General features: G+C 37.1%; 1 protein-coding gene across 1 annotated transcript; it reads right to left on the bottom strand.

The window, feature by feature from the left end:
- Window positions 1-35,178: 35,178 nt before the first annotated feature.
- LOC131066653 (uncharacterized) lies at window positions 35,179-44,921 on the bottom strand. The gene is made up of 3 exons (XM_058001466.2): window positions 44,788-44,921; window positions 43,645-44,619; window positions 35,179-35,560 (listed from the first exon to the last, which is right to left on the bottom strand). Exons 1-3 carry the CDS (start codon window positions 44,919-44,921, stop codon window positions 35,179-35,181), a joined length of 1,491 nt encoding a protein of 496 aa, XP_057857449.2.
- Between the last annotated feature and the right edge of the window lie 27,168 nt (window positions 44,922-72,089).

The following is a 72,089-nucleotide window of genomic DNA, read 5'->3' as shown; positions in this document are numbered from 1 at the left end:
AATCTCCTGCACCCATGAATTCATACAAGCACGCATATACATATACATATTCTATGAAGGCGTTAGCTCAAGATTTATCTCAAGGGTTAGGAACAATTACATTTACACGAAAATCGATGCAAAAGCACAATAATAAGTATGCACAATTTATTTATATTGTCTAAACTACACATTGCATATCGGTTAATCTACCATTCAAGAATGCCACATAGGAAGTCAATCAAGGTTAAACGGGTTTTAAAAGTCCGACTAGGGTATGGGCATTACACAAGAGGAGTGAACATCAGAGCAAGTTTGATGCAAAATGTGATGAGGGAATATTCTTAGGGTATTCCACAAAGAGCAAAGCTCTCAAATGTTTCAACAATAGGATTCAGAGAATTGTTGAAAGTATCAATGTTAGAGTTGATGGAACCTCTGCGAAACCTGAGGAAATCGACAGTGAGCAAGTAGGAGATGAACCGGTAGTAGCCTTCTGGGAATCGGTTGCAAAACTACCCAACACCAGTAACAGTACTTCTACACCGGTAGATGTCGATGCTAATGAAGATGAGGATGAAGAAGAAAAGAAAGAAGAAATAGCTAAGATCATTCCTAGGTATGTAAAGTTGAATCATGATCCAAAGCAGATCATTGGAGACAAGGATGCAAGAATTCTTACAAGAAGAAAGGTCAGAGAAAATTCTTGCATGATCTCTGAATTTGAGCCTAAAAAATTTAAAGAGGCACATAAAGATGAAGAATGGATCAAGGCAATGGAAAAGGAACTTAACCAGATAGAAAAGAATGGTACATGGTCTTTGGTACTCAGACCTGAGCATAAAAATGTCATAGGTACCAAATGGGTTTTCAGAAACAAGCTAAATGAAGATGGCATAGTGGTAAGAAACAAAGCCACACTGGTGTGTAAAGGATATTCTCAAGAAGAAGGAGAAGGCTATGGAGAAAGCTTTGCTCTAGTAGCTATATTGGAATGAGTTTGTATGCTTCTTGCATATGCAGCCTTCAAGGGATTCAAAGTATATCAAATGGATGTAAAATCTGCATTTCTGAATGGAATACTTGAAGAGGTGTATATAGAGCAACCAAATGGGTTTGCCCTATCAGAAAATAGTGACATGGTGTGTAGGCTACATAAAGCCCTCTATGGATTGAAGCAGGCACCTAGAGCATGGTATGAAAGCTTACACTCCCATCTTGTGAAGATTGGATTTGAGAGAATAAATGAAGATAGCAATATCTATCTGAAGTCGGAAGGAGATCAGATTCTAATCTATGAGGTATTTATTGATGACATAATTTTTGGTGGAGATGACAAGATGAGTCATGATTTTGGAGATGAGATGAAGAAGGAATTTGAGATGTCACTTATAGGGGAGATTAAGTTCTTCATTGGACTCTAGGTTCAACAAATGAAAGATGGTATCTTTATCACTCAGTCCAAGTATGTCGAAGAGGTGTTGAAGACCTTTGGCATGGAAGACAACAAACAAGTTGGTACACCGATGGTGACCAGTTGTAAACTATCAAAGGAGGATGACTCAGCATTGGTGAATGAGAAGGAATATCGATCAATGATTGGTAAGATGCACTATGTAGTACATAGCAGACCAAACATTGCACATGTAGTAGGCATCATTACATGGTTCCAGAAAAGTCCAAGAGAATCCCACTTGGTAGCAGTCAAGCGGATTCTTAGATATCTGAAGGGAACTATTAACTATGGATTATGGTATCCATACAGTAATGATTTCAACCTGAAAGTGTTTACAGATGCTGATTGGGCTAGTAATGTGGATGACCGGAAAAGCACAACCGGTGGTGCATTCTTTCTTGGTGGTAGACTGCTCTCATGGATTAGTAAGAAGCAGAGTTGTATCTCTCAGTCTATAGCTGAAGCGAAATATGTTGTAGCATTTATGAACTGCACCTAGACAATATGGATGAAGCATGTATTAAGTGGCTTCAAAGTTATTTTGTGACAACACCAGTGCAATTAACATTTCCAAGAATCCGGTTTTACATGCTAGAACCAAGCACTTCAAGCTCAAGTATCATTTCTTGAGGGAGAAGGTTCAAAACAAAAAGATTGTACTGGAACATGTTTCTAGTAAGGAGTAGTTAGCAGACATATTCACCAAGCCTCTACCGAAGGCTACCTTTACCCATTTGAGAGGTGAATTAGGGGTGTTGCCCCTTCAAGAGGTGAACTAAAGGTGTGTGCTCCACATTAGTCAGGTATTGCATTGATAAATATTTTTCAAGATTGGTGTGTTGAAGGATTCTACTCCTTAGGGGGAGTAGCATAGTGGGACATAGCTGTGTGTGCCTCCACTTTGGCATTATTGTCAAAGGGGGAGAAGATGTGAAGTGGAGAAGATATCTACAATTTTGGGGAAAATATGTGAAGCGGAGAAGAAGATGCAAAGTAGATAGATATCTTTGTATATTGCCATCAATGCCAAAGGGGGATATTGTTGGCATATGTGCAGAGCATGATGACATGATGATATTGTATGTTGTCATTGATGTCAATATGCTGAAGTATGAATCGGTATATTGTAGTAAGCAAACTGGCAAGAGAACTGGTATGATATTGTGAACCGGTATGATGATGTAAACCGGTATATGTGAAAAAGTGAAGCGGTATGTTTGTTCAAGGTGAACCGGTATGTTAAAATGAGAACTGGTATATGGAAGTTTTGTATCGGGGTTTCATTTGGCATGACTACCAATTGGTAGTCTCAGCTTCAGGGTTTTCGGTTGATGCATTCCAAGCTTGTGTGATTCAATCGATGACATCTTGTGATGAGTTAGCATTGTAATGAAGACCAAATAGTGTTGCCATGGCATCATTGTGCACGTGAAGGATTTCCTTGAGGATCTTGCAAGGAGATTGATCCTATCTACCTCGGGAATGTGCGAAGTCTCTGTATACAGTGGAGAGTGAGTGATGAGTTATCAGCTTCCTGAAGTGGCAAAGAATGAACGTTGGAGAACATCTTGAGATTTGTTCAAGACTATTGTATTCGATGCAGTGTGATTAACAGTCAGGATTGAACTAACTGAATTGTTAAACCTAAATGTTTAGGGTTTATGCTACTGACCTATCTGGTTCCTATAAGGTCGTTGATGTTTTTCATTTTGAAGTTGTTGGCAAATTTTATGTGTGTATCCAAGTGAAGAGATACTTGATTCTTTCCAGACCGGAGAAGTGTGTTGATACCTACAGAGTGTGATTGCAGAAGAGAAGGAGCTAAAGTGGATCTGCCTTGGCATTGAGTGTTGTTATCATATCAGTGTATCACTTGTTGACTTCTAACCATTTCAGTAGTTGGAAAATCCCTTAACCGGGTAGCTTTAATAGGCTTTTGTGTAAATCCTTTAATAGGGTGACTCAATTCAATGAGTTCTTCAAATCCTCTTGCGAGGTAATCTTTAACAGGGATCTAACTTTAAACCGGGTATTTATCCATCCCTTAACTGGGTGATCCCCAGCAGGATCGGTTCCTAGTAGAACCTATTGTAAAAGTCTTTTACTAGACTAGGCTCCTAACAGAGTGAACTTCAAAAGAGTTCAAAGAACAGCTTGTGGGTAATCATTCCCACCATGGTTTTTCCCAGTTGGGTTTCCACATGAAAAATCAGTGTGTCATGTGTGATGCTTTTCATGTGATGCTTTAATATTTTTTATTAAGTGGTAAAGCATGTTGAACCGACAGTCATTATATTTCTAATGATATATTACCTGTTTATGCATAATGTTGAAGTGGAAATGAGATAGTAGATTGTGTAGAGATCTAAGTGTTTACCAATTTATGCCATTCATACTCTCACTGTGTGTAACCGGTAGTGCCCTGATTTAGACTAGTGTTACAGTTTACCAGTTAAGTGCAGTCTTTGCAGTCAAACTGGTTGAGGGAAAAAAATTGTCTGTATTGATTCACCCCCCCTCTCAGTACCGGTTTGGTACTTACCGTTCATCATTATTCATCATTTGTTGGATCTAGACTCATGACTATAACTAGCTTCTCTGCTTTTCCTTACCGGTGGGTTCAAAACTAAAGCTCTAAATGTAGACTCTGATCTTTGAACACTTCCATCAAAACCATTTAAATCAAATGCAGTTAATTTAGCAATGATGGAGTCAAGATTTACCTTTGATTTATCAATAGACTCGAGTTCCTGAATGGCTGAAACTCAAATAGCATAGACTAATAGAAGGGTTCTCAATACCTGGCTAACCACTGTGGTATCCTCCACTGTACCACCAACACTTTTTATCTCACCGACTATCTCCTTGATCCTCTGATGATATTGTTGAATGTTTTCACCTTCAACCATCCACATATCATCAAATTTACCCTTCAGACTCTCTTCTTTGGCAATCTTCACATGCTCATCACTCCTATAGGTTTCCTCGAGTTTCTTCCATACTTCAAATGTAGTCTCCAATCCATGGACATAAACATACTCTAATTCGAACAAGGAACTAATAGCAACACCTAATGCTTGATTGTTCTCCTGTTGCTCCTTCTTTTGATCATCTGACAAAATCCCACTAGGCAAGTTATATTTAGCAACAACATGTTCCCAATATTGACTTCCTAAGATCTTGATATAGATCTTCATCCTATCACTCCAGATTCTGTAATTTTCCCTATTGAACTTATGACCTTCTTTCTTCATCATGTTCTCCTAGATCTTTACATCAAGTTGTTAGGCTTAAACACAAGAGGACCTAAAATGCTCTGATACCAATTAATGATATGATGAATCAATAAGGATCCGGTCAACTACTAAGAGGGGGGGTGAATCAGTAGATATAAAATAAACTAAACTTTCACCAAACTTAATCCCAACTCATAAACAACTTCCAAAACTAACTGGTTTAGACTCTGTATCAATAACTACAACTGCACTGTCAAGTTTACCGGTTGACTAAAATATCAATATAACAGATCTGAAACTCACATACCATTTAACCAAAACATTAAAACAATTTACTAACATTAGTAATAGCTCATTTCATATCACTTTCGGTCATCTAAACATATCTAAGTGGCTTTACCAGTTAATCATATCAACCATATCAAACATAACCACAAAATCATTCACCACTTGACACAATGATTTTTGACATGGAAACCCAAATGGGAAAAACCACGGTGGGGATGAATACCCACAAGTATTTTGAACTCTTCTGGCATTTTCCCTGTTAGGAGCCAAGCCTTGTTAGAAGCTTATACAATAATGTCCTATTAAGAACAGATCTGGTTAAGGACCACCTGATTAAGGGATTGACTACAATACCTTGTTAAGAGTAACCTTGGTAGAGGATTTCAAATCCAAACTAATGGATCACCTGGTTAGAGGATTTAGACAACACCAAGCCTATTAAAGCTTACCCGATTAAGGGATTTAACTATTATAATGGTTAGAGAACAACAGGGTCTTGATGATCTAGAAATAACACTATCTTGCTTAGTCGGATCCTTTTATGATCCTGTCTTCCTTCAAAAAAATTTGTAGATACTCCTTCTAGCTCGGAAATCAATCACATTACCACACTAAACCAAATTGCCAACACAAATACAAACAACTCATCGACCTTAAAAAGAAATACAATAGGTCGGTAACACAACACAAAACCTAAGATCTCATTGAGATTACAAATATATCGATTCAAACACAACCATTAGATTACATATCAATCAGCTGCACATTGTTCAAGACAACCTCGACCACTCCTAGATCACCGTACATTGGATCCTGTAACTCATCACACTTTATTCACTTCATGCTATGCATTTGTTCATTCCAAAGATAAAATAGTTATCTCTACATGCCAAAACCTCTTAGAAACTCATCACGTGCATCATGCATACGTGGCATCTCCATCTTCGATCACCATTTGATCATAGATCAACATAACCAATTCATGAAGCTCCATCGGTTAGGGTTAGGCATATCTATAGGTTAAGGTTATTGGTTGATCACTCTGCTTGAATAACAATATCGGTTTCCTTCACTGCTCTACTACCAGTTGTATTACTACATCACTACCGATTGCAATACAACTCCATTACCAGTTATTATTTACATCAATGACAACACTATACTTCATTAATGCAATCTTCATGCAATTCCAACACTTAAAAGGTATGAAATGAGCCATCTTCGAGAATCTATCCACTACCACAAATATAGAATCATTCCCTCTCTATGTTTCTGGCAATCCTAGTATGAAATCCATTCTTATATCCTCCCAAGGTCTTACTGATACTGTCAAAGGTTTATACAATCCCACATTCTGGCTACTACCCTTTGCATCTTGAAAAACTCTACAACTTTGCACATCCTAACATCCTTTCCTAACATCCTTATGAATCTGGGGCCAAAAGTAATGCTCACTCACCAATGCTATTGTTTTGTCAACACCAAAGTGTCTGGCAAATCCTCCACTATGTTTCTCCTTTATCAAATTCTCCCTCATAGAACTCTTAGGTATGCACAACTGAACTCCTCTATATAACATCCCATCCTGAATGAAGTAATCCAACCACTTGCTTCTATCTACTGTAACAAGTTCTCTACATGCTTTCCAAGGTTCTACAAATCTGGGTCATCATCATACAAGGTCTTCAATTCCTCAAATCCTAATACTATCACTCTCATATTTTTCAGCAAATTTCTTCTCCTACTCAATGCATCAACAACTTTGTTAGATTTCCCACTTCTATGCTTCAACACAAAGGTGTAACTCTACAAAAATTCTACCCATCTCATATGTCTCTGATTCAACTTACTCTAATTCTTCAAATACTGCAAAGCTTGATGATCCGTATACAAAACAAATTCCTTAGGCAATAGGTAATGTCTCCACTTCTTCAAGGCTTGAACTATGGCATAAAATTCTTGATCATACATTGAATATCTCCTCCGGGCATCTTTCAATTTTTCATTGAAATAAGCTATTGCTCTCCCTTCCCGACTCAAGACTACTTCTATCGCTATTCCACTTGCATCACAATCCACTTGGAATACTTTATTGAAATCTGATAAAGCTAACATAGTCTGCTCAGTCACTTTCTGCTTCAATAGTTCAAAACTTTTATTTTCTCCGATTGTCCACTTGAATTCCTTCTAATCTCCCCTCATTGTCTTAGTCATAGGGTTACAAATTGAACTAAAATTTCTAATGAACTTCTAGCAAAAACTATCCAATCCATGAAATGATCTTACCTCTCCAATGCTTTCTAGTGTAGGCCACTCAACAATTGATTTTACTTTCTCAGGGTCTATGTTCAAACCATCCTCAGATATCACAAATCTCAAATAGACTAATTCTTCCTTCAGGAAAGTACACTTCTTAAGAATTATCAGCAACTTTTCTTCTCTCAACCTCTGCAAAACTTGTCTCAAATACAACAAATGCTCCTGTTTTGTCTTATTGAAAATCAAAATGTCATCCAAATATACAATAACATACTTACCCAAGAATTTCTTCTATACTTCATTCATCAGCCTCATGAAAGTACTTGGTGCATTAGTTAACCCAAAAGACATCACCAACCATTCATACAGTCCTTCATTTGTCTTGAATGATGTCTTTCACTCATCTCCTTCTATGATCCTAATCCGATGATATCCACTCTTCAAGTCTATCTTTGTAAAGTCTTTGGCTTCTCCGAAATAGTCCATTATGTCATCAATCCTAGGCAAAGGAAACCGGTATATCACTGTGATCTTGTTTATTGCTCTGGAATCGGTACACATCCTCCATTCTCCATTCTTCTTAGGTGATAATATTGTTGGTACTGCATAAGGGCTCAAACTTTCACTGATCAAACCTTTCTTCAACAACTCTTGCACTTGTCTATTCAACTCTTCATTCTCTGTCGGTGTCATCCGATGTGCATCTTTGTTAGGCAAACTAGCTCCAAGAACCATGTCCATGCAATGACTGATACTTCTCAGAGGTGGTAATCCATTAGGCATATTATTTGAAATGATGTCTTCATATTCTGTCAACAAATCTTTTATCTCTTCTAGTTGTTCTTCTTCATGCTCTAGATTCTCAGTCTTCTTAGGAACTAAGGCAAAACACACATTCTCATGTCTCAATCCATCCAGGAATTTCCTTACATCCACAAAACAGATTCTAGCATTCGTACATACTTCACTCTTCAATGGTTCCTCCAAGGAAAACAAGGTTTGCTTCATCCCATTGGCCAAAATAGTGTATGTATTCTTCCTCCTGTCATGTATTGTGTATCTATCAAACTACCAAGGTCTACCCAACAAAAGGTGACAAATATCCTTAGGCATAATATCACACAAGAATTCATCATGATAATTCCTAATTTTCAATTTCACCAAACATTGCTCACTTACTAACTATATATGGTGAAAATGGATAACAATAATAACAATATTGAAAGGCTAAATGAATTCAACCACAAAACCCTAGCCTAACAACAACAAAGATCCACCATAACATATGAAGATTACTTAAGACAATGCAAATCAAACGAAATCACAAAGATTATACCATCACATGTCCAATAGGGTTTGGATCTCCATTCTTCCTATCTCCATTGATCTTGCTTGATATATTTGCTCTCAGATTTTATGTGCACAAGAGCTCAACAAAGAACGGAATGTGGTTGCTAGTAGGATCATAGTGTAGTCAAGTGCATAAAAGATTATTAGAATGCATAGAATGATTAGGGTTTGATAATGAAGGAAGCATCTCTTTATATAGAAGACACTATATGAAATGGAGGGATAAGATTGAGAGGTGTAAAAGGAGGTCGGCTATGATTAGAGGGTAGGTAAAAGAAATAATAAAATAATGAAAGGGGTAGGTAGTGTATGAATTAAGAGATGAATGACATGTGTCATGGGTAGAAAAGGTTAATGAATTAATTAAATAAATAAAGATTTATTTAATTAATAGAAGAAGTGGGATAATTAAATAAATAAGATATTTATTTAATTTAGGAAAAGGATAATTTAAATAAATAAATGTATTTATTTAAATGAGAAATAAGGCTAGAAGAGGATAAATGAATTAATTAAATAAATAAAGATTTATTTAATTAATAGAAGAATTAGGCTTAGATAATTAAATAAATATAAATATTTATTTAATTAGACTGGACAATTTTGGGTGTCTACATTTTGCCCCTCTTTGAGACAATGCGGCTTGTCACGTTGTTTCAAAGAAGATAATATGAACTGATACAGAGTTGCCCCAAGATGGGAATGATATGCCCCCTCGAGAGATTGGATGAAAATGTCTGAACAGATTGCAGACAAATCTCTCGATAAGAAAGACAGGATAGAATGGAGTGAACGGATAAAGTGACAAAGTCATGGGATAGCGAAGACTAACTTGGGAGGCGAGGGCTAGAGGTAGTCTATAAGATAGACCATGGGGGAAAATACATCCTCATTGTCATCTACACATCCATGAGAGCAGATTGTAGAGCGAAAAAAGAACAGCAGCAGTCAGCAGCGATGGCCTTCATTCATAGATTCGACCACGTTCACCGATTTCAGAGGCCAGCAGAGGCAGGAGAGCCGGTAAGTACCACCAAACCTCCTCATACTTTGATGCATTTAATTTTGTCATTAATGCATGGTAGGTAGAGAAATAAATGCGCTTAGAGTAGGGTCCAAAAAATGTCCAAAAATATCCAGGCACGTCTGCATTGGTGCCAGGCGCGTCTGTGATCGAGAGGCATGTCTGTGTTTGTGCCAGGCGCGTCTGCGTTTGAAACTGCGTCTGTGTCCAATGCAGCCACGTTTGTGATGGTCAGCCACGTCTGTGCCAAGAAGGCACGTCTGTGTTGCTGAGGCGCATCTGTGCAGAGCATAGGCACGTCTGTGTTTGTCAAGTGCGTCTGTGTTTTTCAAGCACGTCTGTGCAGTCCTTAAGCGCGTTTGTGTCCAAAAATGTGAATTTGTGTCTTCTAGGTCAAATCGACAGTTCTGTGATGAACATACGCTGTCAATTGGATAAGCTGCTAAGAGGATAAACTCAAGCAGAGGCCCTAGGATAGGTTAGATCAAGGCACTTTGTGATGAACAGTGAGTACCAAGACATAGTACTTTGTGATGAATAGGGAGTACTAAAATATGAGCAGCACTTTGTGATGAACAATGAGTGCAAATGTGAGCAATACTTTGTGATGAACAAGGAGTGCCAAACACGTAGTACTTTGTGATGAACAGGAAGTACCACTAGGATAGAAGCAACACTTTGTGATAAACAGTGAGTGTCACTAGGACTGACATGATTGATTTGCTTGACTGCAGGAGTATCTGCCTATGCTGGAGTCACGGGAGAGATTCCCATCGACGTACAGGTTGCGACCTGAGCTGACCTTCGAGGACCAAGCGGCTATTGAGGAGATGGGATTGAGACATGTTCTATATGTGCCTAAGTTTCGGGTGAACATGGGCCTGTTGACTGTGCTGGCGGAGAGATGGCACTCCGAGACATGTACTTTTCATTTGCCGATGGGGGAGATGACAGTCACCCTTGAGGATGTATATAGGATACTGAGGATACCGATTGATGGGGAGCTGATCCCATACGATCGAGATGGAGATAGGGAGGCCTTGAGATGAGTATTCCAGGACCCAAGATTGGAGATGAGGGTATGACATGTGGCGTGGGACACTATGATAGCCACAGGGCTAGCGCTGCCAACAGTGGTAGGAGGAGCGATCAGTGGGTTCCTGTGTCCGGATAGGGCGACACGGGGGTTGGCCATGGGTTGGGGAGGAGCACTGGAGACATTGGTGACGTAGCACACTAGATATGCTTGGGGACCGTGTGTGCTGGCACACCTCTACTATGAGCTGCATCAGTTCGTATATCATGGATCAGTGGGATTGGGCTGCGGGGTGACATTGTTGCAGGTATGGGCTTATGAGAATCTGCCAGTGACGAGGCCGATACACTTCAGAGGCAAGAGACATGGATGCAACTTTGTGCACTTGTATGATATGATCACATCACAGCCACGGATTGGTAGGTTGGAGCGCTGGCGGCAAGTGATAGATGATATTGATGTGGTCATATGGAGGCCATATCTGGGATGCGAGCAATGGGAGGACGATGTAGTTGAGCTTCCTTACACCTTCCAGAGTAGGTATCTGATTGGGCAGACACCCTATGTGCTGGAGAGGTAGCTAGTGGACAGGGTTGGCCGGCAGTTTGGTAGGATCCAGAGGATGCCACGGGGCTCAGGCATGTATGCATGGACTGTCAGAGATTAGGCACAGTTTGGGCCCCTATTGTCATATGATCAGACAATTACGCAGCTGGTAGAGATGATGCCCCTACCCTGGGACATATGGCCAAAGAATGAGGATGCCGGCATGGATGCTGAGTACACAACATACTAGGTAGAGCATCCATTCCCATGCCTGACGGATTCGGGAGAGCCATTGGATGGAGATGGGGGTGGGGATGATGATGATGATGGTGGAGGTAATGGGGGCAGAGGCCGACGGAGGAGGAGGGGAGCAGTTGGAGAGCGGAGGGTTGCACCACAAAGGGAGGGTGGAGAGGAGCGACAGGCTCGAGTGGTGAGGGGTCATGGTGGATTGCCGCTACAGGTGCCAACAGCACAGGGTCCCAGACAGGTATAGGTATAGGGACAGGGACAGATACAGGGATAGGTACCAGTATAGGTACAGGCACAGGGGTAGGCACCCGTACAGGGGGAGCCACAGGCAGAGGTGGAGGGGGCTGACGCAAAGGAGGATGAGCTGATAGAGCTGAGGGAGATCTGCTAGGGACAGGTAGATGAGATCCAGGAGTTGGAGAGGGAGAGGGATTGGCTCAGGAGGAGGCTCAGAGATGCTGAGCGGGAGCGGGATCAGGCTATTTAGCGTTATATAGAGGCTGAGATAGCGCTGAGGGTGGAGAGACAGGCAGCGGAGGACACAGGGGCAGGATATGCTTATGTCCTGCGGGCAGGGGAGGAGATTGCCTACTGGCGGGATCTCTATTATGATGCAGTGCCAGCGGATCAACGGACGAGGAGCTTCCATAGACCATCGCGTACAGGGATAGCTACAGGAGGGAGCCAGAGGAGACAGGCATCAAGTGGTGGGGTTATGGGTCCTCCACCACCACCAGATAGAGGAGACAGGAGGGATGATCCTGGGGAGGGTCCTTCAGGGGCTCAGATTCTGTCGAGGCCAGGCGGCTCTGAGGGAGGGAGTTCATCAAAGCCGTAGAGGGCTCCCTATGTATCAGTATTGTACCATTTTTATATGATGATGTAGACACCTGCGGGTGCTTTTGTAGCCATATGATTTTGACATCATTGTATCATGACACTTTATGATTATATATATATGAGATAATTCATCTTTGCGGCAGCTATATGCATGTGTACCTATGTGATAAGATGTTTCATGATGTATGCTTATGATATGGATGCAAATATGTACATGATGCAATGCAATATTTGTTCTTTTATGTTTTATATGTTATGCCAATGCAAATGTGAATGTATGTAATGCAAATGAATATGATAATGCAAATGTAAATTGTGCTAACAGGTGTTATGTGCAGGATGTGATGCAGTTGTGATATCTATATGTATGCATGAAATGCTTATATGTGGTAATGTAGGTGCAACTACATGAAATGCAAATGTTTTTGGTGTGTCATTATACTCAATCATGTGATAGCAGGCTACGCGAACTCAAGAAGGATGATGGAAGTCAATCAAGAAAGGGGGATGAAAGATAGAAGATATGAAAGTGAAAGAGCTTCTTGTGCATTATCATCATTGAGCTTTATTATGGCAAAATAGGGTATGACAATCGAGGCATATCTTTGACCCAGAAAGTCATTGTACCCGTTTGCATGGAGATATGACAGTCGCAAACAAGGAATGCCCCAGTTCATACTAGACTCTCAGTGTCCTGATATCCTTGGACAAGTCATAGCATTACTAAGAGACAATCCACAGACAGCAAATACAAATAGGTGATGATACCCCATCCTCGCCTTTCTAGTCAAAGACATCCTGGAGATAGAATCTCTAGTCAGAGACATCCCAGAAAAGCTAAAAGACATGTCACCAAAAAAGATGAAATCAAAAGAAAACCAAGACTCGACACCAACATCCACTGTAGTCCTCAAATTTAGTGTCTCTTGTCACTTGTATAAGTCATGTTTGATTGTGGTCACAATGTTTACTCTCATAGAAAGGATAGATAGCACTGAACCATAATGTTGTCTGAGTCTGTTGAAAGATTTGATTTGTTGAAGCCCATTGTTGTTGTTGTGTCTCATCTGAAACTAACTGAATCCATGAAACTGATACTTTATTGTGGAGAAGATGAAACTTTATTGTGGATCTGTGATGCAAATGTTTTCTTTATTGCGGATTGTGTGCGGATAGACTGAAGAAAGCTGGAAGAAACTGTACTCCTTGAAACATGTGATGTTCTTAGTTCCACACCCATCACTAGACGTAGGATTTGCCTCAGCCATAGATAGGATCTGATTTATTATGGATGGAAAGGGAGGTGAAAAGGGAGGTTTATTATGAATGGCTAACCAATCTTGGGTAGATCAATAACAAGCCATGATGGGAATGGGTAAGTTTATTATGGATGAATTGGTCGTGAGTGTGTGCAAAGTGAAAAGATGAAAGTGAATCCTGAAGGAGGGAGGAGCAATATCTCTACGCATGGCGCTAGTGACCCAGTTTTCATCATGGTACTTGCCCAGGGCACCACCGAAGTGGTTTTCACCGTTGGACGAAATTATTTCTCTTTACTTTTTTCAATTTTTCAATGTTTTTTGTGTCACAAAGCGCCTGTTTGCCAGGTTTTCACCAAGTAACGATTTTTTATTTTTATATTTTTTTTGTATTTTTGAAATTTTTGAAATTTTTGATTTTTTTTGTATTTTTTGAATTAGGATACTCTGAAGAGCTATGTGTAAAACCTGCGAAGGTGCATGTTGTTGATAGGATCCTGCAAAGGTCCACCTTCTATAGTTGAGAGCTGATATACACCAGATCCATATGTTGCTGTAATAATGTAGGGACTAAGCCAGTTTGGTTCGAACTTGCCCTTCTTCTCTTTGTCTTGCTGATTTTTGGGATTTTATTTGAGAACCAAGTCACCTACCTCAAATGTGTGAGGCTTTACCTTGTGATTGTAGTTGCATGTTCCTTGATTGAATGATGTGTAGCTTGATTGAATGTCTTCCTCGATGAAGGAACTGAGATAGAATTACTAGTGTGTGGACTACACAGGCCCATATATGCATGTCACCTGAAGAAGTTTGGGCATCCTTGATAACAAAGTCCTTCAAGGAAGCTCCATTAAAGGTCCATAATGTATCACCAGAAGGGAAAGGATGTGTGGAACAAGTAGATGAGTGATGAAAGCTTATGATTGCGAAAAGAAGTGAAAGTAGGATAGCATGATGGAGACTTAGGATCAACAAGTAATCTTTTTGACTTGCAATTGTAGAAATTTTGCCCCCAGTTATTTTGATATTAGGGGAGATCATCTCTTATTCTTTTTCTTTCATAGGATTTTTATCCTTGACTTTAATTTTTGCAAAGTCCAATAGCTTTTGATTTTGATTTGGACTAAAGGACTTTTCTTTAGTTTTGACTTTTAGATTTTTCTTTTCAAATCTTGATTTTTGATCCCCAATGAGTAAGGGCTTTTGTAATTCTTGTTGATCCAAGTTTGGAAGTGGAGTGGAAATGGAATGAGTGGATGAAATGGTATAGCTATGTGAGTGCTCAAGAGGGATGGCAATACACTCAATAGATTCTTTGCTGGAACCACTCTTAGGACTATTGATATCAAGAGATGCTTGCACCACTAGAGGAGATTTGCATTCAAACTTAGTAGCCACAACACTAGGTGATTCACACCCAACTCCTTGATATTGCAATTTTTTTGTAGATTGTTCCTATTTACTAAATACCTTAGGAGATAGTGGGAGTTGATCAACATGAAATATATACTCACCACATCCCATATCTTTAAACTTGAACTTTTCTTTGATCTCTGCTTGTTTTGATGTAAAAGCTTTCAAGGATTCTGGATCCACATATGCTGATGAAGGAATAGCTTCTCGATTGACTGGAATTGTTATTTCTGATCTAGGTCATAGATTGTTGCAATATATAAATGGATTTGGATCAGCTTTGATGGTTACTTCAACTCCATTGTGTGGAAACTTGATACATCGATGATATGTAGATGGGACTGCCTTCATTTCATGAATCCAAGGACGTCCTAGTAATATATTGTATGTGAGATCTAAATTAAGGACATGACAAACCACATCCTTTGTAACTGGCCCAACTCTGAGAGGTAAGGTGACTGTGCCCTTGCATGAACGCTCTTCATCATCATATGCCTTGATGGTAATTTTGTTTGTAGAATTCACAGCTTTGTCTAAATATCCTAATTGTTTAATAGTGCTCAATGTACAAATGTTTAGACCAGCTCCTCCATCTATCAGGACTCATTTGATTTGATGTTTGTGAATGAAGGTTTCAATGTGTAATGGTGCATTATGTGGCTGACTTACGGAGGCATCATCGGCTTCTGTGAATGTAAGCGAGTGTGGAACGGAAAGGTATCCCACCATGGCTTGAAACTGGTCCACGTTCAGATCAGTAGGGACAGGAGTGTCTCTCAATATTTTGTCAAGAATGGCTTTATGTGTGGGGGATATGCGTAGGAGCTCAAGAATGGAGATGAGTGCGGCTGTCTTCCCTAACTGTTCTACAAGGTCATACTCAGGTTTGGTTGATAAGGAAGTGATGTTTTTAGCTGGAGCACCTTGCAAATTGAATTTACCTCGGTGGGTTGTAACATGACATTCAGAGGTAGGTTCGGAAGAAGATCCAATGCCTTTCAGAACAATCTTGGGTCTCTGGGTAGAATTCTCAGAGGTTTTGTCCTTGATGATAATGGTAGAGACATAATTGTCCATCGAGATGTGATTGATGGTTGAATCATAGTTGTAGGATGCTCTAGTATAGTTGGTTTGACCCTCTGTGGCTTTAGCTTTTCCCTTGTCATGTTTTGGGAATGGTTCCTTAAACATCTCATGTTCTTGATTGGATGAGTGTCCTTCAATCTCAATGTCACCTCTATCAATGAGATCTTGTATGATGTTCTTCAGTCGATGACAATTTCCTGTCTTATGACCCTTGCTCTTATGAAATTCACAATATTCTTCATCATTCCACCAATTTGGTTTAACCTTTGGTTCATATGGAGGAAAATCTGGAATTGTGATTACCTTGTTTGCCACTAGCTTCTTGAAAACTGACTCAAGTGGTTCTCCCAATGGAGTGTACTTCCTTCATGATTTAGAAGTTGTTTGAGTATTCACTTGATTGTTTGTAGAACTTGATCCCGAAAAGATGAATTTGGGTCACACTGTATTGGCATCAACAACACCATCATTGACTATGTTCTTGTTTTTATTCCAAAATCTTGGCTTGTCTTTTCCTTTAAAGTCATCTTTGTTTTCCTTGAATATCTTGATGACTCCTTGTTCAATTAGGACCTTTTCTATCACTAAGCCTTTTTCAATAACGTCCTTGAAGGTGGACAAACAATCTTTTCTTAGATCATAGCCAATGTCTTTGTTAACATTCTGGGTGAACATCTCTACCATTTGTTTTTGTGGAATTTCACAAGAGCATCTGCTGGCTAGATTTCTCCATCTTTGTAAGAATGATGCAAAAGATTCTCCCTCTTTTTGCTTGGTGTTGCACAAAGTAGTGACTGATATGTCTGTCTCTATGTTGTAGGAGAAATGTTGGATAAATGCCTCTGCTAAGTCACCCCATGACTTAATACCAGGTGGAAGTTGGGAGAACCATTCCATAGCTTGATCACCTAAGCTCTGTGGGAATAATCTCATCAAATATGTCTCTTTTGCTACTATCTCAATGCAAGCTGTGAAAAACTGTCTTATGTGTGCCTTAGGATCCCCTTTCCCTCTATACTTACCAAATTTAGGTGTCACAAAGTGTGTAGGAAATGGAGGCATTGGAATGCTCTTGTCAAATGGATAAGGACATATGTCTCTCATTGTGTATGTTGGCTTTGGTGTATTTATGTCCTCCATTTTCTTTTGTAAGTCCCTGATTTGTTGTTCCAAATTGCTCTTAGGTGGAGATCGACTTCTTGGACCATACCCTATGTTTGAGGCACCAATAGGAGGAGGAGCATGTTGCATATATGGATGTTATTGATCATACACATGTTCATATGGAGGAGGCCTATAGTAATGTTGTGTATATGGACCACTTGGTATAGATTCATGTTGAGGAACACCATATCTATTTTGTGCATGTATACCATACTCTACAGGCATGTCATGTTCTAATGTGTTGCCCCCAAATTTGACACGGGGTTTCCTTGTGTCCAAATTTTGAGCATGCCTTTGAATATCCAATTGCTTTGGTGGTTGATCCTTAGCATTGGTATGTGATTGAGCATATCTGTCTGCATAAGACTTCCATAATGGTCTACGAAGGTGAGTATCATATGCTTGACCATGTGTATGTGGGACCTCTGGTTTTTGAAGCAAAGATGATGGTGATTCAGGTACCATATGTGGTCCTCTATTGCCTCCACTATTAGGCCTTCTTTGATCCATGTTGGAGTGAGGTTGTTGCAAAGGTCGATTTTCCATTATTTGAGACATGTCAAAATCATGAGGTATCTTGGCTCTACTTTGTGCCATCATTTGTAAGAAGTATTGTGTATCCCTCCTCATTATTTCCTCAACCAATCGATTGAAATGGGGATTCATAATGGATTCTTCCACATCTGCTGAATGTATGGAAAAGTTGTCCATATTGTCATTGTGTGTAGCATTATTGTTTGTAGTGTCCATGTTCTCAACATTTGGAATGTTTCTATAGGCATCCATGTCAGGTAATGTAGTATGATTGGAATTGAAAAAGATATCATTCTCATACTCATAAGAACTCATGTTTGCGAACTCTTGAGCCTCTTTAGTTTCTCTCCTAGATTTTTGAAGGCGGGTTTCAACCATGAACTAGGTATTGACCAAGATGTGTGAGACTAGATGAAAATGGAAAAAGTATGGAAGACCAAGGGTTGGATGGAATGTAAATGAATCTGAGGTGTACTTGCAATGTCCAAAGTGTAAGACCAAGTATGTATGTAGTAGATTAGGTGTGACTTCCAAAGAGAGGATAGTTTCTCTTGATGAGGTAAGTTAACCTTGACTCTAAGTAAGACCAAATGAGACCCAAAGGTAAGAAACCTTGATGAGGGACCACTTAGCAAAGTGTTGTTGTATGTAGTATGTTGACAAAGTATAGTGAGGACAAGCAAGTGACCTTTTGACTCAAGTTTAGACAAATGTGAATGTAATGAGAGATGTAAAGAAATGATGGACTTTGTGAGACCCAAGACAGGTTGAATGCTAAATGAAACCCTGGAGAAATGACCTAGGAAGCTCAAGAATTCTGAAACTGACTGTGTTTGTTTGCTAGACTGTAACAGTTTTTCAATTCTGAACACAGACGCGCCTATATACTTCACAAACGCGGTTTCCTGACGCAGACGCGGCTCTGTTTAACACAGACGCGTTTTTGAGATTTTTTTTTTTTGCAAAGTGTAATGTTGATTCTGTGAACACAGACACGTTTCTGCCCTCCACAGACGCAGTTATACAACATAGATGCTATTATGTCCGACACAAACGTGTTTCTGTAAAATTTGTGCAATTTTTTCCAATCTATGAAGTCATTTTGTTGTGACCAAATCTGACTGTTTGACTGTTTTTCGTGACAAGAGGACACAGTGTTGATGAAGACCCAATGTTTGCAAGTGTTTAGACTCAAATTTACTCCTAGAAAAGTGTGTTGTTTGATGTAAGAATGTTTTTCATACACTTGAAGACACAAAAGACACAATGTTTTGGTGTTTGGTCTTGAATGTTTTGAATGTTTAAAATAAGTCAAGCACAATTCTTATGGCTGGCCAAGACAATAGTTGTTGATCCCACATGGGGTTTTACCCCTGAGGCTACACTATTTAGAGCGGATACTTAGATGCTTGACCTCACTGGCTCCACCCTCGACACTCACTTCTCAGGTCAGCCAAGCATCAGTCCCCACAAAAACTCCCCGTGGCGAACTTTGTATCTCTACTAAGAACCGTATGTGTGTGGGACACTACCAGAGGTCCAACCTCCTGCCCCAACAACTAGAAGGATTTGGGCTTCTAAAAAAAAAAGGTGCTAGTAAGGGCATCTGCTCATGTGGCCATACATGCGGCACTTTCAGCTCTGTAAATACAAAAGGCTCCCAGCCGGTAGGGGTTACGCCCTACAAATGACCAAATAAATTTGATCAAACAGGTTTATGGGGAGACATAGTGTTGGTATGAACTAATCAGCACACGTTATCCATAGTTTTCACCATGAATACATTTATTTATAGTGGTTCAGAAGAGGTGGGCTTTCCTCGCTACCACTTGGGTCGTTCTCTTCTCACTAGTATTCCTAATGACCACATGGGAAGATAGGCCCTCTAAAGATTAAACAAAAAGAGCCTATTGCTCAAGACACAAAAGATAATGATTCAATTTTAGTGCACCAATTGAAGTGTTTGCTAGTCTATGAAAACAAGGCACACAATAAAAATCCAAAAACCCTTGCCAAGGACCTGCAACAAAGAGTTGTTAGTAGTTTGGATTGTTTCAAATGATCACCCCTTCCTGCAAGCACACAAGTTAGGTAAATTTTAAACCCAAAAGACTTTGTGAAAATAGGGGCCTTCAACCAAATGATTTAGCTTTCAAGACAAGCTGCACCAATTTCATTAGCTAGATCTGAAAATGTTAGCTCAAAATAAACCAGATCTGAAACCCTAAATGCAAAATCCGAAAACTGAATCAATAAAAACCTAAAATTTGAAACTGGTGAACACAGATGCAATTACCCTCAACATAGACGCGATTGGGTGACACGGACGTGGTTTTGTGAGACACAGACGCGACTACAGAATGCAGACGTGTCTTATGGACCCAGACGCGGCTAAAAACAGCGCAGCCATGATTTTATAACACAAACGCGCTTTCCTGGAACCTGCAAAATAAAATATTGCCAATAACACAGACGCGACTCCAGATGTCGTAGATGCGCCAGAAAATCAAAAACACGATCCGAAAGTGCACAGACGCGAAAATATCAAAATGCTGCCGAAAACGTCAGATCTGCAACTTCAAAATACAAAATCTGCAACAAGGATGTTAAATGCAAAAGGGACAAGAGTCCCACCGGGCGTGCCAAAATGTATATGGTGAAAATGGATAACAATAATAACAATATTGAAAGGCTAAATGAATTCAACCACAAAACCCTAGCCTAACAACAACATAGATCCACCATAACATATGAAGATTACCTAAGACAATGCAAATCAAACGAAATCACAAAGATTTTACCATCACATGTCCAATAGGGTTTGGATCTCCATTCTTCCTATCTCCATTGATCTTGCTTGATATATTTGCTCTCAGATTTTATGTGCACAAGAGCTCAACAAAGAACAGAATGTGGTTGCTAGTAGGATCGTAGTGTAGTCAAGTGCATAAAAGATTATTAGAATGCATAGAATGATTAGGGTTTGATAATGAAGGGAGCATCTCCTTATATAGAAGACACTATATGAAATGGAGGGATGAGATTGAGAGGTGTAAAAGGAGGTCGGCTATGATTAGAGGGTAGGTAAAAGAAATAATAAAATAATAAAAGGGGTAGGTAGTGTATGAATTAAGAGATGAATGACATGTGTCATGGGTAGAAAAGGTTAATGAATTAATTAAATAAATAAAGATTTATTTAATTAATAGAAGAAGTGGGATAATTAAATAAATAAGATATTTATTTAATTTAGGAAAAGGATAATTTAAATAAATAAATGTATTTATTTAAATGAGAAATAAGGCTAGAAGAGGATAAATGAATTAATTAAATAAATAAAGATTTATTTAATTAATAGAAGAATTAGGCTTAGATAATTAAATAAATAAAAATATTTATTTAATTAGACTGGACAATTTTGGGTGTCTACACTAACAACTTATGATCATCCCAAATCCATGCTATCTGATAAGGCTTAGGGTGTTTCAATCTTTCCAAATTCAACTTATTCACCATCTCTTCTGAAACAAGATTATCTGAACTACCACTATCAATGACAACTTTATAACACTTACCGGATACCTTACATCTGGTCTTGAACATATTCTTCCTCTGCAAGGGCTCTTCATATCTCTTGGTATGACACAAAGCTCTCCTCATCATCAACAGTTCTCCATTTTCCAATTTATTAGCTGATCCGGTGGGATTTTGTTCCACCACTATTGTTCTTCTGGTATTCTCTATCTTCTTACATTCGAAAGCATGATGTCCTTATCGTACACACTTATATCAAGTTCCTCTAAACACTCTCTTATCTTGTATTTTGTCATCTCTTCCAAAATTCTCATTTTGGTAGCCATCTGGTTCTCTCCTTTGGTAGAAATTTCTATTATCTTTCCGATATGAATTAACTTTTTTGTTCACTTCCTTGTCTTTTATATGATCCGTACAGGTTCCTCTACCTCGAGTATATCCTCTTCCTCCTTGAAATCTTCCTCCGGAAAACCTTCTCTGCCTCTACTCGTGTCTTTCATTTAGCTTCTCATCTGCTTTCAGGGCATACTGGTAAGCTTCTTCAACACTGTAATTTGATCAAACCAAGTTCATATTGTATAGACACCCAAAATCAATTCAAATATCTTGCAACTTATTCAAATTCATCATCAACATGTTTGGATCTGATATTCAACTTGTAAAATGCTTCAATGTACTCCTTCACACTAGATTCCTTCTGTCTCAAATTCTGCAACTTCCAAAATAGATTCACTATAATCAGTTGGCATAAATTTTGATTTCAACTTAGCAACCATCTAATCCCATGTCTTGATCTTCTCTTTACCTCTTCTTTGTCTATCAACCTACAAATGCTCCCACCAAAGATATACATGACCTTTCAATCAGGTACAAGCATATTTCACTTTCCTTTCTTCTGTAGTGTTTTCAAAATCAAAATATTTCTCCATCTCCAATATCCAATCCATCTATTCCTCTGAATCCAACTTCCCATCATATTGTGGTAGGGTAAAATGAGGTTTAGTATTCACCCTACTCAAAACCCTCAATAACCTTTCTTCATCCAAATCAATCACTGGTGGGTTTACTTGTTATGTTGGGGCTTCTTCTCGTTCATCTTCACTTACATCTTCAATTTGTTGGCCTCTTCTCTGGTCTATCTCAATGACTTCCAACCGGGTTGCTATTCCTTGCAACATTTCTATCACAATAGGTTCTTCATTCCCACATGCTCCACCATTCCTATTTCCTCTTCGTGCCATCTTCATGTCAGTACTCTACAGCTGCAGGTCGGATCCACAGTCTGCCACCCTACAACAAAATTCTCAGGACAACGCAATCTCCAGAATGAAAGCTCGCTCCAATACCACATGGTGCAGTCAACGGTTAGGAGGTACCTCAAAGAAATCAGTCCAGACTGGTCAGGAAGACTAAACACAATGGAAACACAAGGAAATGATGGAGGCAATGCAGAACAAATTGAATTATATCATGAAAACTGATTACAACCAACTGGTAACAATCGGGTTATAGTAACTGGCTCACAGGCCTTGTAAAACATACTCAAAATACAGAACAGGTCACAACTGAGACCTCCAACTTTAATATTTTACTTCTATGCTTTGTCCAACTTCTTAGATACATTCTAATGCTCTATTACAATAATTTATATGATCCAAGGGGATCCGGTTGGCCCAAAAAGGGATCAAAACCTGAAGAACAAGACCTAACGTGTAAAACCAACAAGGTTGGCCTCTGCCAAAGAAATTCCTCTAGAAAATCCAAAGGATGAAGTTTAGATCAAAGGGAAGGTCGGCCAAACCAAGGAACAACAGAATCAATGTTTAGGGCTCCGCAAGCTACGAAAAGGATCTGGTAGATCACCAATGCAAATAGGTCCAGGAACCGGTAATGGAAAACTGTCTCAAAAACCGATAGCAATAACTTACTAGAAAATTTTCCAAATGCTCCATGGTTTGGGAATAAGGAAGATGATCAAGTCTTCAAGAAAAATCCAACTCCATAGGTTCCGGTGAGCCAAATCCAGGAAAAAAAGAAAGAAATACTGAAACTACAAGCACAAAGGAAATATTTTTTGGTTGATGCAAGATTGCCATGAACCGGGGACACTCTTGCATCAGTTAGACTCATCGCTACCATCCACATTTAGTTTTGAGACATGGACTAACTGCCTCCCATGGATCCATTTATCTCTAACGTTTGTATCAGGCATTAACAGGTCAATCTTTTGGCGCAATGACAAATGTGTTCCAACAATTGGTATCAAAGTTTGGGTTGTGGATTTGAATCCCCTTGGGTGACACTGAGGGGGGGATTGTTGGACTAATTTCCAACATCTCCCTTTGGATTTGGGACATGGACTAACCACCTTCTGTGGATCCATTTATGTCTAACATTTGTATCGAGAGTTAAGAGATCAATCTTTTGGCGCAATGACAAATGTGTTCCAACAATGTGATCCTTGTTTTGGCATGATGCAAGTGCTCTTAGGAGCTTGATATTATCATTGGAGCATATGGTCTTATTTTGTGGAGATGTGAGATAATATTGTCATGAATTATGTTACTGATTCTCAAGATTGGAGCTTTGACATTGATCTTATTTGGTTCTCTTTGTATTTATTACATGATCATTTTCCTGATTGCTTCATGATTATGCTATGTTTCATTTTCTATTTTGGTATAGATTTATCAGATTACAGTGTCTCATGGATATTTGGAGACTTAAGAGAGGCTTGGATTTATCTTATGATTAGAGATATGTGTTGAGATGATTACTCTTTTGACAAGATTTCAATAGAATTTTTTAGGAGAGTACACCTTGGTTGGACATGATTTCAATGTTTACCTATGAGGAGATTGTTCTTAGATGATTCATGATGACTTTAATATCTTAGAGGAGCATTATAATTATCTATTCTTGGTCTTCTTGGTGTTTTATCATCTGAGAGGTATTTCCCACTCTTTCTTTCAAGTGCATTGTGTTTACGCTTTGATTTCTTATGGATATAGATCTTGAGCTTGTTAATTTTGTTTTGGAGGGTTCATTTGAGGATCGTTGGCATGTTTATATCCTTGTGCATTGTGAGTCATCTAAGATGACATTCATTTGTGTTAAGTTTAGGAGATGTATTGGGCTTGGTCCCTTGGCTTGGGAATATTTTTGGATTGATCTTCCTTTGCTTTGAGAGGCTTACATATATGTTGGTTAAATTGTATATGTTTTATTTGATATATGAGATTGAACATATGGGTTTTGTTGATTCTATTATCTTTGGGATATCTTGGTTGAGATTATAATTATCACAACTTAGTATTAATGGTATGTGTAGAAGGACATGATATAGTTTTTTTATTTTTAGGTTATCTCTTTGGTCTTGTTTATCTTCTTGTATATTTGTATTCACATGACATTAGATTTGAGATTTTGTGTGGAGATATGGTGATTGATAGGTTTATAGTCATGTGTTGTCACTTTACTTCATTGTTAATTAGTAATGAATTGCAAGTTCCTTTATCTTTTTCCATTATTGAATGTGAAGAACTTGGGAGAGCTATCCATACTTGTACTAGTGAGAGTTGTATGTGTAGCATACTAGTTTGCAACTATTACATATAATTGTGGATGTTCCTTAGTGCTACATGATGATGATTAAACTTTCTATGTGATTCTATCAATGGATATTTGGATTCCTTTATCATTTTAAAATTTGACATTACTTATGTAGTGGGAGTTTTTAGATGTGTATGTTCTTCATTGATAAGTTCGACATTTGGAGCTTCTGATTGCATGTTATGGGTTGTATATGTTGATGACATGAGGTTCACTTGTTATGATTTTTGTTTATCTTTGAGGTATGAATAGTTGGATGTGTTAGTAGTTTTTATGAGTGTTATTTCAACTATGGAGATTATTTTTTGGCAACTACTAAGGCATATTGTTACATTTTGATTGAGTGTTTTTGTTGCAACATCAATTGAGGTAGATCCTATGCTTCTTTGCCACTTAGTGTGGCATCTCTTAGCATTCATGATGGAGAATTAGAGCATTCATTCTTGAAATGGTGGTCACCTTGTTTCTTTTTGTATCTTGATGGAGCACATGGAGAACTTTGATACCTTGATGATATGTGTGGTTGTAAGTATTGTTCCCTTGGTCATGTTTGAGGTTACTTATTACCCCTTATGAAATGTATGCAACAAGTGGAAGAAAGTTAGGAAAAGGGGTATTGTATATATTGCATAATGTTATACCCCTACCCATTATCAACTAGGTTGTTGGTGAAGCATCAATCCAGTGGATTCATTGAATATCGTTCACTGCGGATTGATGAGAAGTGGGCTACTCCTCAATGGGAGCAGTTCAGATGATGACAAAAGATGTCTTTGCATCTTTAGCATTGTTGTCAAAGGGGGAAGAAATGTAACAGTCATGGGGAGAAGAAATATGATAAGAGGAGAAGAGCAATAAAGAGCAAAGAAGAAGAAGTGATGACCGAACAGTGATATAGCAGGTTTCATGATGAGATTTTCATGTTGCAGTTTTTGGTGTTGCCATCAATGCCAAAGGGGGATATTTTTGGCATGCTGCAATAAATGATGGAGATGATGGTGTACCGGTAAAGGACTATTGGTGATGATATATTGATGGACTGTTGGTGATGATATAATTATGATATGATGCTTGGTGATCATTTATTTGTGTTGTCATTAATGGAAACCATATTTGTCCATGTTTGTTTATGCTTGGTATGTCATCTAAGTCTACTAGTTAAGTCTAACCGGTAATGGATTGAATTGGATTGAGCTAGAAAGCAAAACTGCCTAGTGACAGTGAACCGGTAAGTAGGAACAGAGAAGGAGAGGTTGCAGTAGTGATCCTTGTTGAGTCAGGTGTTGCGGTTTGGAATGTGTGCTTATGACATCATAAAGAGTCTATGACATGAACTGCATCATGTTTGGAGAACCAGAAGTCATGTTTGTAATTGATTGTTGTATAATCAGCTAGGGTTTGAGAACCGGTAACAAGATCCTTGAGTGGTGATGATTTATGGTTTGGCAGTGATTCTTTTCATGTTCATAAGTTGATGATGATGTGTCAAAATCCATGTGAAGAGATAAGATGCTATTTTGGCACCTAAAAGGAGCAAATTTCTTGGGAAGAAGTGAAGTGCTTAGCAAAATGTGTTAAGGGTTTGGCAGCTTATCAAATCGATGTGCGGTGATGAGTTATGATCATTCAATGACTATAATTGTCTTGTAATTTGTTGTAATGATCTGTATGATGATCTGTAATAATTTGTAATGATCTAATATGATCTATGATGTAGATTCATTATAGGTTAGGGTTTTGTAACTGACCTAATTGTAAATGTATTTAGGTCGAGTTTGAGAAGATGAGAGTGTCGGTGATCAGAGAAGTGTGTGTGTGTGTGCCGAACCAAATTGAGTTGTCTGCATGAGAGAAGCAAATTGGAGCTGACAAGGATCTGTAATAGCAAGCTATGAAGTGTTGAGTCCAAATCATTTATCTATTGTTTCCTAATAGTTGCAGCAGCATTAAAATCCCTTAATCGGGTAGGTCCTAACAGGCCTGATTGTATAAATCCCTTAACCGGGTAACTCAACAACTTGAGTGTAAATCCTCTAGCAAGGTTACTCCTAATAGGGTAAAGCTCCTAACAGAGCTAAGTTGTAAAATCCCTTGACCGGGTGACTCCTAACAGGGTCTGCTCTTAACCGAGCATTGTTGTAAAGCTCCCAACCGGACTAGGCTCCTAACAGGGCACATTCCGAAAGAGTGCAATATTTTGTGGGTACCAATTCTCACTGTGCTTTTTCCCATTTGGGTTTCCACATGAAAAATCCTTGTGTTAATGTTGTGGATTGATTGTTAACTTATGCATTTGATGTCTTTGCTTTATGATGAGCACTTAAGTTGCTACCGTTAATGTTTTGGTAAATTTAAGTGATTGTTAGATCAGCTACCAGTACTGGTTATAAACTATTTTGTGAAGTATTGTTCAGATTGGTGAAAGTTTGCAGTTTATTGTTATCACTGATTCACACCCCCCCCCCTCTCAGTGTTAACCAGATCCTCACATTAACAAAACAATGATGAAAAGGTTTCCCAAAAATGTAAATGTGCTCTAAAATAGTTTCAAATCTTGAGTATTTTTCTTGTTTTAGTATCAATTCAACATAATGCAAGTGCATTATGGTGCAAGAGCACCTAAGGTCTAGTCAATGAGTCATTTAGGGATTTGAGTCTTAGGAGTTAGGGGTCATGTCTTTTTTATTGAATAAGGTCTATCAAGACCATTTGAAATGTTGTTTCATGTTTTTAGGTTGTTCTGTCAAATTTGGAGTCATATTTTGTGAAATTGCAAAGTTGTCAAAAAGTTATCGTGCAACATTTTGCAAGTTTTGGAAGTTGAATGGTCAAGCAACCCAAAAACTTGTTGTGGCCCCAGGAAACTTCATAATTTGGTATAAATTATATAATCCAACCATTGGGAAAGGATTCAGCAAAATAATTTTCAAATTTGAAATCTTTGGCAAGTATTTGGAAGCTTGTTTTTCTGCAATTACTCTGTTTTCTGCACCTATACGGTGTTGTACAGATTCAAATTGATTGGACAGTCATATTTATGGATAAAGCATTTAATTTCCTTCCATTTTCCGGTGACTTGAGTTTCTAAATCATTGTGAGGAAGAAGTTATAGTAGTTTTTCACATGGTTACCTGGTTAGCTAGGGTAACTAGGGTTTCAACAACAAAATTACAATTTTCCCCTACCCGGTTATCAAAACAACTTAAAATTTTGAGGGTTTGAGGGTTTGAGGCAGGGGCAGTTGACTAAAAGTGAGTTTGAACCAACCCTAGGCCTAGTTTATAGGATTTTCCTAGCTTTTGTGCAAGTTCAAGCTACTAAGGGGACTAATTCTGCATTGTTTGATGTTATCACCCTAAAACCGCCAGAATCCTTGGTTTTGACATCCCACCTATCCAAGGGGTTGAGTTGGTTTGCAAGGTAATTTTGAGGGGGTTGCTTTGTAAAATAGGTCTAATTGAGCCCAGTTCAGTCAAAGTTCACTGACCTGGTCTGAAACAACCTACCCCAATTCTTTGGCAAGGTGTGTAAGGGATTAATGATTATCCCCATATGCAAGGGTTTGTGATTTGGAGCAGAGGTATGAAAGTTGTAGGTCAAAAACCCCAATGGTAGGGCAAGAAGGAAGTAGCCTACCTAAGGTCCCAAATTGGGAGCATATAGCAACACCAAGCCAAATTGGTGATTGATTGAGTCAAGAAGGTTCACTCTCCCCTGTCTTGCATCTTATTATAAATTGTTCATGTTATGGTCACCAGAGGGCCAAACAGTTGTGTGGCCACTTTTTGGTCCTCCATCTTTTTGCACATACCCTTGTTTCATAATATTATGACATTCTTTATGTTAATTTGAGTGTTAAAGATATGATATATCATATGGTGTTGACCTCAAGATCTTATTCTATTATTGTTGGGTTATATATAGAAAGAGATATTTTTCCTTTATATATATATGTGTGTGTGTGTGTGTGTGTGTACACACACACACACACACACACACACACACACACACACACACACACACACACACACACACAGATGTAATTTAAACAATTTTTCTTTCATTTTGCCTTTTTCTTTATTCCATTTTTATATCATTGAATGAAAAAATTCAACTAAATTTTATAAGGACAAGAAAATATCTAGGTTTTATTGGAAATAGAAGCAACATAGAGTTGTTTAAAATAGTCAATCAAGATTAATGTAAGTAGTTTATGTGAGTTCTCAAATTATGTTTCCAAGATCAATTTACCTATATAGAAATTAAAAATAAATAAATTGCAATTTATTTAACAATATCTTTATTTTCTAATTGTATTTTTTATATTTTTTAATATTTTGTTTTGACTTTGTGACCTTGAACAAGTCTAACATTTCCTCTATTCTTCTTACCACCAAAGTTATACTAAAGATTATTTCTATGCATGTCGAATAGACTATAATTATTGTGTTTATTAGTCAACTAAAATATATTATAGATATTTCACTAAAGAAATCATAAATGAAAAAAAAAAATTTACATAAAAATCTTTTATAAAAGACTCTATTTCATTTGACTTAAATATGATTAAATGTTTTATTATGTCCAAAAATGACTAATATATGATACATGCCTTAATTATTGCCCATCTCTATATGTTTATAGCATATTTTATAGTACCCTATCAAAGAACCAATCAAACTCTGCATTAATTATTATGATAATTTGACATCTCCTAACAATCATCCTAATGTGGACTTCACTAAAAAAAAAGTCTATATTCATTAGGATATTTGCTTACATAAGTAATGGTTTAGTGACAATAATTATTAAAAAATTCACAACTATTTTCATGACCCATACATTAACTTCATTCAACGTCTTAGAAAAGTTAAGTTACTTTATTTTTATTATTATTATTTTATTTTTTATAATGAAAAGTGACTCTTATTATATTGTATATTACAAGTATAAATATAGCACAACACTAATGGGCACCCAAAATTATATCCTAGACTCGTGGCTGGAGATAAATTATTAGTTTTATTTTAAATAATGTGATTTAAACTTCTTCATGTAAATTGATGGAAATTAAAGCTAGCTCAAATAAAAATATTATTTAAGTCTTCAAAGGCTACCACATGAGTAAATTTAAATTTAAAAAAAAAAACATTAAATACTTGGAAAAGATAGTAATGGTTAATTTTATAATTATTTTTATTATTATTAAGATAATAGAAAAACTATTATTGTAAATTTAATTATTTTATTTATTTGAATAAAATACATTAGTAAAATAGTTTGTAAATTGAAAGAATTTATTTTATAATGATTTAGTTTAATTGTAGGCTTAAGACAATTTAAATGATTGACTTCATGTTGGAGAGACTACTATATGGAATGTAATGGCTTAGTATGACTACAAGAGTTCCTTCTCTAGGTTCTCAATCATTATCACATCATCTAGAGGGAGTGAAGTGGTGATGAGAGGAGCTTGGGAGCACACAATTGATTGAATATGGGTAATATCCTCAATGTCAAATGTTAATATAAAGATTCTCAACCTATGGGTGCACTTTTTCTTCTTGCACCTATATATGTTGCATAACACTACAAATAACCATTGTCTTGTAAACTAAAAATATAACAAACAATTATTGAACACACCCAAAGACTAAGAGAGTCGGGGAGGGGGATAAATCGGTCTTAAAAAAATTATGTCACTTCTAATTAATTATTCATTCAACATATATGATTAAACAACAAGGAAAGAGAGAAGCCAATGCACATAACCATAACACCAAATATATGTGGAAAACCCACATGGGAAAAACCATGATGAAAAAAGTTGCTTGGATCTACTATCCAAAACTAGCCTCACAAATAGGAACAAGATTACATCATTGATTTAGAGCTACAACCTCAAGAAGCAACAACTTCCTAAAGATTAAAAGTTGAAAAGGAGAAATGACTATGATTGGTGGCTTAACTCCACCGATCAATCAACAATAACTCTTTTATGTACCATTAACTGCTTTTGGCTACTGCCTTTAACATCTACACATCCTTTCTTACTTCCACAGCCTTCTTAAATTATTTGATCTCATATATGTAGGTATGTATGTATGTATGTATATGTGTGTGTGTATGCAAACATATATATACATATATATGTACACACATACGCATTCACATACACATACATATGTATATATGTGTGTATACATATATGTATATATGTATATGCATATATATACATATATACATCTATGTGTATATTTATATACATATATACATATGTATATGTGTATATATATATACATATGTATATGTGTATATATATATACATATATATACATAGATATGTACACACACACACATATATACATATATATACACACACAGATATGTACATACATACATACATACATATATATATGTATGTATATATATATATATACATATCTGTGTGTGTATATGTATATATTTATATATACACATCTCTCTCTCTCTCTCTCTCTCTCTCTCTCTCTCTCTCTCTCTCTCTCTCTCTCTCTCTCTCTCTGTGTGTGTATGTACATACATATGTATATATATGTATATATACAAATATTGAAATATCCCAGACCAATTTTTTTCAATTTTTCAATTACAAAGAGTAATGCAACACACATCTGTTAGGGTTAGCACTTAAACCAACACGATGCGGAAAACAACTCTAACCAAGAATGTACACCAGGATCCCAGGTTGGGCAAGGCGTGAGCATATGGTTAGAGGGTCTTAAAGCATTCTAAAAGTAACTCTAACCAAGAATGTGCCCAAGATGGACTAACATATGGTCAGAGGATCTTTACAATTACAACTGCTGAAAGGAAAACTCGACACCAAGCATGTGCTTTCAAACCCAGGGTGGGAATGGAGCTACCATATGGTGGAGATGCTAAGAACTTAGAAATGGAATTAAACGTAAATAACAAGTGTGAAATGAAAATGAGAAGAAATGTTGCCAGTACTACTGTTCAGCTTACAATATGATAGTAAATGCTTGCCAAGATCATAGGATTAAGACTATACAATGTTGTAACAATATAGAAGGCTCTCCCAGGCTTAACAAAAATGATAAGTCCAAGAAATTCTACTCAAGGATCAATCTTAATATTCTCATTTATGACAGACCTGTATGTGAAATGCTTAATCAACAACACATGGAATCACTAAAATGCTCATTACTCTCTCAATACTAGTCTGAATGACCCAAAACCAAAAGCAATGGCTTCCTATGAAGGAGGCAACCCAACCAATACCAAGAAATCAGACATTAACCCAACAGATTATTTATCATGAACCCCAGGGCAATTCCCAACAGTGACGCTAGGCAGGAATGGTGATTCCTCTCTATAAAATAAAACACTTCATATTAGAATCTGCAAATTTGCACAAAGGAGTGCCCAGCCAAAGCAAGAGGAAATATGCAATACCCAGAATGAATATGTTTTTATTTTGAAATATATGAGTGAAACTACAAATCTGCCCTGCTAACCGCGACTCCCGAAAATGAAATGAAATGCAAATAACTGAACTTCAAGCACAACTCAAGCTACAATGCAATCCCCTCTACAAACTCTCACAACTACACTAAATCACCACTAGTTTCTATCTTTCAAGCAAGAAGCAATGCCAAGGCTAGGAGGCATTCATTCCTCGAAGCAACCCCAATACCATTTCGGTAGAGTAACATTACAATAGACATAAGATGCCCAAATGAAGGGAAGAGGCCTCCATTTATAAGCTTAACAAGGAATCTCAAGAGGCTTCTAGAAACTGCGCCCTAATTTCACATTTGAATTTTCCTCCAAGAGATGGCGCCACTTTTAAAAGCTTTAATTAACCTTTATTTTAATTCACTTCTCTTCATAAAGTTGGCACCCCTTTTCATAAGCAAGATTTTAGACCTTAGGAAATATTAAATCCCTTCCATGATGCGTCCACCCTTGAAGACTACCTTTTAAAACAACTTGAAGTGATGAAGCTAGGCCAAGGGGTCAACTTTAAAATATAACATTAAAACATAACATTATTTAAATGAAATGAACTTATCTCTCCAAAACCATCCCAAGGCCAAAAGTGATGAAGCCAACTGAACCAACTGAAGAAGAGAACCAACTGTGCCGAAATAATCAAGACCACAGCCAGAAATAGAATTTACTAAAAATAATAAATTCCAAAAAGTGCTCAGAACGCAAAGACAGACATACCACTGCAAAGCCCTCTAAAAAACCAGAAAGAATCCGCAATCCAAACTCTAATTCACGAGCAACAACAATCTCCAAAATTGGAAACCCTAATTTCACCCATTGAGTAGCTTATGGGTCTCCGAAATAGGCCATCAGTCAACTGAAACATCATGCCTGAGAAGGGGACATTACAGTTTGCCCTCCCCAAGATTGCTTGTCCTCAAGCAATTGCAAGTTTGGATGCTGCAAAATCTCCTCATTCTCCCAAGTTGCATCCTCCAAGGGAAAATTCTTCCACCTCACCAAGTATTCCTTGATTGTTCTTCTTCTCAAAGAACGCTCTCTGGAATCAATAATCTCTTCTGGAATCAAAATCAACTGCCCTTCTTTGTCCAAAGGTGGTAATTGTGAAGAAGCAATAACATTATGTCCAAGTGCCTTCTTGAGGTGAGACACGTGGAAGACATTGTGTACTTTACTACTCGAAGGTAGCTCCAACTCATAAGCTACTGCTCCAACCTTTCTGATGACTTGGAATGGCCCATAGAAACTAGGCTTGAGCTTCTCAGCTCCACTCTTCTTGAGAGTAGACTGTCTGTATGGCTGTAGTCGAAGATAAACCATATCTCCAACCTCAAAAGAGCGCTCAATGCGTCATTGATCAGCGTACATCTTCTGCTGATTCTGAGCAATCTGCAAGTTGTTCTTCAAGGATTTCAAGATGTCTTGACTTTGCTGCAACAAATCCTTGGCTTGAGGGGCTTTGCTATCACCAAACACCAAATCAGCAAAGCTAGGAGCCTCATAACCATAGAGAGCCATGAAGGGAGACATCCTTATTGACATGTGAAAGGAAGAATTGTAACAATACTCGCCTATGTGGAGCCATTTCACCCAAGCTCTTTGCTGCTCTGAAACATAGTTTCTTAGATAGCCTTCCAACCACTTGTTCACTATCTCTGTTTGTCCATCAGTTTGGGGGTGATAACTAGTGCTTGGAGTAAGCACCGTACCACTCATCCTGAAGACTTCTTGCCAAAAGGTGCTTAGGAACTTGTTGTCCCTATCACTCACAATGTTTTTCGGCAACCCATGCAATCTAAACACCTCATGGAAAAACAAATCTGCAGCTTGAGCTGCTGAAAAAGAGCTCGTGATGGCAAAGAAGTGAGCAAACTTTGTCAATCTGTCCACTACAACATAGATACAATCTTTGCCTTGGGCCTTTGGCAACCCAGTGATGAAGTCTATTGATATGCTTTCCCATTTTTGGTTGGGAATGGGAAGAGGTTGCAGTAGACCAGCAGGTAGAGTGTGCTCATTCTTGTTCATCTGACAAGTAGGACATTTCTGGATGTAGCGTTGAACATCCCCTTTCAGCCCTTTCCAAGGAAATCTTTCCCGAATCTGCCTATATGTTTTGAAGAAACCCTAATGACCAGCAAGTGGAATGTCATGGAATGTCATCAAAATCTTCTTTCTGAGCTTAGAATCAGCCACCACAAAGATTCTACCCTTGTAGTGTATCAGCCCGTCAACCACCTTGTACCTTTTGTCATGAAAAGTACCTTCAATGATGCTGATTGCCAACTAATTTTTGGCATAATCAGCAAGCAACATGTCCTTCCAATCAGTAGTAAGCTCACACAATGAACTCAAATGAGGTCTCCTAGATAGAGCATCAGCCACAATATTGTTTTTCCCTTTGACATACTCAATGTCAAAATCGTAAGCTTGAAGCTTACTCACCCACTTTTGTTGTCTCTCATTCAAATCCTTTTGATGCATGAAGTGCTTGAGACTATTGTGATCAGTCTTGACCATGAATTTGCTCCCCACCAAATACTGTTTGAACTTAGCTAATGCATGCATGATTGCAAGCATTTCCTTGTCATAGATGGAGTAAGTCCTTTCAACACCTCTTAATTTTCTGCTCTCAAACACAATGTGATGCTTGTCTTGCATCAAAATAGCCCCAACACCTTCTCCAGATGCATCACACTGTAGCTCGAAGGGCTTGGAGAAATTTGGAATTGCCAAAATCGGACAAGAGCTCATGATCTTCTTAAATTTATCAAAAGTAGTTTGAGCCTTTTCTATCCAACAAAAAGCTCCCTTTTCATGAGGTCAGTAAGAGGAGCAACGTTCTGTGAATAGCCCTTCACAAATCTTCTGTAAAAACCACAAAGACCCAAGAACCCTTTCAAATGAGTCAAGTTCTCTGGGGGTGGCCAATCAACTATTGCCTTGATCTTTTCAAGATCAACCTTCACTCCATCAGCACTGATTATGTGACCAAGGTAAAGTAGCTCCTTCATTCCATATTCACATTTGGATTCTTTGGCAAACATACTTTCTGATTCAAGGATGCTAAGCACTTCCTCTACGTGCTTGAGGTGTTCTTCCCATGTCCTTTTGTAGATCGGAATGTCATCAAAAAAGATTAACATGAAGTTCCTCAACTGCTTCTGAAGGACTCTGTTCATACAAGACTGGAAGGTAGTAGGAGCATTAGTCAACCTGTAAAGCGGAAAAATTGAACCCTAGTCGTTCTCCCCTCCCCAACTCCAAGGAGAGAGAAGGGAGAGTCACTAGGGTTGATGGTTTTCACTTAGGAGAGACTTTACATTCAAAAGAGGGGTTGAAACCCACAAGATCCAATCCCACGCAATGCAAGATTGGATTCTATATGAGTTTCAAGGGTTAAGACATCAAGGATACCCTCTTTTGTAAAGAATGTAGATAGAAAGATTGAACTAGGAATGCATGTAAAGTAGGAAAGATTCGCTTATAAATAGAGATAGAGATATGGTATGAAGCTGCGGACCTGGAATTAGTAGTAAAATGTCGAGACGGTGTTGTTCTTCAAATTTGAGCGAAAGTTGACGGGACGATGGCGCCCGACGTGCACACGGTCCTCCGAAAAATCTGCGAAACGAAGGGGGATCTGTTCGTCTCTGCACAAGGATTCCAGATCTTCAATTACAGCCGTGTACTTGCAACCTACACACAGAAAAGAGAGGACGATTGGGGGGTTAGAGATGAGGGGTTTTCCTTTAGGTCAAACCCCGGTTTTGGAATTAACCAAGAAATGAGAATGCTGTAAATGTAAATGTTTGAAATGTAAACAAGTATTGATACCTTGTTGTAAGAATGTTTGTATTCTTACATGCGAAGGTGTAATGTATGTAGTATGTTGTATGTTGTATGTGATCTCCTCTTCAATGGTTGAATCCTTGTCTTGAATACAACACTTAGCCTTGAATGGAGACTTAGAATGCTCAATTGCTTGAAGGAATGCTTGAATGCTTGAATGTTTGAATGTTTGAATATTGCTTTCGCCTCTTGCTCTTGCTTATTTCCTTTTTTCAACCTCCTCAAATGGGAGAAGAAATGTAGTTTATATACTTGTCAATTAGGGCTGATAGACTGATTTTCTCGACCTTAGGCCGACCAGGAAACATTATTTTCCAATTTGAAAACTTAAAGACCCGAAGCCCCATAAGAGACCAGGCCCAAAATAGGGCCAGGGACCAGGGCGTTGGGCGCCATGGTCCTGGGGGACCAGGGCACTGGGCACCCTCATCCTAAAGGACCAGGGCATTGGGCACCATGGTCCCACCTCCAGGGACAGCAAGGTGCAAGGAGGATTAGGCCAGGGTGCTGAAAAATGCAGTTTTTGGTGTCATGAACAAGTTTCGGGGTCTTCATTTAGGTTCCGTGTTGCATCGCCATCGTGAAGACCCAAATGCAGTTGAAATTGCAAGTGTCACAATTTTAGGACGCTACATTTAGCCCCCACTTTAGCGGGAGTATAAGCGTACGCTCATACTTCCGGTAAAGTACAAGGAAACAACATTGAGAGACTTTCACCATGTCAAGGAGGCAAGATACACCAAGCCCCCAGTGGACTAAGGATCTTACGACTTCGATTGACAAAGTAAAAGGGAAGATCACGAGGGAGAACCATGACTATCAGTAGTAAGGTTCCCTCACTATGAGTCATGCAAGAAAGATATCAAAAAATTTCAAGGCAAAGCTAAATTTGTCAAGAAATTTTCAAGTATCTTGAAAAGATATGAACGGGATGTATGCCCCCCTACGTTAAAGCGATCACACACGCCTCACCGGGGGTGATTGCTTTAAGGTAGTGATACATATAAGAAATGAGAAAGGAGCACATTATCAGAAGGATTTAGCCCCCAAGTGTGAGATAAGCCCAAGGATAATAGACACAAAACACAAAGCACAAGGTGACTTCTCTTTCCTCGGGGTCAGTATGCTATATGATAATTCATGTATATCATATGTATGTATGCATAATTGTTCTTCATTCCCCAATCAAGGAAGGTCACCTAGAAGAAGGGAACACATGTGTCTTTTGAGTCAACATGAGAGAGACCAAAAGAGATCTCAATGTTTTGCATCGTCCTCAAGTAGACAACACTAAGGACAACAAATAGAAGAATGAGAATAACACATAGAAGAAGTAACAAAAGAGAGGAGGAGAGAGTCTACTATGCTAATGGACTAGTCTAGCACGTCATCTACCCCCCGATCTTGCTGATCAATATTTCGGGAAGGTAGGAAACATGCTAGAGGAGGAACATCCAACACAGCAGATGGAGCTATCACAAGATCGAAACAAGGGCTATGTTCATGTTCCGAGCCATGTTGTTCTTGTCTAGGAGCTAATATAAGTGCTTTAGAGAATTCATTAGATAAATGGTTATCAACATCAACATATTCATACTCACTATCAGAATGAACAGGAGTAACATTTTCATCATGAATAACATTTTCATCTATATCATCATCAAGATTTATAAAAATAGGATCTTTAACTCGCACAGGATCAAGACCATCATGCATCTTATGTTTAGGAGATTTCGGCTCAATCGTCGGCTGAGGAGAAAATGGAATAATACTAGCTGAAGGTGTTTTGGGGGATTGCAAAGTTTGAGAAGCAGCTACCTGAGCTCTAAGACGGCGCTTTCGTCGACGTTCACGTGCAGAATGATTTCGTCTAGTCTTAGTAGGAAGTTGCGAAGATTGAGGAGGAGGAATGTTCTCACCCTTATCACTTGGGTGTTTAGGTTGTGGTCTCTTAGGTTGAATAATAGGAGAAGAGGAAGGTCTCTTCTCTCCATAAGAGGAAGGAGGAGGAACTGCTCCATACAAAGGAGGAATATTCGGTTTAGGAAGGAGACAAAGCCCATCATGACGAGGAGGGATAGGTCTACTTTTAGGAAGTTTATTAGTCATAGGCATAGTCACATCCATAGGAATGGGTTGGGAATCTTCTTGAGGAAAGACATTAGTTTTATCTTTCAAAGGAAGAACTTCCTTTTCAAGAACGATAGGAATGTCAAGTTTGGGTGTTCTAGGTTCACTTAGAGATAGGATCATATCTTTTTTCCACTTTTGATAAGATTTGAAAAGATGATCACTTCGCGGAGGAAGAGATTGGAATTGTTTAGGCCAAAAGTAATCAATAGGAAAGCTAGAAGTTCTTTCAGCTGGTTTAAAGAGACTATGATTGATAGTAACAACTTCACCCTTATGGGGAAATTTCAGACACTTATGAATAGGAGAAGCAATAGCTTTCATGGAAGACAGCCAAGGATAGCCTAGCTTCACATGAAATTGTTCAGACGATGGAATAATAGCAAAGCTCACATCAAGGGATTTGTTATGAACCTCAATAGGCAATGTAATAGAACCAATTGCAAGAGAAGAAAATGCATCAAATAATTTCACAACCACATTTGTTTCGTCATAGATCACTTGATTCAATTGCAAAGTAAAAAGAAATTCTTCAGTAATGATATTAACCATACAAGAAGGATCAATAAGCACTCCATGGCAAGGTGTATTCTTGACTTTTGCAACTATATATAAAGGACCATCAGGTGCCCTGATAGTTTCATTAGAATCAAAGGTGATGGAAGGTTCTTTAGGGATTTTCTGCTGCTCTACAAAGTTAATCACATTCGGAGTCATGGACACAAGATCATCAGGTGAGACAGAGGAATCATTAGTATCAATCGCATTAGAGGTATGAGAAGGCAATGGATCAGTAAAAATCTTAAGATTTTGGTTAGGAGGAGCTACAGATGTGTTGCCTTTATCATTCACACCAGAAATAGAGATAGTATTATTATCAATCAAATCTTGAATTTTACCCTTTAAAGCAAAACATTTTTCAGTATCATGCCTAGGTTGACGATGAAATTGACAAAAAGATTTGTTATCAAAATAGGGTGAATTAATCTTTGCAGGATCTATTTGCTTTATAGGAGGAAGAGTAAGCACATTTTGTTCCAATAACTTATTCATAATACTATGCAATGATTCATTCAAAGGAGTAAACTTTCTTTCTTTCTTGAAAAACTTAGAAATAGGATGCACACCTGATGCTGCATTCACATTGTTGTTGATGATGTTTTCATTAAATTTAATGGACTCTCTATTCGGTTTAAACTTCCCAAATGGTTGTTGACTACTATCACCCTTATCACTCGGAGCCATAGGATTTGCTTGTTCCATTTGACTCACAGTCAGTTGATAATTGTGAAGAGTTGCGCACAACTGTTGGAAAGAAGTAAACTCAGAAAATAGAAGTTTTTCTCTAATGTCTTTTTGTAAATTAGAAGTAAAGATTCTTTGAATATCATTGTCAGGTACTGGAAAAGACATTTGAGCATACAAATGCTTATATCTACCAATGAAATCAGTCACATTTTCTTTAACACCTTGTTTACAATGCATTAAATCAATCAAAGTAACTTTAGGACTTATATTGTTTTGAAATTGTTGAATAAAAGCATTTGCAAGTTGTTCGAAAGAAGTAATAGAATAAGAAGGCAATGAGCAATACCATTGTAGGGCTTTATCTCTTAATGTTCTAGTAAATAGTTTTGCAAGCAACCTTTGGTCATAAGCAAAATCAGTACATATTGTTTGAAAGGTCTTAACATGTGTTAGAGGATCACCCTTACAATTCTAAAGCTCCAAATGTGGAATTTCAACATGTTTAGGGGGGATAGCTCGAACAATGTCAAGAGAAAGTGGGCTCGCAACATCAAATGTGGGCACACTAAACTTAGATTGATTCATAGAGGCAATTTGTTGCTGTAAAGAAGAGACAGTTTGTGCAAGATTGTTAATGGTTGCTTCAGTCGAAGAGTTCATATTAGACGTGTTAGATTGTGATGGAGGTGTTATGTTATTGAAAGAAGGTAGAGAGTAAGGTGGTGGGATGCTATGATAGTTAGTCATAGGAGATGATTGGAAAGGAGGAACACTACAAGGAGGAATGGAAGGGTTAAATGAATTGCCCCCTTGTGTCATGTTTATTTGTGGAGATATAATAGGAACACTCATTGAAGGAATGAATGAAGAAGTTGGATTGAATGAAGGAAGCAGATTGATTGAAGAAGAGGGATTGCCCCCATGATTAGTGATCATAGGAGGAATGTCTTGTATTGAAGTAGTCATTATGTTTGATGTAAAAGTAGGTATACTAGCAATAGGAGTTGTCAAAGGAATAGAATGATTAACCTGAGTAGGAGGTTGTGTATAACCTAAAGTTTCGGCACAACTCTTCATAGGCATCACATTAGAATCCACAATGTGTGCAATACCACGCAAAATATCAATTCCATTCTTATCACTTTGAACCATACGTTTTAGACCCTCAATTAATGAAAGAGCTTGACTATCAGGGTATTCTTGAGACATCCATTGTCGAAAATCATCAAATTGGCTATCCAATTTCGAAAGTTGTTCTACAGAAACCTCATGGAGAGCTTCTTCATCATTAAGAGGATTAGAGGAATTACCCATGTCCTCGTTAAAAAGGCCATTCAAATTAGGTTCCATCTCCTCGGTAATTACACCTTGGAAAGACTTAATTCTAAGGCTTCGTCTAACGGGAATAATGTAAGTAGGGCTTATTGTTGTAAAACTCATGCACTAAAGAGAGAAGATTTTGAATTTTAGAGGTAGCAAATTTCAATAAAATCAGCCAATCTCCTAGATTTAAGTTGTTAAATGCAATCAGGACAATCTCCCGAAATTTCAGAAAAAATGTCCAGGACCGTGGCGAACGGAGTGCACACGGTCCTCGCAACTTTTTTCGAAATTTTCAGGGATGAAAGTTATGATGATTTTAAAGCTAATCTGAAAAAATTGAGGGATTTTACGATATGTAGATAGGCAATCTCAAAATTAAACCCTACCAAGATTGTTGAAAAATGTAAAATTTGAATTTTGAAAAAGAGAGGGAAACTGAAATTTTGAATTTTATGATTTTAGAGGGAATGCTGAAAGCAATGCAAGTGTTGAAATTTAAAAATTGACTCAATTTCACGTAAAATTCGAATTTGAAAGTGGAAATCAAGGTTGTTGCAATTAAACACTTAATTTCAAAAGTCACAAACTGCAAAAATTTGAATAAAACACTGAAATTTCGAATGAATGCTAACACACTTTTCAGATTTAGGACTGTAAGAAACACAATTTTGATATGAATTTCAATTTCAACAATTTTTGAATGATTAGAAGCCTCAATCCAAGCAATCGCTAGACCAACTTTGACTTTAATTTTGAAGGTGTTAAAATTGATAAAATCAGCCAAAATTCTGGATTTTAGCAGAAAAATACAGTAAGATCTAGCTCCCGAAATTTCAGAAAAAATGTTCGGGACGATGGTGCTCGGGGTGCACACAGTCCTCGCAACTTTTTTCCAAATTTTCAGGGATGAAAGATATTGTGATTTTATTGCGGAATCCAAAGTTACAGCCGATTTGGAAGTGTTTTGATTAGTGAAATTGTCAGTCAAAGGTTGAATCAAGAAGGTCTTAAAAATTAGGGTTTTGACATTTAACCACTCAATTTTCAGAATTAAAGCACAAATATGAATTGACAATTTTCAATAGAAGGGTAGATCTGAAACAAGCATTAACAATTCACAAGTTTAATTACTAAAAAGAAAATTTTAGGGTTTTTATGCAATCAACCTCTAAAATTTGCAAAAGATCAAACATGGAAATATAATTAGGAAAGCAAAATTTTCAGATCTAACCATGAATAATCAGAATGAGGATGTTCACGTCGGGTTCACCAAAATGTAAAGCGGAAAAATCGAACCCTAGTTGTTCTCCCCTCCCCAACTCCAAGGAGAGAGAAGGGAGAGCCACTAGCGTTGATGGTTTTCACTTAGGAGAGACTTTACATTCAAAAGAGGGGTTGAAACCCACAAGATCCAATCCCATGCAATGCAAGATTGGATTCTATATGAGTTTCAAGGGTTAAGACATCAAGGATACCCTCTTTTGTAAAGAATGTAGATAGAAAGATTGAACTAGGAATGCATGTAAAGTAGGAAAGATTCGCTTATAAACAGAGATAGAGATATGGTATGAAGCTGCGGACCTAGAATTAGTAGTAAAATGTCGAGATGGTGTTGTTCTGCAAATTTGAGCGAAAGTTGACGGGACGATGGCGCCCGACGTGCACACGGTCCTCCGAAAAATCCACGAAACGAAGGGGGATCTGTTCGTCTCTGCACAAGGATTCCAGATCTTCAATTATAGTCGCGTACCTGTAACCTACACACAGAAAAGAGAGGACGATTGGGGGGTTAGGGATGAGGGGTTTGCCTTTAGGTCAAACCCCAGTTTTGGAATTAACCAAGAAATGAGAATGTTGTAAATGTAAATGTTTGAAATGTAAACAAGTACTGATACCTTGTTGTAAGAATGTTTGTATTCTTACATGCGAAGGTGTAATGTATGTAGTATGTTGTATGTTGTATGTGATCTCCTCTTCAATGGTTGAATCCTTGTATTGAATGCAACACTTAGCCTTGAATGGAGACTTAGAATGCTCAATTGCTTGAAGGAATGCTTGAATGCTTGAATGTTTGAATGTTTGAATATCGCTTTTGCCTCTTGCTCTTGCTTATTTCCTTTTTTTGACCTCCTCAAATGGGAGAAGAAATGTAGTTTTTATACTTGTCAATTAGGGCTGATAGACTGATTTTCCCGACCTTAGGCCGACCAGGAAACATTATTTTCCAATTTGCAAACTTAAAGACCCGAAGCCCCATAAGAGATTGGGCCCAAAATAGGGCCAGGGACCAGGGCGCTGGGCGCCATGGTCCCACCTCCAGGGACAACAGGGTGCAAGGAGGATCAGGCCAGGGTGTTGAAAAATGCAGTTTTTGGTGTCATGAACAAGTTTCGGGGTCTCCATTCAGGTTTTGTGTTGCATCGCCATCGTGAAGACCCAAATGCAATCGAAATTGCAAGTGTCGCAATTTTAGGATGCTACACAACCCAAATGGCATGACTAAAAACATGAAGTGACCACAGTGACATCTAAATGTTGTCTTCTCAACATCAGACCCTCTCATCTGAATTTGGTAGCAGCCCGACCTCAGATCAATCTTTGAGAAGAACTTGGCTCCATGTAGCTCATCTATGAGCTCATCTATCCTTGGAATGGGGTATCAATTTTTTATGGTGCTTTGATTCAAAGCACAATAATCCACACACATGCGAATGGTACCATCCTTCTTCTTCACAAGAACAACTGCTAAAGCGAAAGGACTCTTACTTGGATGAATGAAGCCCATCTCCAAGAGTTCCTTAATTTTTTTCTCAATCTCATCCTTTTGCTTCTTAGGGTACCGATATGGAGTTGTGATAACTGGTTTAGCCCCTTCCTTGAGCTCTATGACATGCTCTGAGCCTTGTTCAGGAGGTGGCCCAGGAGGTAAATCAGCAAACACTTTACTCTTCCTAGTGAGTAAGGACTGGATATCAGGAGGGTAGTCCCTCTTTGTTTCAACCGGACTAGCTGGGAGAATCATACATTCCGCAGCCCACTCAACTTGATCATGCCGAATCAACTTTGCCATTCGCTTGAATGACACGATTCGAGGTCCACCTTTAGACATTCCTCTTAACACCACCTTCTTCCCATTGGAATGAAACTTGAGCTCCATGGTTTGCAAATTTAGGGAGATCTCTCCAAGTGAACATAGCCATTGAATGCCTAGGACGACATCCGTATCTCCAATGTTGACTACATAGAAGTCATCCTTGACTTTGTAGTTGCCCAATTGCATAGACATATTTGGGATCTTCTTGGTGCAAGAAATGTGAAACCCATCAGCAACCATAACCTTGAAGCCTTCAAAATCTTCTATTTGCAGCCCTTTCTTTGCCACTACCACTTCATCAATGAAGTTATGTGTTGATCTAGTATCAATCAAAGCAACTATTCGTTGCCCCTTAATTATCCCTCGAACCTTGAAGGATTCATTTTTTTGAAAGCTTGAAAATTGATCCAAGGTACCCCCACTTCCTTTTTCACCTTCAGATTCTTCAGGAACTCTTTCCACTTCATTGTCATCACAATTTGATTGCTGGTCTGAAGAATCAGAATCGATTTCTCCAGTTGAATAGTATTCAATTTGATGAATTTTGACTCTCTTTGGGCAAATATGATCTTGGGACCATTTTTCTCTACACCGGAAACATAACCCCTTTCTTCAGAGTTCGTTAAGTGTCTCTGGATCTAGCCTTGTTACATGAGTGTTATGATGTTTGAACTCCTTATGTTGAGGTCCCTTTCCTTTATCCTTTTTGTGAAATAATGGCTTGGATTGAATTTTTGCCTTAGGAGCAGCCCACTCCATATTTCTTGCTTTTTTCATTGCCTCTTGTAAGGAGGGTGGATCAAAAGCTTTAATCCAACCCTTGAGTGGTTCCATAAGCCCTTCACTGAATAGGATCACCAACTGCCTCTCGGTGATTCCCATGACCATTACTGAAAGCCTCTAAAATTCAGCTATGTAAGCATTGACTGTGCCATGTTGTCTAAGTTGTGCCAATTCTCTGAAATGCACTTCTGGACCCTTTTTCTCGAATCTCTCTGTGAGCCTATTGGTGAACTCATCATAGGTAGTGATTGACCGATGCCCCAAGGTGACTAGACCATGGTACCACCATTCGTGTGCTACCCCATCTAAATGAAGCATAGCAAACTTGATTGCCTCCTCTTCTATCATGGGTCTAAGAGCTAGATAGTTGTCTAACTTTTGTATCCAAGCTCTAGCTGAACTATTCTCACTCCCGTCAAAATGTGGAAGCATAACCTTGTTGGTTGCTTGATGCAAATCCCTCTGTACTATTGCTTCCCTATGTTCACAATGTCTCCCATGTCCTTTATTCTTCCTTTTATGGTCCATGAAATCATTGTAAGACATGTCTAACTTGATTTCATCAGGAAGAGACTCATACTCAGCACGATCAAGTCTCAACTGTTCCACAAATGATGCATTCTCTCCCAGATCAGGTTGAGGGTTTACTGGTGCCAAGAAGGTGGGTTTAAAAGGCCTGGAAGAAATGTTTGTTCTATTTGAGGTATGCGGAGCAGCATGTTCACTATGCTGATTGGAGCCGCAGTGTTCTCTGGTGTGCCCTTGATTGTTCTGTGAATTAGAACTCTGACCCATTTTCCCCATCATTAGAGATACCATATCCAATAAGGCATCCATCTTCCTCTCGAACCTCCTTCCTGAACTTGGTGTTCTTTCCCTTCCTTTTCCACTTTCATCCCAACTGCTTGTAAACCTCTCAGTACCACCCATTGGCCTTTCACTGTCCCCCATTTTTGTTTCCAGAGAAGACTCCCAATGAGCCCTCAAAACCTCTAATGATGTTTGACCTTCAGGAACCTGATACCACTGAAACTAAAACTGACTTGCAGCCTTCTTATCTTCCTTTGCTAAGTATCTTCTTTCTCTGTCACTCATAGAAGGTTTGTTTCACAGGATGGCAGGATGTGAGGCTTTGATACCACTGAAATATCCCAGACCAATTTTTTTCAATTTTTCAATTATAAAGAGTAATGCAACACACATCTGTTAGGGTTAGCACTTAAACCAAAACAATCTGGAAAACAACTCTAACCAAGAATGTACACCAGGATCCCGGGTTGGGAAAGGCGTGAGCATATGGTTAGAGGGTCTTAAAGCATTCTGAAAGTAACTCTAACCAAGAATGTGCCCAAGATGGACTAACATATGGTCAGAGGATCTTTACAATTACAACTGCTGAAAGGAAAACTCGACACCAAGCATGTGCTTTCAAACCCAGGGTGGGAATGGAGCTACCATATGGTGGAGATGCTAAGAACTTAGAAATGGAATTAAATGTAAATAACAAGCATGAAATGAAAATGAGAAGAAATGTTGCTAGTACTACTGTTCAGCTTACAATATAATAGTAAATGCTTGCCAAGATCATAGGATTAAGACTATACAATGTTGTAACAATATAGAAGGCTCTCCCGGATTTAGCAAAAATGATAAGTCCAAGAAATTATACTCAAGGATCAATCTTAATATTCTCATTTATGACAGACCTGTACGTGAAATGCTTAATCAACAACACATGGAATCACTAAAATGCTCATTACTCTCTCAATACTAGTCTGAATGACCCAAAGCCAAAAGCAATGGCTTCCTATGAAGGAGGCGACCCAACCAATACCAAGAAATAAGACATTAACCCAACAGATTAGTTATCATGAACCCCAGGGCAATTCCCAGTAGTGACGCCAAGCAGGAATGGTGATTCTTATCTATAAAATAAAACACTTCATATTAGAATCTGCAAATTTGCACAAAGGAGCGCCCAGCCAAAGAAAGAGAAAATATGCAATACCCAAAATGAATATGTTTTTATTTTGAAACATATGAGTGAAACTACAAATCTGCCCTACTAACCGCAACTCCTGAAAATGAAATGAAATGCAAATAACTGAACTTCAAGCACAACTCAAGCTACAATGCAATCCCCACTACAAACTCTCACAACTACACTAAATCACCACTAGTTTCTATCTTTCAAGCAAGAAGCAATGCCAAGGCTAGGAGGCACTCATTCCTCGAAGCAACCCCAATACCATTCCGGCAGAGTAACATTACAATAGACATAAGATGCCCAAATGAAGGGAAGAGGCCTCCATTTATAAGCTTAACAAGGAATCTCAAGAGGCTTCTAGAAACTGCGCCCTAATTTCACATTTGAATTTTCCTCCAAGAGATGGTGCCACTTTTAAAAGCCTTAATTAACCTTTATTTTAATTCACTTCTCTTCATAAAGTTGTCACCCCTTTTCATAAGCAAGATTTTAGACCTTAGAAAATATTAAATCCCTTCCATGATGCGTCCACCCTTGAAGATCACCTTTTAAAACAACTTGAAGTGATGAAGCTAGGCCAAGGGGTCAACTTTAAAATATAACATTAAAAAATAACATTATTTAAATGAAATGAACTTATCTCTCCAAAAACATCCCAAGGCCAAAAGTGATGAAGCCAACTGAACCAACTGAAGAAGAGAACCAACTGTGCCGAAATAATCAAGACCACTACCAGAAATAGAATTTACTAAAAATAATAAATTCCAAAAAGTGCTCGGAACGCAAAGCCGGACATACCACTGCAAAGCCCTCTAAAAACCTAGAAAGAATCCATGATCCAAACTCTAATTCATGAGCAACAACAACCTCCAAAACTAGAAACCCTAATTTCACCCATTGAGTAGCCTACGGGTCTCCAAAATAGGCCATTGGTCAACTGAAACATCATGCCTGAGAAGGGGACATTACAAATATGTACATGTATGTATATATACATATATGTACATACACACACATATATATACATGTACATACATATATATACATATACACACACACACATATATACATACATACATACATATATATATATATATATCCTCCGCAACATCACAAATTCTTAACTAGGTTGGCTCCAAAATAGTTTATATTTAAAAAGTAAGAATTACTTTATCATACAACCTCAAACACATATGTCATGAAATATAATGAGTTGTGGATCAAACAAGGCATAACGGAGCCTAGAGATAATTCAACACATCTTTCAAACCAAGTGCAAACATTCAAGATCATACCACCAATAAAAGTACAAGCCATGTCGACACAACAACAATAAATCATCAAAACTATCAACTTCAATTCCTTTGTTCTAGTAGAGGGAGAAATATTATCATGTCGATAAAGATAGGAGCCTTGTAGACTTATCAAAGTGTCCCTACAATCTTCTTTTATAGTATCTAATAGTTATGTGCTAGTAAAAGTATGACACCCTCTTGATCAGATGAAAACAAAGCATGCCAAATCAATTGTATACTTTGGTACCATGAAAACTGAGTTTGTAGTACATCAAAACATTTAGAACTTAAATTGATTATGCATTATGCCTCTCTGATCATATCCAAAAAATTACACAACCATATCTAATAAACCAGAGGAATGCAGAGCATTCTAATTTGCCTGTGAAGCAGTTTACACCACCTTAACACTATCTGGAACACATTTAACTCTAACAGTTAATGCAGAGGAAGTTACAACCAGAAACTTTAGATATAATATGTTCCCTACTTTATCAACTCAACATCAAAGCCACAAGACAAAATCTTGCAATGCAAAGCAATGTGAACCCAAACATTGTCTTTGCATTGGAATATGCTCAATTTATGCCTTAGACAACTTTTCAAATCTAATTATAAAATGCAATACATACTATTATCACCTAAACCTGCACCCTTTGCTAAGCTATCAACTCAGTAGGTTTGTGACACATGGGAACTGTTGGGAAGTTTGTTGGAATAATGTGTTGTCATTGATGTCAATGTTGGATATTGTTGTTGCTAGGATATGTTGTTGTCATTGATGTTAACATATTCCTATGTGATTCTGTACAAAATGGACAAGGTTAGACTAAAACCTATGGTCATATAACACACAAAAACACAAAAAAAAAACCGTTAGTGTTAATCAACCAAAAACTATTCTAAGCAGGCATATCAAAAGAGACACTAAAAACATGATAAAATATTTCACTATGGAAGTAAATACAACAAGGGATATCCAAATGCCTTTTAACATGCTCTTAGCTTCTTCTCCTTTGTTCCTCTCCTCTCCAAGTTCCAAATTAGTGTAGCTCTCAACAGCTTTTTGCGCTATGGATGCTTATGGAGGTTCAAGATTGTAGATGATTATGAGAAGTATGCAAATGCAAGCTTAATAACCAAATAAGGATGAGTTATCTAAATGCTATTTGTTAATTTTAACCAAAGGAGTGTATATGAGTAAGATATGCTAAATTCTCTCTAAAGTTCTCTATAACTTAGATGCATACAAGTTTTCAGGATCTGGATTATGAAAAAATGGGCTCTATTTATAGGAAAAATGGAGCAATGGATGGTTGAGATTGAGTAATCTCAATAATGGTCAGGATTGAATGATATTCAATCCATGTGAGGACTTTCAACCCAATCCCAGAATGACAAGTGTCAATATGAGATAGATTGAGAGGAGAGGGAATAAGCATTAAATGCTTGACATGACATGAGAATTAACTTGGGAGTTAAGGTCAAGGTTGGATTGAGTAAATAAATTATTTATTCACAGAATAAAGCCTTTATCCAATGGATAAACTCTTGTGCAAAGGTAAAAGGGATAACCATGGTAAAAGCAATAAATGCTTGAGGAGACACATGAGTCACATGAGGGTTGAGTTAGGAGTTGACCATAAATGGTCATGTAAGAGCCATAAGTGGTTTGGAAGACTTTAGAGGTTAAATTGTTGAACACACCAAGCATTTAATGTTTTTCAAAGACTTTGAAGTCTTTGAGAAGTGACTCCAAGTTGCTTAGGAATGTGACAATAATTAGGGGATGGATTAGGTTAATTAGGAAGGGTTTAGAAGAATCTACAAGGGGGTTTAGGAGTGCAAGTGGATTTGGTGGGTGAAGGAAAATAGGATTTTAATTAAAATTAAATTAATTTATTTCAATTTGTGGTTGCAACTTGTATTTGTAGGAAAATGTAAGTGGGGGGAATAATGATTTAAATAAATCTTTTATTTAATTTATTTAAAAGAGGAAAGGGGATTTAAATGAAATAAATAAGATTTATTCATTTAATTGATTGTGAATTTGGTTTAATGAATTAATTAAAATAAATTGAATAATTTATTTAATTAATAGAAGAATGTTTGAAGATGAATTAATTAAATATTAATTTAATTAACTGATGGCTAGTGGATTTTTAATCAAATAAATATGAAATATTTATTTAATTAAAATGGATAGATTTATGTGACTACACTATGTTTGGGTGTTCCGGTGATTGCAGAGAGTTGATCTGATTAGTTTATCTATTTGATATGTTGAATCAACTAGAGATACTTGATTCAGTGTTGGTTTCATGATTCTATGTGGTGATTTGATCAAGTTATGGATTATGGTATGAGGATTGGTTTTTAGTGTTCAATGTTGTCGTGGTCTGGTATTTGATCCCTTGTGCTCCGAAATGATTATATGTTGTGTTGTGGATTTGGGAGAGTGTTTTGGATGTTCATGTGTATCTTCCAATCAGATGGTTCATGATTTGGTGCTCCGCGAGTTATCTTTCTAGTCCCAATTGTTGTTGTTTAAGTTTTATTGAGTATCAACGTGTTGATCAATGAAGATTTGATTAAGTGGTGTTGGAGAAGCTATTGCAGATGGTTCTAATGTGCTTGTTGGTGTTTCCTAATAGTGTCCTATTTTTTTGTTGATTTGCATTGATCTTTGTGCATGTTATTGAGGATCTTATGGGTATGGTGATATTCTTCATGTTATGCGACATTTTCAGTGGTGTAGCGTGTTGCAAATGATCTTAGCGAGATTTCTAGTGGTGTTGCATGTTCGAGGATTCTTTTTGGGTCCATGCTATGTCATCTTGGAATTGTATTGGTTTGGTGGTTGATCTATGTATCGTGTGAAGTGATTTTGTAATTAGGTCTTAAGGGTTGAGCCGACCTTGTAGTCAAGGTTGATGATTTATATAAATGGGTGTTATATTCATGTAATTTGGGGTACGATGTTGTGTCTACATTATTAGAGAGTGGTGTATGTGCGAACAAGAGAATTAATCTTTCGTTGAGAACTATTTAGCAGAGAATGTTGCAAATGTGCTTAACCGGAATTATCATCGGGCATTTGGAGATGTTATTCTTTCAGTTCATGTAAACCAGATTGTTGTCTGAATGTTCTTGTAAGGTAATGAACCTTCCCTCAAGGTTGTAGCCTTCCGGGTTATTATATTTTGAGTAGTGAGCTCTAGGTAGTGTGCCTGAATGCATGTGCATTCCCCATTGTTATATTTACACATACTACTGTAGAGTATCATCTTATTGTGGGTAGGTTCCCACCATGGTTTTCTTCTTAACTGGGTTTTCCACATCAAAATCTTGGTGTTATGTGTGTTGTTGTTATTGTTCTTATCTTTGTTCTTACTGCTATTGACCAAGTTTGAAGTTGTGCTTAATTTGTTTAATCCATTCAAAACTGATTCACCCCCCCCCCTCTCAATTTTCCTTAATTGTTGTGATAAAAGTAAATTTGTGAATATGGAGAAGTATGATGGTGGTATAGTAAGATTTGGAGATGATAAAGCTTGTGTAATTCGTGGTAGAAGTGTTATTTCTCTTGATGGTAACATAATACTAATGATGTCTTATGTGTTGATGGTTTGAAGCATATGTTGGTATTTTGGTATGGTTTTGTCATTGATGTCAACACTTGCTAAATACACTTACTTTGGAGATCCAGCAACGTTCACTGGCAATCAGTAAACTGTTCAAACAATCACCGCTATATGGTTAACCGGGAGGATATAATGGTCACCGGTACCTGAAATGACATGGAAGACACTTGGTAATATCGAAGACATCATGTGGACACTTTTCCTTGAAGTAATATCATTGGTATATTCTTATTTGCATATTTGCTTTTACCGGCAAATAGGTCCAGGTTATCTAGGGTTACACCGACAGGTTTATCTTTTCTAGATCAGCATGGCACGCTATGAAGATGATTTATTATTGTTGTAAATGCATTAAGCCAACATGTCTAATCGGTTATTGCATCAGATATTGTATTATTTGTAAAATGTTTTTATTGTAATATCTTGTAGAGCCGACCTACTAAAATTGATCTTAGGGTATGGTATAAATGTAAGATCTTATTTGTAAGATCAAGTGTGGAATGCGAAAAAGTTTCAAGGAAGGATATATGCGAGATCAAGATATACACGAAGACATCATTTGAAGGTGAAGTTAGGTTTTTGTAGAAGCATATCAGCATTACACCGGTACTGAATCCAGCACATGAAGATGTTATTTTGTGCAGTACATTCTCATTGGATTTAACCATCCAACTATAGTCAGTGTGACTCCCATTTGTGTTTGAGCAGTGAGCTCTAGGCTGTTGGCCTTTCTGCATGTGCAGACCCCTCTTTGTACACTTACTATCTGCAGTAGTATCATCTGATTGTGGGTAAGGTTTCCCATCATGGTTTTTCCCCTTACAGGGTTTCCACGTACAAATATGTCTGTCATGTGTTGTGGATGACTTTATGTTTATGTTTCATGCATTAATTCTTACCGATATAGCAATTTTCTGTTAACACTATTTACCGGCATACTTAACTGTCTTACCGGTACTAAGCATTAAGTTGGTTAATAAGATTTTGGTTTGAATTTATTAGACAACTGATTCACCCCCTCCCCCCCCCGCCCCTCTTAGTTGTCCCTGGGACCTACAGCATAATCTTTTAAGTGTTGGACAGATGGTTTATAAGGGGTATGATTTGCAATTCAAGAATGGTAAATGCAAGATTATGAATGCCTCCAGTATAGAGATTGCATCATGAACTAAAACTAAAGGTAATATCTTTCATTTGAATGTTGGTGAGAAAAGTTGTTTGATTGCTCAGATAGATGAAAGTTGGTTGTGGCATAGAAGGATGTGTCATGTTAATTTTGACTACATGATTAAGCTAAGTTCTACTCAAGCTATTAGAGATTTGTCTAGGATTGTGAAACCTTCTAATCCGATATGTAAAGAATGTCAATTGGGAAAGCAAACAAGAATTTCATTCAAGAGTAAGTTATATACATCTAATGGATTATTAGATCTTGTGCATACTGATTTGTGTGGTCCTACAAGAGTGAGAAGTATGCAGGGTGACAAATATTTCATGTTGTTGATTGATGACTATTCTAGAATGATGTGGGTTACCTTTCTAAGGGATAAATCAGAAGCACTGGATAAATTCAAGATATTCAAAGCTAAGGTGGAGATAGAGATAGGATTGAAGATGAAATGTCTTGAATCTGACAGAGGAGGAGAATTCACATCCGGTGAGTTTGACATTTTATGAAAAGCATGGAATTAGAAGACAATTATCTACTCCTAGAACCCCTCAATAGAATGGAGTTGTTGAAAGGAAGAACAAAACTATCTTGGATGTTGCTAGGCCTATGTTGATTGAAGGGAATGTTCCATGGACCTTTTGGAGAGAATCTATTAGCATTGTTGTATACACATTCAATCGGGTGCATATAAAAGGTGATTCTAGTAAGACTCCTTATGAGTTATGGTTTGGTCATGTTCCTAAAGTTAGATATTTCAGAATTTTTGGAAGCAAATGTTATATCAAAAGAGATGAGAACATAGGGAAGTTTGATGCAAGATGTGATGAAGGAATCTTCTTAGGTTATTCTACTAAGAGCAAGGCCTACCGGTGTTACAATAAGAGGTTGAGAAAGACAGTGGAAAGTACAAATGTGAAGGTTGATGAATGTCATGGAAAGCATATCAGAGCATGTGGATATGAGTTTGATGATCAGGCTGTTATTTCAAAGCAAGTACACACTAAGACCCTAAAGCAGAATGATCTGGTAGAGACAGTTAATCCATATATTGTTGTTGTTGGTGAAGAAGTTCAAGAACCTGTGAATCAGAATAATCAGAAGACTTCGAGGTATATAAGATTAAATCATTTAGAAAATCATATTATTGGTGATAAAAATAAGGGTGTGATGACTAGGAGAAGGATTGTTGCTGAAGAGATACATATGTTTGATTTCCAAGATTGAACCTAAAGATGTTGCTAAATCTTGTAAAGATGAGAACTGGATAAAAGCCATGGAAGAAGAGTTGAATCACATTAAGAAGAACAATACATGGGAACTTGTTCTGAGACCTAAACACAAGAATGTGATTGGTACAAAATGGGTGTTGCAGAATAAATTGAATGAAGCCAGTGAAGTGGTTAGAAACAAAGCAAGACTGGCATGTAAGGGATACTCACAGATGGAAGGAGTTGATTATGAGGAGACTTTTTCTTCGGTAGCTAGAATTAAAGTTGTTAGATTACTTCTTGCATATGCTTCTTATAAGAATTTTAAGGTATATCAAATGGATGTAAAGTCGGCCTTTTTGAATGGTGATTTGGAATAGGAAGTCTACATTGAGCAACAGGATGGGTTTTCATTATCAGATGAAGGAGACATGATGTACAAATTGAAGAAAGCACTATATGGACTTAAACAAACCCCTAGAGCTTGGTATGCTAGATTGGATAGGTATTTGATTAAGTTGGGATTATGTAAAGGTACTGCTGATAGTAATTTATACTTTAAGGTTGATAATGATAACATCTTGATTGTTGAAGCTTTTGTTGATGATATTGTTTTTGGAGGAGATGATGATTTGAGTAAGAAGTTGTTGATGATATGCAAAAAGAGTTTGAGATGTCTATGATAGGTGAGATGAAATTCTTCTTAGGATTGCATATTACACAGATTGATAAAGGCATTTTCATTGCCCAATCTAAGTATGTGAAGGAATTGTTGAAGAAGTTTGGGTTAGCTGATTCCAAACCTGTTGGAACTCATATGGTGACTTGATGCAAGTTGTCTAAGCATGATGAATCTCTGAAAGTTAATCAGACATTGTATAGATCTATGTTTGGTGGATTGCTATATTTGACTCAGACTAGACCAGATATTATGCATGTTGTTTGTCTATGTGCAAGATTTCAAGCTGATCCTAAAGGAATTCATGTTACTGTTGTGAAGAGTATTTTCAGATACTTGAAGGGAACAGTTGACTATGGTTTGTGGTATCCAGGGAATGATGATTTCATGTTATGTTCTTATACTAATGTTGATTGGGTAGGTGATGTTGATGACCGAAAGAGCACTACCGGTGGAGCATTCTTTTTGGGAAAGGATTTGGTTTCTTGGGCAAGTAAGAAGCAAGATGCTATTTCTCTATCTACTGCAGAAGTTGAATACATTGTTGCTGCTAGCAATTGTACTCAAGAAGTTTGGATGAAGCAAATGTTGAAGGACATTAGAGTTATTTATGATGAGTCTATTGTTATATATTGTGATAGTTCAAGTGCTATTAATATTTCCAAGAATCCGACACTGCATTCTAAAACAAAGCATATATCAATTAAGTACCATTTCTTGAGGGAGAAAGTCAGTGAGGAAAAAGTCAAATTGGAGTATGTATCTACAAAGGATTAGATTGCAGATATCTTTACTAAGCCTTTTCCTACAGATACATTTGTATATCTGAGAGATAAGTTAGGGGTTTTCGCCCCTCCTGATGAGAACTAGAGGCATTGAGATGCATCAATCCGATGGACTTCATAATCTTATCTTCTTATCCAGATTGATGAGAGGGTTTTGTTGCTCTGAGGGAGTAGTCAATGTATGGGTCAGTTGTTTAGATTTGTGAGCTTATCCTAAGGGGGAGAGAGTGTCTCTTAAAGGGGGAGAGAATAATGATTTGTATATGTCTTTGGCATTGTTGTCAAAGAGGGAGAGAAGCATGTGAAAAATAGTCTTATCTTGGAAGTTTTGTGTGCATGATCTTAGGGGGAGATTGCTGGTGTTGATTTCTTTCCTTGCGTTGATTGTTTTTCACATCTATATGTTGCCATCAATGCCAAAGGGGGAGATTGTTGGATATTGTTGCTGCTAGGATATGTTGTTGTCATTGATGTCAAAATATTCTTGTGTTTTGGTGTTCCAGTGATTGCAGAGAGTTTATCTGATTGGTTTATCTATTTGATATGTTGAATCAACTAGAGATACTTGATTTGGTGTTGGTTTCAAGATTCTTTGTGGTGATTTGATCGAGTTATGGATTCCGGTATGAGGATTGGTTTTCAGTGTTCAGTGTTCAGTGTTGTAGTGTTCTGGTATTTGATCCGTTGTGCTCTGGAATGATTATATCTTGTGTTGTGGATTTGGGAGAGTATTTCAGATGTTCATGTGTATCTTCTATTTAGATGGTTCATGATTTGGTGCTCTACATGTTATCTTTCTAGTCCCAGTTGTTGTTGTTTAAGTGTTCTTGAGTATTAGCATGTTGATCAATAAACATTTGATTAAGTGGTGTTGGAGTAGCTATTGTGAATGGTTCTAACGTGTTTGTTGGTGTTTCTTATTCATGTCCTATTTGTTTTGTTTATCTGCATTGATAATTGTGCACATTTATTGAGGATCTTATGGGTTCGGTGATGTTTTTCGTGTTATGCGACATTTTCAATGGTGTAGCATGTTGTGGATGATCTTGGTGAGATTTTTGGTGGTGTTGCATGTTCAAGGATTTGTTTTGGGTCCATGTTATGTCATCTTAGCATTGTATTGGTCTGGTGGTTGATCTATGTATCGTGTGATGTAATTTTGTAATTAGACCTTAAGGGTTGAGTTGACCTTGTAGTCAAGGTTGATGATTTGTATAAATGGGTGTTATATTCATGTAATTTGGGGTACGATGTTGTGTCTGCATTATTAGAGAGTGGTGTATGTGCGAACAAGAGAATTCATCTTTCGATGAGAACTGTTGAGCAGAGAGTGTTGCAAATGTGCTTAACCAAAATTGTCATCAGGCATTTGGAGATGCTATTGTTTTTAGTTCATGTCAACTGGATTATTGTCTAAATGTTCTTGTAAGGTAGTGAACCTTCCCTGAGGGTTGTAGCCTTTTGGGTTATTATATTTTCAGCAGTGAGATCTAGGTAGTGTGCCTGAATGTATGTGCATTCCCCATTGTAATATTTACACATACTACTATAGAGTATCATCTTATTGTGGGTAGGTTCCCACCGTGGTTTTTCCCTTAACTGGGTTTTCCACGTCAAAATCTTGGTGTTATGTGTGTTGTTTTTATTGTGCTTATCTTTGTTCTTATTGCTATTGATCAGGTTTGAAGCTGTTCTTAATTTGTTTAATCTGGTGAAAACTGATTCACCCCCCCTCTTAGTTTTCCTTCATTGGTGTTGCCAACAGTCAACATATTCCTCTATGTATTCTAGTGTTGTAGTTTGATTGAATGAGTTGTTTTCGACTGTGTGTTACAAATGAGTTGATGCAAATTAAAGTGTTTCTGGTATATTGTCTGTAGATGGTTCATTCTCATTTAAAAAGATATGCATGATACTTTGATCATGTTATGAGGTCTTGTATTGAGGATGATATTCAGTTGTTCATGTTATTTGGTATTCTAGTTTGTGCTCCATATTGCTCCAGAATTGTAAAATCTTTAGTTGTGAATGTGTGGGATGTATTTTGGACTTTGATGTGTGTCCTTAGTTAGAGTGGTTCATGATTTGGAAATCCACAAGTGAATCTTTTAGATTGACAGACAATTATAATGGTGTTCTTAAGCTCTAGTAGAAAGATGATGATGATTCTAGTAATCCAGGTTATTGTAGTGCAATTCACATTGCTTGTGAATATCTCTAGATTGTGTTCTATGCGTATTGGTGGTCCACATTGATTGTTGTGTGTGTTATTGAAGATTTTCTTTGTCCAGTGATGTTCTTCATGTTATGTGACATTCGAGGTGATTGTAGTGTGTTGTGGATGATCGAGGCATAATTCTTGGAGGTGTTTCATATTTGCGGTATTGATTTAGGTCCAGACTATGTCTTAGCCGAAATTGTTTTGGTCTGCATGCATTGTTGTAGCATGTGAGTTTATTATTCTGTAATTTCTATTAAGGGTTTAGCCAACCTTGAAATATAGGTTGATGGCTTGTATAAATGAATGTAATAATCATTGAGAGATCATACTATGTGTGAATATTGTATCAATCATTCAGTAGCAGGGAATTTATGCAAAGTTGTGCAAAAAAGTGTGTTGCAGAGAAGATTTGACAATGCACTTAACCAAAACTATTCTCAAGCATATTGAGATGCTATTTTCATAGTTCATGTAATCTGGATTGTTGTCTGAATGCTTTTGTAAGTTAGTGAGACTTCTTGTAAGGTAGTGAGCCTTCCCTAAAGGTTGAAGCCTTTCTAGGTTTCTTTTTTGAGCAGTGAGCTCTAGGCAGTGTGCCTGAATGCATGTGCATTCCCCATTGTAATATTTCATTTACTCCTAATAGGGTGTTATCTCATTGTGGGTAGTTTCCCACTATAGTTTTTTTTGTTAACTAGGTTTTCCACGTCAAAAATCTTGGTGTTATGTGAGTTAGTGTGTTAGGTCCTGGAGACAACTGAGAGGGGGGGCGAGGGGGGGGGCTAGTGAATCATTTGTCCAATAAATTCAACCAAAAATTAATGCTTAGTATCGGTAAACCAAACTTTATGTCGATAGACAGTTTTATCAGTTAATTGCAGTACCGGTAAAGATTAATGCATGAAACAGAAAGACAACACCATCCCCAACACATAACACAAATATTTGTATGTGGAAACCCTATAAGGGGAAAAACCATGGTGGGAAGCCTTACCCACAATCAAATGATACTACTACAGATAGTATGTGTGTACAATATGGATTTTGCACATGCAGAAAGGCTAGCTTCCTAGAGCTCACTGCTCAATCACAAAATGAGAGTCACACTGACTACAATTGGATGGTTAAATCCAATGATAATGTACTGCTTAAAATAGCATCTTCATATGTTGGATTCAGTACCGGTTTAGTTCCGATTGCTTTCACAGAAACCTTCCTTCAACCTTCAAATGATGTCTGCATGTATAGCTCTGCTTATTTTTGCATATACCTTATTACAATTCCTTTTCCAATCGCATATTAATCTCACAAATGAGATCTTACATTTATACCATAACCTAAGACCAATTGAATAGGTCGGCTCACTAAAAAATATTACAATAAAATCAATTACAAATAAACCGATATCTGATGCATGATGTCGGCTCAATTCATTTACAATAATAATAAATCATCTCTATAACGTGTCGTGCTCATCTGGAATAGATATGTATGTCGGTGTATATCCTAGACCTATTTGCCGGTAACAGCAAATATGCAAACCTGAATAAACAAATAACCACATCGCCAAAACTAAGTGATCAAATAATGTCTTCAACATAACCAAGTAGTCTCCAAGTCATTCCAAGTGTTGGTGAACAATATAACCTATCAGTGCACCAAATACCGGTGACTATGCATGTCTCTGACTTGCCGGTGAACATAACCAAAGATCTCTGAGTGTTGACAAGTGATGACAAGGGTTGACATCAATGAAAAAACCATATCAATATATCCAAAATACCAACAATCTCCCCCTTTGGCATTGATGGCAACACAAGATGGAAAAACCATCAAAGTGTCAAAACAGAAATGCCAAAAACCAAAAACCAACAATCTCCCAAAGAGATCATTTACCAGAAATCAAAATACATAATTTCTCGCAAAAGATATCTTTCCCCAAAAAAAATTTCAAATGTTTTTCCATAATATCTCTCCCCCTTTGACATCAAATGCCAAAGCATTACAAAAACCAGTTTCAAATACAAAATACCAACTACTCCCCCTAAGAAGTAGATCTCCTCGTCAAAACCAAAAAAATATTTCTCTGTTAATTCAAATGGTTGATGACAAACATCAACTGTCTAAGTCTCTACCGGTGGGGGTAGGACTCTGAGTTTCTCTCTGAGATATTCAAAAGTTTCCTTAGGCAAAGGCTTTGTAAAAATATCTGCAATCTCTCTTTAGTATTCACATAAACCAATTTCACTTCTTTTGCTTCAACATTCTCTTTTAGAAAATTGAATTTGATAGAAACATGTTTAGTCTTAGAGTGAAATACCGAATTCTTTGATGTATCAATTGCTGCCATATTATCACAGTAAATAGTTATAGGTTCCTTGCATTTTACCTTTATGTCCTTCAACATTTGTTTGATCCATAATACCTGTGTACAGTTAGTTGCTACTGCAACATATTTTGATTCTGTTGTTGATAGACTTGTACAACTCTGTTTTTTGCTCAACCATGAAATTAGTCTGGTACCAAGAAAAAATGCTCCATCGGTGGTGCTTTTTCTATTATCCACATCTCCTTCCCAGTTAGCATCTATGTATGCACATAATTCAAAATTTTCATCTCTAGGATACCATAAACCAAGATTTGTAGTGCCTTGTAGGTACCGGAAAATCATTTTCACTGCTGATTCATGATTTTCTTTAGGATTACAATGAAATCTTGAAACAATACATATTGCACTCATAATATCAGGTCTTGTTTGTGTCAAATACAGTAAACCTCCTATCATAGACTTGTATCTAGTCAGATTAATAGGTGTTGATTCATCCTTCAAAGATAATTTATCAGTTGTAGTCATAGGTGTGCTTACCGGTTTACAGTTTTCCATGCCAAATTTCTTTATTAATTCCTTCAAGTACTTAGATTGACATAGGAATATACCTTTATCAATCTGTGAAATCTGCAATCCTAAAAATAATTTTATATCTCCAATCATAGACATTTCAAATTCTTGTTGCATTTTGTTAGAAAAGTCTTTACACAATCCATCTTCTCCTCCAAAGATTATATCATTAACAAAAACTTCAATAACCAAAATGTCATCATTGGTCACTTTGTATTATAGATTGTTGTCAGCATTACCTTTAGTGTATCCAAGCTTCAAAAGATATTTATCCAATCTAGCATACCAAGCTCTAGGAGCTTGTTTTAATCCATATAAAGCTTTCCTTAACCTGCAAACCATGTCTTTGTTATCTGTCAAAGAAAATCCATCAGGTTGTTCAATATAAACTTCTTCTTCAAGATCTCCATTCATAAATGCACATTTAACATCCATTTGATATACTTTATAGTTCTTGTGTGTTGCAAAAGCCAATAAAAGTCCAACTGCCTCAATTCTAGCTACCGGTGCAAAGGTTTCATTGTAATCAATTCTTTCTTTCTGTGAATATCCCTTACACACTAATCTTGCTTTGTTTCTGATTACCTTACCATCTTCATTAAGTTTATTTCTGAAAACCCATTTAGTTCCAATTACATTTTTGTCTTTAGGTCGGGGAACTAATGACCAAGTGTTATTCCTTTCAATTTGTTCCAATTCATCTTCGATAGCTTTAATCCAATATTTATCTTCACATGCCTTATTAATTGATGGAGGTTCAATTTGAGAAATAAGACATGCCTCTTCATTTGCCAATCTTCCTCTAGTCATAACTCCTTGAATTTTGTTTCCAATTATCTGATCTTCAAAATGATTCAATCTTACATATCGGGGTGTTTTTACTTGTTGTTGTTCTTCAGTGACTGTTGAATCCTCAGATGATGCCGGTGTAACTGGATCATCATTCTATACCAATGTATTCACAGTAGATTCATTTGTGATTATCTCTATTGCCGGTTCAAACTCTGTGTACCTTGAATTTCCTCTAAACTGTTCATCAATCTTCACATTTGCACTCTCAAGAAGTTTTTGCAATCTCTTGTTAAAACATCTATATGTCTTGCTCTTAGATGAATAACCAAGAAATATTCCTTCATCACTTCTAGGATCAAATTTGCCAATATACTCATCTCTTCTAATATAGCATTTACTTCCAAATATTCTGAAATATTTAAGAGTAGGAGTATTACCAAACCATAGTTCATGAGGGGTCTTACCGGTTTCACCTCTGATGTGAACTCTATTGAATATATAAATTATTGTATTGACTGCTTCTCTCCAATATATATGAGGTATATTTTCTTATGATATCATACTTCTAGTTGCATCCAAGATAGTTTTGTTTTTCCTTTCCACAACTCCATTTTGTTGGGGTGTCCGGGGTGCTGATAACTGTCTTATGATCCCATTCACTTCACAGAATGTATTAAATTCCTTAGATGTAAATTCACCTCCTTGATCTGATCTCAAACATTTGATTTTCTTGCCAGTTTCATTTTCTACCATCACCTTGAATAGTTTGAATTTCCCAAATGCTTCAGATTTCTCCCTGAGAAAAGTAACCCAACACATTCTAGAATAGTCATCAATGATTAGCATAAAATACCTATCTCCTTGTATACTTCTAGTTCTTGTTGGACCACATAAATCAGTATGAATTAAATCAAGAACATTGTTAGACATCTCTGGAATACTCTTGAAATTTTCTCTAACTTGCTTTCCAAATTGACATTCCTTACATACCGGATTGTGAGGTTTAACAATATTAGGTAAATCTCTTACTGCCTTAGTTGTACTGATTTTCACAATGCAATCAAAATGTACATGACAAAGTCTCTTATGCCATAACCAAATTTCATCAATATGTGTAATCAAACATGCTTTCTCATTGTTGTTCAAATGAAAGATATTACCTCTAGTCTGATTACCACTTGCAATTTCCAAACCAGTTCTGTTTAAGATTTTGCATTTACCATTCTTGAATTGTAACTGAAATCCTTTCTCAACTAATTGACCAACACTCAAAAGATTATGCTTCAAACCTTCAACATAGTAAACATTATCAGTATTGTACTTACTATCAAAAGATATAGTTCCTTTTCCTTTGATCATACAAGCTTTATCATCTCCAAATCTCACTAGACCTCCATTGTAATCTTGAAACGTTAAGAATTTACTCTTATCACCAATCATGTGATGTGAACATCCTGAATCAATAATCCATTCATCCTTATCTTCAACTTTAGCTGCCAGGGCCTGCTCTACCGGTTGAACAGTAGGTGTCAGTTAATCTTCTGTTATAGCAACAAAATCCCATCCATTGTCTATTGGATCCTCATCAGAATCATCAATAACTCCTTCATCAGCATAATAACAAGATTTGTCTCTATTCTTCTTGAATTTGTATTTCTGATAATCAGGGTTAGGCTTATATATTCTCTTAGCTTCTTCTCTTAATCTTGCATGTCTATCAGGACATCTAGAAGCCATATGACCAATCTTATTACAGTTAAAAAATTTAAAGGGTGCTTTACCTTCATACTTACTTCCAATTGGACCTTTACGCATTTTCCTTGCAAATAGTGCTTCAAGTTCTTCAAGTTCTTCATTTTCTCTCCTGCTTTCTTCAAGTTTTCTTGCTTAGAAGGATTTCCAATCTGATTTCTCAGATGATGATGATGATGTTGTAGTTGATGATGATGCCTTGAAATCTAGATCTGCCTTAATAGTAGTAACAGGACCAAATTCCTCAACTTCAAAAGCTGAAAGTTTTCCAACCAAGGTGTCTCTAGATATTGATGCATTAGGCATTGTTCTCAATTCATTTATAGTAGTAACTTTCATTTTATATGCCAGTGGCAAAGCTCTTAAAACTTTAGAAACAATCTCATCTTCACTTAAGGTTCCTCCACAACATTATATACCCAAAACAATTTCATTTACTCTTTCCATAAAAGCATAAATTCTTTCATCTTCTTCCATTTTTAGAATTTTGTACCTGGCCCGGAAGCATTCAAGTTTTGTAATTTTGACTATGGAATCTCCTTCATTCAATGTTTCCATTTTGTCCCAAATAGCTTTAGTAGTAGATCTATTTGACAATCCCATCACTTGTTGATCTAACAATGTGCTCAAAAGTGCTTCTCTTGCTTTGTAATCATTTTCCTCATCTTTAGCCAAGTTAGGTGGATTAGGTTGACCTTGAGTAGGAGCAGTATAGCCATTCTTTATAACATCTCATATGTCCTTTCCAATGCAATTCAAATGTGTCTCCATCCTGATCTTCCATATGCCATAGTTAGCTCCATCAAGTTTCAGACTGTCCTTCCTGAAATAGTTAGAAGACATTGGATCTCCTCAAGTTGTTAAACTTCTGCAAAAAGAGGACTAGGCTCTTATACCAATTGTTAGGTTCTGGAGACAACTGAGAGGGGGAGGTGAATTAGTTGTCCAATAAATTCAACCAAAATTAACTTAACCAAAACTTAATGCTTAATATTGGTAGACAGTTTTATCGGTTAATTGCAGTACCGGTAAAGATTAATGCATGAAATAGAAAGACAACACCATCCACAACACATAACAAAAAAATATTTGTATGTGGAAACCCTGTAAGGGGAAAAACCATGGTGGGGAGCCTTACCCACAATCAAATGATAATACTGCAGATAGTATGTGTGTACAATATGGATTCTACACATGCCGAAAGGCCAGCTGCCTAGAGCTCACTACTCAATCACAAAATGAGAGTCACACTGAGTACAATTGGATGGTTAAATCCAATGATAATGTACTACTTAAAGTAGCATCTTCATATGTTGGATTTAGTACTGGTTTAGTTATGATTGTCTTCACAAAAACCTTCCTTCAACCTTCAAATGATGTATGTGAAGAAGTTGAGGAAATACAACTTCAGAGATCCCAAGAAACCTGCATGCAAATACCAGTCACAAGAGAAGAATGGAGGCACATAAAGCAAAAAAGCATAAATGCTCTGAAGAAGAAGATTATCATTCAGAAAGGGAATCAACTGAATGAACAAGTACAATACAATCCTTATAAACGATAATAGAAACCCTAAAGATATGCAACCCTAAAGAAACCCTAAAGGGATAATGTGTATTTAATAATTAAAATAATTATTAAATACCTACAATATTTATTAAATGCCTAAGTTTAGCTTAAGCATAGAGTTTAATAGACTAATAATTAAATAAATAATTATTAGCTAATACAAGATAACTCTAACACCCCCCCTTAAGATGAACTTAGGGAGTAGCTAAAAAACTAAATGCATGAAGCAAAAAATGCAACTACATGATGAAGGCAAATTTGGGTCCCGACAACAAGGCTTGATGAGGTACCCAATTACAACCAAATCTCTATGAACTAGAGAAATAGAGAAAACCACATGGGAAAAAAACTCTACTCCAAAAAGAGATGGAAAAGCAAGAAGAACACCACTGAAGCAAGAAATAGTTGCAAACACTATTGAAGAGTAACTACTGATCTGAAGAACCTCCACTGAAATAGAACATGACCAGGTAGAGAAGACTATAATCTGTATGAGTGCCCTCAAATGACACTACTTGAATCAAAAGGCAAACAAGGCAAACAACTAAAATTGAAGATACAGATGGCATGAAAACACCAAAGCCTGAAGTGTTGATCAATTGAACAATAGAAGCATTAGAACCAACAGGACAAACCTCCCCATAATGTTGAAGAGGGACAGGAACACTGAAAAGAATGCCAAGAAGAACTGCATGACGAAGATCCAGGAACATCAAAGGTGTTGACAAAAGTACATGGTGTCATCGAAGGAACACTCACTTGACACACAGCATGAGGTGAATGCCGTGGAAGGAACACTCACTGGACAAAGGTGGATGGCAAACAAAAGGCAAACATCAACCCCCCATGGCACTTTATAAGTAGTGCATGTACAATAAGGCACAAGATGTGCAAGATCCCAAGTAAACAATGCATGATGACACTTTATCTCAGTGCATTTACATAAATGAAATGCTACAATGATAAGAAGAGATAGAAGACTGGAAACAAAAATAATAGCCAAAGACAAGACATCCTACTCAAAGAAAGATATCCGAGGACCCGGAGTGCAAAAAGGAACTTTTGGCTTTGACAAAAAAGAAAAACCATCAAAAAAGAAAAACCAGAAGATCAAACATCTAGATCTAGAGAGAACTCGGAAAGAGCTTTCTGACGATATAAGGTTTTTGAAAAAGCGCCTCCATATGACCAAGTTATGGCCAAAAGAAAAACCCCTTTTTTAGGACATAAAAAGGGTTAAAAAAAAATATTTTTTTTTTTAATTTGACAAAAAAATTCTGATGCATTTGCAGGTACAGTCGTATGGATTTTTGTGCCTCGTAAAGCATGCCAATGAAAAAATCATGGCCCAGATGCACTTGTCACCGAAATAGGTCGAATTATATATCAAAATGACTGGAAACACCCTTTGGAAGCCAACGGTGAGGTCTTTTTTACCCAAACTGCTCTAATTTTTTTTTAACGATTTTTTTGATGAATTTCTCAAAATTCATGCAAAAAAAGAGGCAAAACCAAAGAAAAAATTTAAGAACCCAAATTTGTCAAAATTTGACAAATTTAATATGGAAATGGGGGTTTTGGGGCGTTCTGAGCTCAACGGTGAAGTCCATTTGAGCCCAAAATGATCAGAAACAAAAATAGCTACCCCAGATCCAATAAAAAACTCTGAAAAAATTTGAAACGCTCCTCCAAAAAATCTTCTAAAAAATCAGGAACAAGCAGCAGCAGATGTAGGCTCTGATACCATGAAGAAGTTGAGGAAATAAAACTTCAAAGATCCCAAGAACACCTGCATGCAAAAACCTCTCACAAGAGAAGAATGGAGGCACATAAAGTAACAAAGCATAAATGCTCTGAAGAAGAAGATTATCATTCAGAAAGGGAATCATTTGAATGAACAAGTACAATACAATCCTTATAAAAGGATAATAGAAACCCTAAAGAAACCCTAAAGGGATAATGTGTATTTAATAATTAAAATAATTATTAAATACCTACAATATTTATTAAATGCCTAAGTTTAGCTTAAGTGTAGAGTTTAATAGACTAATAATGAAATAAATAATTATTAGCTAATACAAGATAACTCTAACAGTTTGTGTGTATAGCTCTGCTTATTTTCACATATACCATGTTACAATTCCTTTTCCAATTGTATATTAATCTCACAAATGAGATCTTACATTTATACCATAACCTAAAACCAATTGAATAGGTCAGCTCACTAAAAGATATTACAATAAAATCAATTACAAATAAATCGACATCTGATGCATGATGTCGGCTCAATGCATTTACAATAATAATAAATCATCTCCATAACGTGGCGTGCTGATCTGGAATAGATATGTTTGTCGGTGTATATCCTGGACCTGTTTGTCGGTAACATCAAATATGCAAACCCGAATAAACAAATAACCACATCGCCAAAACCAAGTGATTGAATAATATCTTTGACATAACCAAGTAGTCTCCAAGTCATTCCAAGTGTCAGTGAACCAAATACCAGTGACTGTGCATAAGTCTCTGACTTGTCAGTGAACATAACCAAAGATCTCCAAGTGTTTACAAGTGATGATAGGTGTTGACATCAATGACAAAACCATATCAACATATCCAAAATACCAACATAGTGATGTGGTGTTGTTTCATGCTTTAACTATTAATTATCATATCTGCTTTGTGTTTTAAGTTGCATTATGTTTTTTGTGAAAAATGATTCACCCCCCCTCTTAGTTTGCTACATTGTTGCCAACAATTGGTATCCGAACTAGATCATCCAAAAGAAGCTTGACCACTTGAGGAGATCTAGGGTGACAACCTTTGATTTCAAAAAGGATAGTCTGAGATTTGATGGAATGAACTACCCTCTCTGGACAAGCCGAATGCAATGTCATTTGAGATGCATTGGAGAAGAGTACTGGAAGATTGCTAAGAATGTATATAATGTTCCTTAGAATGGTCCTACTACTCCGGATGAGATAAAGGAAGCAGAATACAATATTAGAGCTAAGGAAGCATTGCTGACTGCCTTGTCATATTCTGAGATGACTAGTCTGATGGAATTAGAGACTACTCATGGGATTTGGATAAAACTGGAGACCTTGCATAGTCATGTGAAGATTGCTAAGTTGCAAAGCTTGAAGGGTAAATATGAGAACTTGAAGATGAGTGGAGATGAGAACATTATTTCTTTTATAAAAAAATTGAATGAGCTTGTGTGTGGAATCAGATGTGTCGGTGGAGTATTAGAAGAATCTGAGATTGTTGCTAAAGTGTTGAGATCCTTGCCTCCTACTTACAAACATAAAACTACTGCTATTGATGAGATCCATACTGTGACAATTTGATGAGAGACATGTTGATTGGTAAACTTGTTGATTTTGAGTTGAGTGAGTTTGGAGACTCTCTTCCTAAGACTGAATATGCATTCAAAGCTACTATTTCTAGGAAGTAGAGATATGATCCGAGAGAAAGTTCTACAAGAGTATCCAGGTACCAGTAAGTATGAAGGAAAGTTACCTCTTAAATGTTTTTCATGCAATAAGATAGGACATTTTGCATCAAGGTGTATGGAAAGAGATAGAAATCCTAAGAAGCCATTTAATCCATATAAGCCTAAATATCAGAAGAAGTGTTATTATGTTGTTGATGAAGGTGTGACAAATGATGAGTTGGATAAGGGAAATTTAGGAGATGAATTTGTGTTCATTTATATCAAGGAAGATGATCATGTAACTACAAATTATACAAGAGCTTCATTAATGAGGAGAAAGATTTGGCTGCTAAAGTTGAGGAGAAAGATGAATGGGTAAATGACAATGGCTGCTCTCATCATATGATAGGTGATAAGAGTAAATTTGGAAATTTGGAAAAGTATGATGGTGGTATAGTAATATTTGGTGATAACAAAGCTTATGTAATCCGTGCTAGAGGTTCTATTTCTCTTGATGGTAAGAACAATACTGATGATGTGTTGTATGTTGAAGGCTAAAATCATAATATTTTGAGTGTTTGTTAGATGGTTGATAAGCGATATAACTTGCAACTCAAGAATGGCAGATGTGAGATCTTGAGTAGCTCTGGAACTGAGATTGCATCAGGTACAAAGACTAAAGGTAATATATTTCACTTGAATGTTGGTGGTAAAAGTTGTTTGATTGCTCAGATTGATGAATGTTGGTTGTGGCATAAAAGAATGTGTCATGTAAATTTTGATTGTATGGTTAAGATAAGTTATAGTCAAGAAGTAAGAGGTTTATTGAAGTTAATAAAGCCTTCTGATCTGGTATGTAAGGAATGTCAATTAGGGAAGCAGACAAGAGTTACTTATAAGAGTAAATAATATAATTCTAATGGATTGTTGGATCTTGTGCATATTGGTCCGTGTGGTCCTTCTAGAATGAGAAGCTTGCAGGGTGATACGTATTTCATGTTTTTGATTGATGATTATTCAAGAATGATGTGGGTTACCTTCTTAAGGGAGAAGTCTGAAGCAGTGTGAAGTTCAAGATTTTCAAATCTAGAGTTGAAACTGAGACTGGATTGAAGTTGAAGTGTCTGAGATCTGACAGAGGTGGAGAATTTACCTCTGGTGAGTTCAATTCATATTGTGAAGAGCATGGAGTTAAGAGACAATTATATGCTCCTAGGACACCACAATAGAATGGTGTTGTGGAGAGGAAGAATAGAAAATTTCAAGAAGCTGCTAGAACCATGATGATTGAAGGAAATGTTCAACATATGTTTTGGAGAGAAGTTGTGAGTACTACAGTATACACTCTTAATCAGGTAAATGTCAAAGGTGATACAGGTAAGACTCCTTATGAGTTATGGTTTGGTCATGCTCCTACTATTAGATATTTCTAAAAAATTGGTAGTAAATGCTATATCAAAAGAGATGAAGATCTTGGAAAGTTTGATGCTAGATGTGATGAAGGAATCTTTCTTAGTTATTCTACTAAAAGTAAGGTATACTAGTATTATAACAAAATATTGAGAAAGATAGTTGAAAGTGTTAATGTGAAGGTTGATGAAGGTAATGTAAGACATATCAGATATGATTCTAATGATCAGGATGTTAGTTCAAACAAAGGAAAACAAGTGCAGACCCTAAGTCAACTTCATATTGCTCCGGAAAACCCTGAGAATGAAGGTGTAGATGATAATGCAGAAGAAAGAGTTCAAGAGCCTGAAATTCAAGAAAATCCTAAAAATCCCAGGTATGTGAGGTTGAATCATTCAGAAAATTAGATAATTGGTGATGAGAATAAAGGTGTGATGACTAGGAGAAGACTTGCTGAAGAAATTTGTTTGATTTCTAAGATTAAGCCTAAAAATGTTGATGAAGCATGTAAAGATGAAAATTGGATTAAAGCTATGGAAGAAGAATTGAATCAGATTGAGAAAAATGATACATGGTTTCTTGTTCCTAGACCTAAGAATAAAAATGTAATTGGAACTAAATGGGTATTCCAATATAATTTGAATGAACAGCGTGAAGTTGTTTGAAATAAAGGTAGACTTGTTTGTAAAGATTATTCACAGATGGAAGGAATTGACTATGAGGAGAATTTTGCTCTGATAGCTAGAATTAGAGCTGTTAGATTATTTATTGCCTATGTTGCTCACAAAGATTTCAAGGTTTATTAGATGGATGTCAAATTAGTCTTTCTTAATGGTGAGTTGGAAGAAGAAGTCCACATTGAGAAACTAGATAGATTCTAGCTGACAGATGAAAAGGACATGGTTTGCCGGTTGTAGAAAGAATTGTATGGATTGAAGAAAGCCCCTAGAGCCTGGTATTCTAGATTGGATAAGTATTTGATGAAGCTAAGATTCAATAAAGGCACTGTTGATAGTAATTTTTATCTCAAGACTAATCATAATAACATCTTGATTGTTGAAGTTTTTGTTGATGACATTATTTTTCGAGGAAATGATTGCCTATGTAAGAAATTTGATGAAGCGATGCAGAATGAATTTGAGATGTCTATGATTGGTGAAATGAAATTCTTTCTGGGATTGGAAATTACTTAGTTGGATAAAGGATGTAAGTTAACAAAAGATGATGATTCTCCGAAAGCTAATCAAACCGGATATAGATTTATGATTAGTGGATTATTGTATTTGATTCAGACTAGATCTGATATAATGAATGTTGTGTATCAGCTTGCTAGATTTCAAGCTAAACCTAAGGAATCTCATGTTACCACTATAAAAAGGATATTTAGATATTTGAAAGGGACAATTGATTTTGGTTTGTGGTATTCTAAGAATTGTGACTTTACTTTGAGTGCTTTTACAGATGCTAATTGGGAAGGTGATGTTGATGATCGGAAGAGTACTACTGGTGGTGCATTATTTTGGGGTAAGAAGTTGGTCTCTTGGGCAAGTAAGAAGCAAAATGTTATTTCTTTATCTACTACAAAGGCTTAATACATTGCTACCGCTAGCAATTGTACTCAGGTAATTTGGATGAAGCAGATGTTGAAGGATATAGGAGTTATTTATGATGAGCCTATTTCTATATACTGTGATAATTCAAGTGCTATCAATATTTCAAAGAATCTGGTGTTGCATTCCAAAATAAATCATATATCAATAAAGTTTCATTTCTTGAGAGAGAAGGTGAATGAGAAAGTAGTTAGATTGGAGTATGTATCTATAAAGGAACAGATTGTAGACATCTTTACAATGCCTTTTCTTAAAGATACTTTTGAGTATCTCAGAGAGAAGTTAGGGGTATTTTCCCCTCCTGATGAGAACAAAGATGTGTGGATTTGCATCAGTTCAATGAACTTCATAGAGATATCATGTGATCCAGATTGATGAGTGAGGCTACTACTCAGGGGGAGTAGTCAATGTTGGTGTTCAGTGATTCAGATGTACAAATTTGTGAAGCTAATTCAAAGGGAGAGAAAATCCTGATTCCTAAACCTTTGTCATTGATGTCAAAGGGGGAGAGAAGAATGTGAAGAACTCTCTAGGAGAGAAGAGAATTTTGAGATTTGTGATTTGAGTTTCTTGTCTAAGGGGGAGCTAATCCTTGTGATTTTGAGGGAGATTGTTCTGATTTGATTTCTTTCTCTGCATTGATTGTTTTACACATTCAGATGTTTCCATCAATACCAAAGGGGGAGATTGTTGGGAAGTTTGTTGGAATATTGTGTTATCATTGATGTCAAAATATTCCTCTATGTATTCCAATGTTGCAGTTTGATTGAATGAGTTGTTTTAGCTTGTGTGTTGCAGATGAGTTGATGCAGATT

Source organism: Cryptomeria japonica, chromosome 3 (assembly GCF_030272615.1).
Source record: "Cryptomeria japonica chromosome 3, Sugi_1.0, whole genome shotgun sequence".
Lineage (NCBI taxonomy): Eukaryota > Viridiplantae > Streptophyta > Pinopsida > Cupressales > Cupressaceae > Cryptomeria > Cryptomeria japonica.
This window is presented reverse-complemented; position numbering and strand designations above follow the sequence as displayed.

Coding starts and splice junctions, on each gene's coding strand:
- LOC131066653 (XM_058001466.2), bottom strand. CDS start 44,921: ATGGTCATGGGAATCACCGAGAGGCAGTTGGTGATCCTATTCAGTGAA. Junction 44,620..44,787: donor AAAAAAGCAAGAAATATGGA/GTGGGCTGCTCC, acceptor TTTCCGGTGTAG/AGAAAAATGGTCCCAAGATC. Junction 35,561..43,644: donor AAGGATGGTACCATTCGCAT/GTGTGTGGATTA, acceptor TTGTATGAACAG/AGTCCTTCAGAAGCAGTTGA.